This window comes from Durio zibethinus, chromosome 18 (assembly GCF_047325235.1).
Source record: "Durio zibethinus cultivar Kanyao isolate XHJ-2024 chromosome 18, ASM4732523v1, whole genome shotgun sequence".
Classification (NCBI taxonomy): domain Eukaryota; kingdom Viridiplantae; phylum Streptophyta; class Magnoliopsida; order Malvales; family Malvaceae; genus Durio; species Durio zibethinus.
This window is the reverse complement of record NC_143179.1, coordinates 16,590,032-16,647,390: the sequence shown is the minus strand read 5'-3', so window position 1 is coordinate 16,647,390 and position 57,359 is coordinate 16,590,032. Positions and strand designations below refer to the sequence as shown.

Genomic DNA, 57,359 nt, shown 5'->3' with positions numbered 1-57,359 from the left:
TTTTTAATTTGTTCTGTTTTAGTTTTAGCTTGTTGGTTGATTTTCTTAACATAATTTTTTTAACGGGTTCACTATTTTTAATTTATTTTTGTATATTTTTAAAAAGTTGTAGGAATTAAAGTTGGAGCATGATGCCAATGAGTAGCATGAATGGATTATGCGAGATGTTGATGTCGATTGAACGGAGAAAATGTTGAATTTTACAATCTAGAGATTTTGCTAATCTTTGTGATAAGTGTGGGTAATTATAAAATTATATTCATTTAATCTTTTTTGTAAGCATAATAATTAGCTAAGCTTGAATTGATTAGTCTATGATAGAACAATTGAGTTATTATTTTATTTAGATTTTTTGTAATTATTTAAAATGTTTAGTACGAAATGGTGAAGTTTGTAATAATTTTTTTCTATTGTTGTTACATTCTTCATCAAAGTTATCTAAGCTCCCTAAAAGGTGTTGTCATCATTTTCTTACACTCAATTCATTCATATTTCTCCTCTTGTGATTATTAAAGTTAGTAATATAGCTACTTAACAAAGTTGAAAGTTTTAGAACCAAAAGTTTGTCAGCTAAATTGGTGTAGCAATTGAATGGCGTTTGTCATGCTGTTGAATGTAATTTGTATATTTGTGAAAAATATGTGATAAAAAAAATTCAAAACCTATTTCTAGTTTGAAAAAAAATTCCTTGATTTTAATAGTGGTATTGTTTCTTTTTGTTTTCTATCTGCTCTCACTTTCTTTATTGGTTTCTTGAAGAATTCCTCTATTTTAGGCATGAGCCACATTGGAGATAACAGTTTAAATCTATTCTTGTTAGTGACTGAATCTTTATGAAACTGAGTTTGATATTTTCTTAATAATTTGCATATTGAATACTGAAAGTATGTTCATGAATTACTTTTTGAATTGGTCACAAAAATCTCAATTTAATCCTTTTCATGTTTTTTATAACAAAAAGGAATATTAATCTAAATAAGGCAAAATGCATTGAAATTTATGTTTACCCAGTTTATAATCTTGCAAACCTATCTCATTGTTTTAAGCTTTTATCACTCGATCTTTTCTCGAATAATTGTCATAAATAGTTTCATAATATCAATTTTTTTTCTTATTTCTTATTTCTATTTTCGTTTTAGTTATTAATTGTACTAATTAATTTTAAAACTTGATTTTAGCTTTAGAAAATCCTTTCAATACCTTTTTGAAGACTTTGAAGGAGCCAAATGGTGGTGAATTTGGCAAATACTATTGTTTACCTACTTTCAATAATCCAAGGATCGGTTAGTTCCTTTTTTTTTTCTCTTTTAGATTTTAAATTTCGTTTGGTTACTAAGAAATGATAGGAAAATAGAATAAAATATATGAAATGAAATGAATGTATGTGTTTTTAACCTAATATGGAGTTTGTTGATAGCTAATCCAAGTTCTGTTTTCATTTTTGTTTTTTTCCTTTTGTTTTCTCTTCAACTAAACAAAACCTGCTTTAGGTGCATAAATTCAATAATGGGGGTTATCGAGCACTTATGTGAATTCATATGGATCTAATGCTACAACATTAAATGTTTTTATGCTTTGTTAAACTTTGATTTTTTGTACTATAGTTGCTAATATTTCTTTAACTAAAATTATTGATTTTATGTCTTTTTCTGCCATCATGTTCTTCCTTGCAGTATTTAGAATAGTTTGTTTGTATCATCCCATAATCAATGTCTATTTTTGTTTCAGTAAAGAAAGTTTTAAGATGAATGTTATGTTAGTTGTGGTAATTCTATTCCATTTTAACTTTTATTTATTGGATTATATTATTCTACAGCAAGTTAATATAGTGTCATATATTAATGATGTTCTAAAAGTAATAAGAAAATTTCTTGCTTTCAAAAAAAGAAGAGAAAAGGAATGAAAATGTTTTATACTGGTAAGTGTTTGCATTGTTTTGGATTTTGTAAAATTTGTTGTGTGATAGGTGCTAATAAAATTTTTTTTTCATTATATGTATGATGGAAATATAGTCTGTTTAATCTTTATTGAGCCTTAAACAAAAGTGAAAGGCAAAACATGTTTAACATAAGGATGTGTGGCATAAATATCCTTAAATATTGATTACTTGTAAAGGCAAGTAAGCCGTTTACAGTCTTTAGGTGGAGGCTTGGTCATGATTCAAGTATAAGAAAACTGAAGTTTGTCAAACATGCAGTAAATTGAAATATGTTTGTCAAGTCTACTTTTAGATCTAGAATACAGATTGCCAATTCAAGTTTGGGATATTGCTCTTAGTATAAATTTCAATGATGCTATTCCGAAGAGTGATGCGAATAGAGAGTATTTTGCCAAGGAACATGACTGCAGGGTATTTATCTTCATACTTAACAACTATATTTAAGTATCATTTTATGAAGAAAATGAAGCTATTTAAAGTGTCATCTTATATAAGATTTTTCAAGTAACTTCATGGTGAACTGTTTAGTTTATAAAATGCAATCCATTTGGTTATTATTGCAATCGCTTGAGCATGTAACATTGACATTGCAAACTTGATGTAAAGATTCTTTGCATTTCTATCATGCATTATTAAAGATTTGCATATTGTGAAAGTTGAAACTTTTGCTTTCTTATATTCATGTCAGTCAAACCTACATAAGTGCATATTTACATTTTTTTAGTTGACATGTGGATTTTAGCATATAGTTTTTCATTAAAGTTGTAATTTTAGCCCATAAGTATTTCAAGTTGCATTACCCTAATCTCTCATTTTCCTCTTAATAACCAACAAATAATTAGCATTGAGAGTTTGTGCTTGAAATCTTCACTGTTTTTGCATTTGGATTTGTGGTATTTTCAGTTATAACTTACTATCACCCGTTGATGAAAATAAATTATTATGATGTTTATAATCATATGTTAAAGTTTTCTTTTTCAGGGTTTTGTTGATTTATAGTTGCTCTTTGTAAGCCTAGAATTTTGAAAGAAACTGTAAGATATGGTAATGAACACTGAAATTGTTTAGGTGTATTGCTTATTATATAATTATTGTTCCATATTCAGTAAATCTCTTATGTTCACCTTCTCCCTGTCTTATCTTTCTTTTTTATACATGGATATGTTTAAACTCTATTGATGCAGGAAGTTTTATGCAAAATTAAACTTTTTATTGAGAGTTTGAATGAGATGGAGTTTGATGGTTTTCAATGTGCCTAATTTATTTGTTTAAGACGGCTATGGTATTCTATTTCTTTCTATGTTTTTCTCTTGTACTTAGTTAAATAAATTTATGGTTTGTAGGTTAGAGTTGGTTTGGATTATGAATCCTCATATGGAAATTAGAGGAAAAAAATTTGCGATGCTAGGTTTTGAAATTTACAAGTGTTGGTTAACCACTTCAATTTCTTGGAAGAAAATTTATTGATTGACTTTTTATTAGAATTTATTATGCTATAAACTTTGATTCTAACTCTTATCATTTTAATAATTTTTCTTTCATATAAAAAACACTTTATGTTCATAGTTTAAACAAGCTTGTAGCATAACACGGGCCTGCCAACTAATTTTAATTGAAAAAAATCTAATGACCTTTCACATGTAGTTGACAGATACTCGTAATCAAGGATGACAATGAGTAAGAGTTTTCATTTGTCTCGATTTCGATATGATTTTTAAAAGATTTTACTTGATTTTGATCTGATTTAACATTGAATTATTATTTTCAAAATTCAATTCAACCTAATTTATAGATGTTTAATCTGTAATAGATTCGAAATTAATTTAATAATTTTAATTTAGTATAATATTTATTAAAATATTATTTTTTAATATAAATTATATCTTAATTATATAAAAATATAGTATTTTTAATAAACTAATATCTTAAATTAAGTTATTGAATAATAATTTTATTAATATATAAATATAAAATTAAATAAATAATAAAATATATTTTTATACGTATACATATCTCAAGGTTGAGATGGAATACCTTAAAATCTGTTTCCGATCCAACCTAATTAAAAAAAAAATCCGATCCAATCTTTGATTTAAAAAATATACATATCAATACCAAATCAAGACGTATCAAAACTTATCAAAGTATAACTTATTTTGTCATCTTTACCTATAACTTATATATTTTACGTGTGTGTGTGTATATGAATAATAATTAAAGATACAGAGAAATTGCACCCCACCTAATAATTTTAAAATTTTTACAAGTCAATTTTTATAGAGTAATCTAAAATTTGAGACTCAAGTTAAAAAAAATTTTATGAAACGATTTTAATTTTTACAGTCTTAAAAAATTATTTTAATTAATTATTTTTACAGTCATGGGAGAGATGTGTATATTAATTAATTAATTAATTATTTTATTTAATTTCATTTTTAAAAATCTATATTGTATTAAAAATTCTTAAAAATTTATTTATTAAAAGTAGAAATTATACGAAAGTCAACTTCATTGATCAGCGAGAGATTGGATACCAAAGTCAACTTCCATATACACCGAGTGGAAGATAAATTATAATAAGATGTAGATGAAAAGATATATCTAACATGTATTATTGCGTTGTTGAATTTGCTTCCAGTAAGATATGTTGTAGTAAATTATAATATAATAAATTATTAAATTGTGAATAAAAAAGCAGCGTAGTGATTGAATTACTATAGATGAAAAAAATATATAGATGAAAAGATAATAATGGAATCGTTCCCCACCACCACTAGCTGCAATATAAAATTTTACATCAACTAATTAGTGCAATTCTAATTATATGACATTATTATGTTTCTCTTTGCACCCCCCAAGTCTTCTGCAATTAGTACTTCACTACTCGATAATCTATATTCAATATTTCATGAAAATATATCATTACAATAGGTTGAGTCAGTTTTCAACCATATCATCAAAACTCAAAGTGACATGAGGGACCAAAATTTTTATTAACCTAAAGGTTTTAGATTTCCTTCATGATTTTGAGATAAAATTTATGGGCGTTTTGTCTAAACTTTCAAGTAATGGCACGTGTTTAAGTTGGAGTCGTCTTGGAAACTTCTCCTTAAAATAAAGTATGTAAGAGTGTATTTTAAGGTATATATATATAAAGAGAAATGTAATAATCAAAAAATTATTGGTTCGATTAGTTAAAACTCGTCTTTTTTAATAAAAATATTTTAAATTTGAGTCTTGTCGGTGATCATTTATTGGGTGACTGTTAAATACAGTACATCTTTTTTTGATTTAGGAAATTGACTAACTTATCTATTATAATATTTTTTTTAAAAAAAAAGTATAATAGTTAAAAAAAAAAAAAACATATATATGTCCAAACTTGAAAAAATTTATTGAAGAAAAATGAATGATGATCAAAATGAAAAGATAACATTTGAAATCTGAGATGCGATGGGTTGTAAGAGTAGCCGGCACCATGGACATCTTTGGTCGCATTTTTTCCACAGCCAATTATATAAAACATGTCAAATAAATACATGGAGCTTACCTGCTCATTGAAAAGAAGTGGGCAAATAATTGGGGAGTAGTTCTTTGAATTGATATATTATTATATCAATAACATTCCCAATTTCTCAAATATTTTTTATATTTACTTTGTGATTATCTCTAAAAAAAAATCCCATTACTTTCAGCAGGTTCTATAATTTATCTTTTAGAAGATAAAGCTCAAAATTTTATTGGTATCAGAAAAAGATAGGCTTTAATAGGAGATTACTGGTTGTTCATGCAAGGATTGTTGAAATGCTGTCTTTATAAAGTATTATTCGCTTCGAGGGTCTGAACCTAGCCTTAGGATAAATCCTTACTTTTAAGTAACGGTTTAATCCTTGGTTATCAAAGATTTGGGACGTTTTCTCTCGACACTCGTCTGTTGATGCAAGAATTATTGAACTTACTTGCTACGAAATATTATTTATTTTGAAAACCTGACGGTTTCTTCTCACAATTTTATTTTATTTTTTGAAAAGAAAGTGTTTTTGATAAAAAAAAAAAAAAAGAAGCTCTTTCGTATAAGCTACACTCTAATCCTTGGCATAGTTACTGTTAGAATTCAACAAAAAGAACAAGAAGTCAAATTCTAGAAGGAAGAAAGATTTCAGTAGAAATTTCAAAGAGGTTTGGGATGTAAATGAAATTTAAAAAGGTTTAGAATTGAGATAAAAAAATTGAGGATCAAAAGAAAATTTCGTTTAAAAATCAAGGATCATTGGTGCATTTTGCTTTTATATACTAGTTGATAAGTATAATAGTATTAATATATATATATATATTCATTTATATATAAATATATTATTTTAGTATAGTAAGTGGATCCAAGTGATTAATTAATACTGATTTTGGTTAGATTAATAATAAATATGTAAATGTTGAACTTTTTTCGCCAAAAAAGAATTTTTTTTATTAAAAGCAATGTGATAATTTGTTTTTTTTAATGAAACTTATGATGAAGCAAATTGCTTCTTAGAAAATTTCAATTTAAAATCTTACTAAAAGTCCAAAACCGAAAACTGAGCCGGGGCTGGCTTTGGGTTGGGCTCACGCGTCCAGATAAACCCATCGAAGTGCTTTCAGTTGAACCAGAGCAATCTGAGGTTTCTGATTTTCTAGAGTTTTTCATTTCTCTAATATTTTCTTCATTCTTCTTTCTATTTTCCCAAAAAAAAAAAAAAAGGAAAAAAGAATGATGATAAAATGACGAAATTCATGAAGCTTAATCGACCCGCGGGACAATATGTCCATGCTTAGGTTCTTCTTTGTCTTCAATATCTCACTTTTTTTTTCTAATATATAAATTTGAAAGTTCGATTTTTTTTCTCTTAATTATTATTTTGTTCAAAATTTTTTTTTTTAATTTGTGTCCTTTTAACTTCAGAATAATGGTTTCCCGTAAAGCACGAGGCGTTGAAACTACTGTTGCCAAGGTTCTTGGCTCTTCGTTTCATTAATTTCTATATGCTATGGCATTTGTCAAATTAAGGCTTAATATTCTCTCTAGAAATGATTTAAGCAAATCAAGTTATGTGACTTTGTTGCTTCTGTGTGGAAGTGACTGATATTTTTATAACTTTTACGCAACAAAATTGCAATGATAAAAGCAAAGGATTTTAGGTGTGACACCAATTATGGATTCTCGTTTATTTAAAACCCATTATGGCTGGTGGCTTGAACTTTTAACCGGGACTATCTCTAGTCCAGGATAGAACATCAAAGTCCTACGTTAATTGACATCTGATAATCGGACATAGTGGGGTAGAAGGTTGAATAGTGCTACACATTTTTGCTATGCTTGACTGATCCAAGTATAGGCATCAATCTAAGAAATTAAAAGCACTAAGGATTGCTTGTCCTGATATTTTGCTGCTAAACAGTAAACACATGGACTCAATATCCACTTATTTCCTTCATTATGGGAAAATGTTAAGACAGGCTGAGAATCTAATATTTGCCCGATGTCGATTTTGAAGTTGCCTTTTGGAGTTGGACCTTGCGGTTTATTTATATGCTTGAGATTCTGTGAAGCTCTTTCAGCTGCAAATTAAACGTGTCATGTTGTAGTTGTTGTCCATATCTTGATTTTTTTACATTGGTCGAAGATTCAAGAGAATATGTAGGATAGTGATTGATGATCTTGATCTGGTTTGTGGTGCTTGCAGTTGTTAAATACTAGAGTAGGCTCATAGAACCTTTCTTAGTTGTTTCACAAGACATCGCTTTATAAGGCATCTTAAAATGATGTGGTCATCAGACGTTGTAGTTGTTAAGTATCTGAAATTGATTCTATAGTATTCTTGAAAAAATCAATCAAAAGCTTTCTTGGATGCTTGTATTATTTGGTAGTTAAAGTGCAACAAAGATGGCCAATTCTTTTTACAAATCAAAACATGTCTTTTGCTGAATCCAATTACTAAACTGGGGGTTGGATAGTTAATTTCTTTCTTTGCAGTATAAAGTTTGCCGTTATATTGTGGTATTGTTTCTTTTGATTAAATCCCATGCTTCAACATTGCCTTGTTCCATTTCACAATTCTTTCTGATGCAAGGTGTGCTTCTGCTTTTGTGCAAGAGGATGATGTCTTTCAAAATCTATTTACAGAACTGGTATGCGATACAAGTGAATACTCTACCTGTTTCTTTCTTTGTTGTTTACTGTTGTGTCTTATTGATTCAGTCCTATATGTAACAGAGATAGAGCAGGTGGATATGCAAGACTGCTTCGAACTAGCATACGAGTTGGTGATGCTGCGCCAATGGCCTATATAGAGTAAGACTACTATCTATTTTGCTAAGTGCAGGTTGTATATTGAAAAAGAATGTTGGCCTATTGCCACATTGAATAGTTACTCTGGTTGGATGTACTTTGAGATTTGGAATTTTTGAGTTCAAAATATTTTGCAGTGTGGACTAATGTCTGGTGTCAGACATCTATGATGAGTTGCGCTCTGCAGGTACATGTACAGATGTGTTGTTTCTGTTTTTGTGCACTTTTTTTTCATTTTTAATTTTTGAGAAATGAAGTTAGCAATCGTACTGAAAAAATGTTTAGCTGTCCTACTGAAGGGTTGATTGAATATGCATGTTGATAAATCTTTGTCCACTTGAAGCAATTTTGATGATTTGATTTGACATTTGAGCTGGTTTATTGACAGAGAAAATGAGCTTAGACTTTCAAACCACCAACTCCTCTGCCACCATAGAGCTCCCTTTAATCCTTGGACAAGATCCAGGCTTGGCAGGCATTTTGCACCCCCCTAAAGATGAGAAAGCTCTGAATCTAAGATAAAAATCATGAGCCCTTATTCTCAGTGTTTTCATCATTTCTTCAGATAGAGCATCTGCAGGTTATCCTGATGCAACAGATTTAAGGGTACTGGGCAGAGTATATTGCCAGTGATTGCTTCTTCATTTTTTCCCCCCTTGGGAAGGTCCTGTAAGCATGGAACAAATTGTTCCTTCTGTTTTCTTAATAATTATGTGAAATGGTTTTAAATTTTGTATAGTGCATTTTTGGTTTGAGTATCTTCCATTACAGTTCAGTGCGATGAACTCTGGCAGTTTGTGTAACTGTAGAAACCATGATGAGGCAACTCTCTTTTTATACTACAATTGTTTCTCGATATTTTGGTGCATGAACATATCACCCTGCCCCGGTGCTCACAGCTTTTATTGTGTTTTTAGGTCTTGGTGGGTGGCCTGATCCATTTCTTTATAATTTTTAACCATTGTGCGTGCTTTTAAGTTTTACCCAATCAGCTGGCAACATTGGCTTTAGTCCACCGATGAAGTGAGAATCACATCCGAACATTTGATTCAAAGGATGCTATCCTGGTTCTTTTCTTTTGAATGGGGTTACTGATCCCCATCCCAAGCAAGAAATATTTGTCAGGCAGCCTGACCCAGGCGATCTCATCTCCAAACACGGTTAAATGTGCAAACCACTTCGAGGAAATCTAAATTGGAAAGCAAAGAATCTATTTTGCATGATCAAAGAAAAGAGAGTGGCAGCGCGGTGACGTACGGTCCAAGTGAGGAAACTCATCATTTATCCAGATAGAGAGAGACGTAGGGGGAAAACTGATCATTTAAATGTTCCAAAATCGGTTTAATCCTACGTACTTTCCAAAGCACTCGTTCTCAAAGTGGCCTCGTTTTCATGTACTAAATGACGTAACAGTTTTGGAATGGTTTAATGAATTTTAAAAAAATAAGTTTTTGTCAAAAAAATTTTTAAGTGCGGAAGCTCACGTATTAAAATATATATTTTTGAAAAAATTTTAAAATTAATTAATTTTTTTTAAAAAAATAATTTTGAGATATGTAAATATAATTTGTGTTAGAGAATACAGTTACGCATAAAAAATATTAGCACATTTACAATGCTTTATTTTAAAAATGATACTAATTAATTATGAATTAATTTTTAATTTTGATAAAAATATTAATTTTAGTATTTAAAGAAATTTCTTAACCTTTCTTTTTTTTTTTCATAATTTTGGTTTTTTGTTTTTATCTTCATTTTTTATTAGTTTTCCTTTTTTCATAAAATTCTTTTTTTTAATTATCATTTTTTAAAAAAATTATTTTTTCATTTTTATTTGAAAAATAAATTAAAATCTTATTATTGAAAAAGCTTTTAATATGTTTCAGTACATTTGTAACATTGAAAAAAAAATTTTCACGTAAAGATTTATTAGGAATCATTACTTAAATTTTCTTAGAATCTTATCTTCAAAGGTTAACAACGATATGATGGATTCTAAAATTATATTACAGCTTTGATTAATCTTTCATTTGCCTTCACCAGAATAAGCAATGCGATATCTCTATATTTTTCAGTAAAAATATTTTTTCTCTCTACTCTTCACTAGTTTCAAATATTGCCTAATTCAATCAAATCATTTTGGCATAAGTCTAAATGGAACACCTTAAAAAGATCAAACACTTATCTTTCTATTAACCAATCTCTGTCCCTTTGTTGCCCTTCCATAGATTGATCTTTAACTTCCCAATATATTTTACTAATTGTAGATATTGGATGTAAATATTGAGATTCCATGGTCACAATGGTAGTTTTTTTTTTTTTTTTGCCAAAATTGTTTAAAATATAAATACCTCTCGATGTGACTATTTTATACCGTTAATGATGTATGCAAAAAGGATAAAAAAAACACACAAAATCAAGATGTTAATATAGATGAATTGGTGACAAATAAAATTTCATGACAAAAAAAGAAATTAGTTTTATTGTTTTGAAATCATCTACCCCTTTATCAATAAAATTTCCCCATATAGACTTGGGCTTTCATCCGGTACCATGATACCTTTAGGGCAAGGTGTCATATCTATTACAAGTAGCAGGACACTGTTAAGTGTCACTTGTTCTATAGTTCATTTATTTAAAAACAAGTGAAAGGTAAATAATGTTCTTTTATGTGTCCTATCTTAGGTGCATTCTATGAAAAAAAGGTTTGGCATGGCTCTATCATAGGTTGGCCTTTTAAGGTTCACTATATGTCAGGTTAAGATTTATATGTCTAAAAGTTTCTAAATTGTTCATCATATCATTGTCCATTTTAAACTAATAAGATGCCTCGATCCTCACCCATTATAGGCTAAAGACGAAAAAAGTTCAATATGAGTAGGAGTGTTTCATTAGCTATTATGGAGGTATTCACCTTACGATAGTGTAGGTATTTCACTCCATTCTAAAAGGATAAGAGCTCAGGTATAAAACATATGCATGCAATGTATATGTAATCATGTGTGTAAAAGAACAAACAAACCTGACATTTTTTTACCAAAAATACCTTATTCCTAAATTTTTCACAATTTATTAGATAAAAAATGCCACAATTAACACAAGTAAGGCATGACATAAATAAACATAAATGTAAACAATATTATTTACGTCATTTTTTTATGAAAAAATGAAATCAAAGAATTAATATTAAATATCAATTAAAATCACTAAATCAAAATTAGGATAACACATAATCAATTTTGGCCTAACTCTATAAAAAATGATATCTTCGACAAAGTCGCTAAACTGTTATAATGGTTTTGGGGACCGCTGATGAAAATTTTAAAAGTTTTAAAACCTAAAGAGTCACCATCAATAATTTTTATTAGGTGTAATTTTTTTTATTAAGACTCTAAAACTAGTTAAGATTTATCAAAAAAAGAATTTTGACATTAAAAAACAGTGTTGGATTTAGGAGTATAGTTATACGTGGAGAAAAATTAACACCACCACAATGTTTGTTTAAAAACAATACCAACTGATCATGTGTTATCCTTACTATTGATAAAAATGGTTTTAATTCTAATATTTAAAAATGATTCTTTCTTCTTTTTTTTTTTGTGAAAATCTTTTTTTTTTTTTTTTTTTTAAAGCATTTTATATGGAAAAGCATGAAAGCTATTCTATGTATATAAAAATGCCCGTAAAAGAACAAGAAAAAGTTATTTTAAAAGTTTTTCCCAAGCTATCTCTTCCTCTTCTTTTCTTCCCCTTAAAACTTTTTCTTTTTTTATTGTTTTTGTACTAGCCAAAAACCCCCCTCCTCTTCTTGCACACTAAGTTTTCCCTTTTTATCCTCATTTTTTTCATGAGCATTAAGTTTTTTCTTTTTATCCTTTTCTTCCCCGTGAATAGATAAGGATCTTTCAAGAGATGGGCTTTTTAGGTTACATAAAAAGCTATAATTAGGCTTGTTTGGCTACATAGTGAGCTATGTTTGAGCTATGTGATGGGTCACATTTGGGCTATGTAATGGGCTGTGTTTGGGCTTTTAATTGGGTTGTATAATGGGCCTTAAAAAATGACTTTGACCCATATTGGGCCCTTGAGTCCCTTGACTTTAAACCAACTTAAATCGGGCCTCGATCTATGCGAATTGAGCCCGAATATTTAATATGAAATTAAAACACTCAAGTCGCACAAAATTGATAGATTCAAATCAAAATCAAAATCAAAATCGAACATGATCAAATTATTCTGGATAACATTAGGTGTCTACAATAATGTTGAAAGAGTTTTTCTTACCTAAGGATTTTTTATAAATCACTATTCAGATTTCTTTGAAATCCTATCTTTGGAGGTTTGCATTTATTTTTCCATGATTTAGTGATATACATGAAATGCAAATAATGAAACATAATATTCATGCATTGATATGCATACTTTATTTATGTATTGATATTTTATTTTCATTTATTTATTTTTATAAATTATTTGTCCCTTTTTTTAGAAAATTTTGTTTATTAATTTTTCCTTTTTTTTTTTTAGTTTTTCCACATTTTATGAATTTTTTTAATAGGAAAGAAATGATTATTTTCGTATTAAATTTTTTTTATAAATACTCTAATACATTGGTAATATTTTAAAAAATAAACTCATTACATAAAGATTTCATAAGAATTATTGTGCAAATTTCCTTAAAATCTCATTATAAGATAAAAATTTTCTTTTTCTTCTTTTTTTTAATAGAAATAAAGGAATTTAAAATTATAAAATTTTTTAAAAAATTTAAAAATTATTTTTATTAAACATTATTTTTTTTAATTTTTTTAAAAAAGTAATAGATATTTATTTTAGAAATTTAAAATTTTAAATAAGCATAAATAAAAAATAAATAACTTGAAAATATTAAAATAATAATAAAAAATATATGAACCGACCGAGCAATAGCCTGGTCAATGGTTTGATCAGTTCAACTAATGGTTTTCAAAAGGTTTGGAGTGGCTCGGCCAATGCAACTAGTAATTCGATTGGACTTGTCCAAGTTTGGTCAATAGAGGTCGAGTTTTAAGTCGGGTGTGCGGACCTCAAGTCCATGCAAGGGTTAGTTGAGTATTTTTTTTTGTCTTTCAACTATAAAAGACAAATTTAAAAAACAAAAAAACCATTTCAACATTTTGATAAAAAATAGTTTTTTTAAAAGTTATTCAAACTACTAGCCTCTATTTCCAGATTCAAAGTAGTGGACATCACACCAACCACTTTCCTCTGCCGTCGGTTGTTGATGCTGATTGGTGCCAAAATTTTACCTAAATACTTATCTCGACTTCCTGAACACTTCTTTTGGATTTGATTCCTTAAAAATTAAATGGATTTTCGGATATTTAGACTGAAAGTTTTGCTCGAAACTCTTTTTTTTTTTTTTTTTGGTGTTTACTTGCTGTGGCTTCATCTTAAAAGAATGTAACTCTTTTTTTTTTTTTTTTTTAACTTTAAGACTCCTTTACTTAAGGGATAATGTTACCCTTTTTGTGTATTTTTTTCATAGGTTTGGATATGGTGTTTGGTGGGTGATTATAGTGAGGGGTCAATTGGTTATCTAGTTCTCAATGGCTCAGTAGACAGTGGGTGCACAATTGGGTAGAAGAGATTTTTGTAGGATTTTTTGTTCAAAATTGGCCCCCCACTCTATTTTTTAGTCTTAACCTTTATAGCCTCATAGGATTTTCAAATCTAAGATTGTTAGGAGTTAGGGAAATTTCAAGGTGTCACCTGTGGCAGGGAAGTTTGGCGGATTCTCTGTTGCCAGAGACGACTTTTGTAGGGTCTGTTGCTATCACCAATTTGTGTCAAATTTTGAGTTGCTTATAAGGTCAATCTTCCTCATTTTAGGCTTGGTTAGATTTATTTTAGGGGTAACTATATCTAAATTTGGTTGATCACAAGGAAGGAAAAACTGCAGAGTAGGTCGACTGGTAAGGGATTGGAAATTGTAGACCTTTTTTTTTATTTCTTTATTTTAAAATTTTATATTTGATTTTTTAATTAAATTTTCCATTTTAAACTTGACTAACCTTAATGAAACAAGTTTAGGCTTTTAAATATGGAAATTGGATCTTAGGCTTTCAAACCTTATTGATTTAGACCTTAGGATTCTAAGCCCTATTGACATATGCTAATAGCAATAGACTTTAAGTCAATATGTTGGACTTAATTTTGGATTTTTCTAACTTGATTGCATTTTAAAGTTAATCTCAAAGTCTTTATTGATAATTCATAACTCAAAAATCAATGTTGAATCAATTTGGTAGAAATTTGGATATAAGTTCGAAAGCTGAATTAGTTTAAAACACGATACCATGAACTGGGATAAAAATTGGAGTCTACACATAATCTCCTAGTTCTCCTAAAACCCAATCACTTATCAATCTCCAATTGTTGCTTACACCTAATGGCAGAGTCACATTGATACCAAAGGGTACCATGGCCCCTCAAAGATTTTTCAAGCCTTCTAATACATATTGACATAATGTATATAATTTATAAATGTTCATTTTAAAAAATAAAAATGGCCCCCCTACAAAAAGAAAATGTTGTTCTTTATGATTATACATGTTTAGAATATTGAGACTTTAGGTTTAAATTTCATTGTACGAGGATTTATTTCAATTTTATGTTGGATTTGTCTAGTTATGTTTTAATTTGTTGATTAATTTTTTTGTTTGATTATTTAGTTATGTAATAATTAATTATAATTGTAATTTGTACTCGTAATTTAAAAAAAATTAAGACAAATAAATTCAATTATCAAATTCCAATTAATTTATAAAAAATATTAATATTTATAGTTTAATTCTCATTAATAAATTAAAAATAAATTTATTTATTAAATATGACCCGCATTAAAAATTAAAACTTTTCAAAGAAGTTTAACCAAAAAAAAATTAAAAAAAAAAGGTGAGATTACTATAATAAAAGGAGACACAAATCTTATTTCCTAAAAGCCTAAACTCAGTACTAGGTCTATTCTTTAAAACTTGAACTTAGCATCATTGTCTGAGCCAATTACAATGACAACACGAAGCGTGATACTGCATCCTTGTCTTCTAATTTTGAAACCATTAGTAGTAAATTATAAATTCTTTTTAATTTTAAATTTTAAAAAATTATCAATATTTATTGAAAGAAAATCTTAATCTTATTATCTACGTTGAGAGAAAATTTGTTAAAACTTTTCAATCTAATGATTTTTTTATGAAAAATTATCGTGCACAATTTTAAATAAAATTATTTGAGTTTCTTCTATTTTAAATGCTTATATATTTTTTATTTCAATATTTAAATTTTTTATGTATCTTATTTATGATTATATTACGGAACACAATATTTTACTTAAAATTTTTATAATTTTTTGATAAAATAATAACGTATTATATGCTAAATGAAAATTTTTAAATTACAATTATTATTTTATTTGACCCCACAACTTAAAATCTTGGATCCACCACCGTCGCTTACACTTTATTGACGATGGTTATTCATTATTATTATTATCTACCTTAATTAGAATGCTATGTTTCTGCTGCCTTAGAGTTAAAATATGAATGCATAAGAATATAAATGCATGTGTTACTTGACTTAAAAATGACAATGTTGCTTTCATCCAAAAAAATCACTGTTGAGCATTTAGTTCGTTTGTTATGCACACTTACACATTGTTGCTAAAAACGCAAACCTTACCGTATATTAAAAAAATTAGCTGGATTGGTTTCAATTTTAATTATATGTATTTTTTTATATAAAAAAGGTCATGAAAATTAAAAAAACAATTATAGTTGTAGAATTTTAATTTCAAATTTGTTAGATAACTAATATATATATATATATTATATTATATTATATAATAACATACATAAACAAGTTTGCCATATAAGTACTTATGTGAACAACTCTTTTAAATAACACATAAGATGGTTTTTTAAAAGAATAAGATAATTTTTTTAATTACAAAATAAATAATTTTAAATTTATTTAAATATCAAAATTATTCAAATTATAATTAAAAATCAAATCAATTTAGAGATATATTTTCTAAAATTAAAAATATAAAATATGAAATTTATTTTTTTAATAAATAATTTTAGTTGTTTAGCAAATAACCTTATTTAAAAAATTATTTAATTATCAAAATCTTTCAAATATGTTTAAAAATTACAAGGATTAAGTTTATCCAAAATTTTCAACAATCTTTTTTATCTTGATTTAAAAAATTATCTTTTTAAAAAATTTATGTAAGATATTAAAAATTCAAATAACTTTATGTAAGATTTTGAAAATTCAAAAAATTTTCATTTTAAATTTTTAAATAATAAGATTATCAAAACGGTTATATCCATTTGAACACTAATTATTAAATTTATATTTCAAATAAATACAAAAAATTTAATATTGTCTTTATCACTTATTATATCCATTTTAAATTTTAAAAAATTAATTTAAAATTAATTTATTTAATTCTAATTACCACTAAAGAATTCTTCTACAAATTTAAAACTATAAATGTATTGAGTTATACATTAAAAATTTTTTTTTTATTTTTTTCACTAAATTTTTTACCAGGCATATTCTATTATTGCAAAAATTTTTTTGTTTATAACTTTTTTTCAAGATATATTTTATTGCTATTATAGTTTCATTCTTATAAAAAATAATTTTTTTTTCAATTTATTTTTTCTTTTCTATATATATTTTTAACATTTTTATATTTTACATAATAATTTAGTCAAGATTACTGAAGTGAAAATATGTTAATATTTCTTTTATTATTTAATTTATCATTCAATAATATATATTTTTATTTTTTTAAAGACATGCATAATTTATTTTTATTTGATATAATCTTAGAGGTGTATAAATATTATTGTAAACAAAAATATTCAAAGGAAATATATAATTTTTTTGTTGTTTACAAAAAGTTTATTTTTTAATAATAAGTCAATATATACAAATTTTAAATATGATATGAGTTTTAAAAATTTAAATATAATTTTGGAAAAAAATTAATATATATATATTTAGATTAGCTAAATAAAATTATTTTGTACATAGTACGAATTATAATTTAGTTATTTTTAAAATTAATTGAATAAATTAATTGAGTTAAATTTTGAATTGAAATTATGTGAAATATATGTTATTCTTCATCGTTATATCTTTCATTTTTACTCTCTATAACTCAAAATCTTGGATAATAAGTTAGCTTTATTAGTTGAAAAAAGATTCAATGTTACATTAATTTTATAATTAAAGAATGAAGTACGGGTGAGGGCAAGAAATGGTGTAAAAGTAGTGTCCAAACTTAGAAACCCTCATATATATATATATATATATGTTTGTATATATTAAAAAAGGCCAAAAAGGTACACCCATTTTAGGTCATCCATCCTAGTTGGAAAGTACAATTGTTGAGATATGCTTGATGCTTTTAGGTTTGGGATTTTTGGGTGCATATTATTGTTAGTAGGACTGAGTTATCAAGCGGTCCAAGCATTAACATCAAAATCAAAATGAGACACATACCCAACTTGAAGTACAATATTGGTCGTGGCAATCATTTGCTTCCTTTTTTTTTTTCTTCATAGATAAGCTGGCAGCCATCGCTAACCATCCGGACCAAATCCCAGCCTTCCTGATATCCCATTACTTGGCTTCAAATACAAAAATACACACATGCGTTGTCAGATCCCTGTATTCTCTCTTCATACTCATCTCTCATCCATTTTACTATTCTTTTTGTCTGAATGAATTCTTGGTTATGGCGTAGATGTTGAAAAATCAATTCTTTACTGGATATATAGCATCAAGATATACCATAGACTCAGACCCATATTTCGGCTTTGATTGACAATAAAAGAAAACTTTTTATTGAATGAATACATTATAATTTAAATAACACTCAAAGTAAAATCATTTATTATAAAAAAAAATGAAAGACAATCTTATCAATTGAGCCTTAGAAAGATGTACATCTACTATACTTTTTTTTTTTTTTTTTTGGTTTCTAAAGACCAAAGACCAAAGACCAAAGACCAAAACTTTATTGTAAAATATTTAGATTCTTTGAGAATAGTAATTGCATTGCATCTAATTGCATGGGATGGGATGGGATGGAGTAACAGGGAGATACGTAGCGATAGGTGCAAGGTTTCCATCATACAAAGAAGTCCCACCTCGTAATGCACACGATGTGTAATGATCGGTTGTCGTTTCACCTTTTTGTCGATTTTTTTAGCTTAGAATAAAAGTTAAAGGTTTTTTATTAATTTAAATAGCATTGATCAAATCTTTAAAAATTATAAATTGATAAAATTTGAATATAATATTTTTTAAATGAATTAAATAAATAAAGATTGAAAGATTAAAAATAAATTAAAAAATTTTTTAAAAATCTTTTCGGCACGATTATCTTCAAAAAATAATGTTTTGTCAGCCCATTCTGCAACATTGTATCATTTGTTTAACATTTTGGCGTTTTCTCCAAATTTCCCTTTCAGAAAATTTGCTTCCTTGGATGCAAAGAATATTCAAAAGAAGAAGGTTGCGGACACTTGGGACAATGCTTCTTTTAATTGTAAGCTAATCTTTGTTTCAATTAGCCATCTAATAATTAATCATAAATTTTTTTTAATAAAGGAATTTATCATGCTTTTGACTAGTCTTAATTGGGCTGTGTTTGTTTGGTGAAATAGTTATTGAAAGGACCCTTAAACCAAAACATTTCTCCGCATTATTCTTATGGCTTTTGCAAAAAGAAAATGGAAGGATGAAACAATAACAAAACAAAAAATTAGCTAAATGTTGTTGTTATTCAAGAACTGTGAATTAGGTGAAACAAGACACCAACCTCTGAATCTCCCAAGAAGATTAAAGAAAACAAAACAGAAAGAAAGAAAATGCCAACCAAAAAAAAAAATCCGAACAAAAATGGTCTTGCTTTCACAGATTGGATTAACAGTCATGTTTGGGTCTGAATTTTAACATTTTATTGGGAAGCTTCATCAGTTTGTGCCTAAATTGGATGAGTAAGGTTGGTACATTTGATCATTTTGTACACTAAATTCAAATCCCCTAATTCTATCATCAACCAAACTAGTTATTTTCATTAACCTAATCTGTCAACTACTCTTAAAACATGACCAATTTCTTTTAAATCAGTTTTTCTTTACCTAATCAAGAACATAATTTGCCAGAAATCATTTCAGCATTGATTACTTTTGTTAATGTCTTGATTTAATCTCATTTGGTGGCACTGTCACATTGAAAATTTTTCAAAAATCAACACCTGAAATTAAATTCAGAGTTATTGGGACAAAGTACAACAAACTCAAGTTTTGCATGGTCCCCAGCTTTAGTATAGTTAAGGATCTCATATGCTACTCAACTGGAGGTCTTGAATTTAAACTTTAACGTCTACGTGGAATAAACTAAAAAAAATGCCATATTTCGTTTTTTTATTTTATCATATTTCTAATGTAATATATGTATTTTAAAAATATCTAATTTGATTTTTTAAAATATTTTGTGTCCGTACTAGAAATCTAATAAAAAAAATATAGTACTTGAAACATGCTAGACACGTGGCAACAGACCAATAAAGGTAATAACCTGTGGCATTTTGTGCCACGTTAACATGCCATCTCATCAGAAAATTTAAATGGCTATTACATGTTGCATTTACGAGGAGCACACAGGGTAATAATAACGTGGCTGCCATGTGTATTAATTTTTAAATAAAAATAAAAATCTTTTTTCCTCTCTCTCTCTCTCTCTCTCTCTCTCCTGATATCATTCTCTCCCGCTCTCGTATGGCCGAATTCGGCCAAGGCAAGGTTTATTTCTGGTGTGGGTGAAAGAAAGCCCAAGGGGGAATTAACAAGGCACATCTTAAAGTAACGCACTAGAGTTTTAAAGAAGAGAGGGACAAAGAACAGGAAAAATAAAAATAAAAGAGAAAGCAATGGAGAATCATTCCTTAACTCTGTAGTAAAGAAGTGCGTGATGGGTGTAAGTAGTTATAGTGGAGCCCCACGACCAAATTGGTAAAAGCCATAAAAAAAAAAAAGCTAGAAAATAAAATTAAATAAGAGAATTATGATATTTATATAATTTTTTTTTTAAGTTGGTAAGAAATCAAAACTAAAATGAGTATTGAAAAATGAAGTAAATAATAGAAAAATTCAGATAGACGTTACTCTAGTCTATATTGCCTCCATAGCCTTGTTTGGTTTTCAGCCCCAGCTGCCTCCCTCCATCTTTCTGTCAATGCCAAAGACATAAAGATCATAGGTTTAATCTTTGCTGATCTCTCTCTTTCTGCCTCAACGTTGTTTTTGACTGTTTACTTGTTTATGGTTGGATTTTTTGGTTTGCTTGATTAAGTACATTGCTACTCCATTACTCTTTCTTCTTTGTCATTTCCTTCATTATATCACTTTTTAGTTGGTCCTTAGAGCATCATTATGTTGGCTTTTGTAGCTTTTCCCTAATGTTTTCATTGTTTTTGTTTCTGGATTTTCTTTTCTTTCTGCAATCTTCTTTTGTCAGAGGCTTTCCCCATAGACTAGGTACTAATTGCCTTTATTTAAAATTCTTTTTCTATTCTTTGTGGATCAGATGTTGCATGCATGCCCCTGTTGGCTGATAGCTTAGAAATGAGAGGAGTTATGGGAAACTTACCTGGTTCTGTCGAGACTAGACATCGGTTAACTGCATCAATGTGAGTTCCCTTCTTTCATTTCAATCTTTCTAATTATTGCTTAAATTTAAATTATAATCGTTGTCACTCTGTGCCTGCAATTTCCAGTTTCGTTATTGGCTTTCCTTTGTTGTTAGATCATTATAAGTAAGGCCAAAGTCAATATTTTTACAGGAATTTTTTTCCGGGAAAATCCTTTTTGTTACAATGCTGTATTCATAGCTTATACTGTCATTTGAATTGGACGGATTAAGCAGTTCAGGGTTCGAGTATTACGACCTCCTTTGTACCAAAGAAAAAAAAAAAAAAAACTTGAGTTTGATATAATTCAGCAATCTTGGCTTCTCCATGCCAAGTACCTTGGGATCTTTCTCAGCACCAAAACTGGATTTTTTTTTTTAATCTAAAAAGCCTTAGCTTCTAATGTTAATCTCAGTTTCTCAAGAATTACTCAAGTATCTTTGTTCTTATTGGTTATTAGTAAAACAGTTTCTTATTGGTCTAGAACTCTGAACTTCTGTTTCCAATGATTGACCAACCACATGGGGGCCGCTTTTAACCATTTGGTTTTCTTCTTGATGTGACAAACCAATTTTGGTCAAAAAAAGATTCCTACTGAGGTAAAAATGTCAAAACAACTACTAATATTTACATTAGAGTAGAGGTCTGTATGAGTTTGCTTCAACTTTTGCAAGATATTGATATGTGATCTTAGATCTTTGCTTTAGTTGCAAGTCTTGTTTTAAATATAAATCTTCCCGTTTACCTGCTATTTTTATTAATTTTGAGGTTGTTGAAGACCTGCCTTTCAGACATTTAATTAATTTTGCTTAGTGAAGGAAGTATTTATTCTTCTCAAATAGGACGTTTTCATTGCATTGAAACTTCAAAATAATTAAATTAAGTCAAGCCTGAAATAATTAGCCATGTAGTCTGGCTATTAGAAATGCAGGTGGCCGGCCTAGTGGATAGTACTCATCCTTATTGAATGTACGGTTGGGATTTGGATTGCCGGGGGAAAGGGATCTCATCACACGGTTTCGGTGATTGCGCTATGAAAATCCCTTGGCCATCCAAATGAAGCATAGGGCATTTGGATGACTTGACGTCTGAAAATAACTCCAACTAATTAGCTTGCTTAAGTTCTATCATGTTTAATAGGGTTAGGATCAAATTAGAGCAATTATAGAAATTGTATGTTCCTCTAGCTAGACTTCTTCTATCAATTCCTTCATATCCTTTCTTAATTCAAGGATTGGAAACAACCCAAGGTAATTCTTTTTTGAGTATGAGGGAGTACTATGAACAGAACCTAAGATTATTATTGGCTATAACTGTTGTTTCTTTTTAAGGCACTTTTACATAGAGGGTATGTTGACATTAGGCTCACGTTTTAAGTCATTCTATTTTGTTTCTGTTTTTTTTTTTTTTTTTCTAGGTTTAGATAGGAACTTTTGGACTCAATATATTGGGACATAGTTTGCTTTTAGGATGGTTGTCAGAGACATTTTATCTTAAATTGAAAGATAAAACTTCAATTTTTTTCGTAGGTCACATCAGAAAAATTGAAAATATATATACATAAGATTTCAATCTCTATCACATCTAATCAATATGCACTGACAGCATATCTCATAGGTTTCATTCAGTAATTTACAAAAATAGATGGTGAGATTTTACTTTGTTTTGGTGTAATTATGCTTTGTTAATAGTTTGCATTAAATTCATGCGCAACAGAAAACGTAGGATTATTCCTACATGGAAAAGTTTGAAACGTACAGACCATTGCAGGAAGATACTTTGAACTTATGTTTTACATGGGCAGAATAAGTGCATGTGTCACAGCGTAATCTTGAATTTTACATCGAATATAATAAAAAGATCATTAAAATTTACATTATCTCAAACTTATGAGGTATTTTTTGTACGATAAAATCATGAGGTCAGAACGAATAATACCTCATAAGGATATGAATAATAATAGGTAGACTGATCTGAGACGTCGGATTAGTGAATGCCCGGATCTCGAAGTCGCGCGGGTCGAAGCTTAAGTCTCGACTCGTGATAAGTAGTATCAGAGTCAATCCTAAACCGTTCGATCCATGCCAATTACTTCGAGGGAGGTAGTCAGGGTAATCAATCTCCGTAACGAAGGCGTCACGAGATTGAGTGAAGGAGAATGTCACGGACTTAAAGAGAATCATGAATCCAACATTGAATATAATAGGAGGGTCATTGGGATATAAAAGGGTTCACATCACTTTAACCTTGTGAGGTATCTTTTGTAAGATAAAATCTTGAGATTAGAGAGCTAGAGCGGATAATGCTTCATAAGGGTGTGAACTCTAGTAGGTAGATTGATCTAAGATGTCGGATGAATGAATACTCGGGTCCCAAAACCGCGTGAGTCGAAACTTAAATCTCGACCCGTGACTTGACACATTACCTAAGCAAAGGGGAAAAAATAAGGAATAATTGACACGTTGGATGAAAATAACTTGAAAAAGAAACAGAACCAGTGGTTCAACTCTATTAACATGAACCTGGATCACTCAACCATGAACTAAGCAGTAACCAAGAGATATTTTCGCTGCTAAATTTGATCTTGACAGTATCCCCATATTTTCTCTAGCAGAGTAAACAGGCGTTCTGCTTGGTTTTCCGAGCTGTATATGCACTCATTGCGATACATCAATAAAACTCTGTAACTGTCAACAGTCTCATGGTATATTGGTAGAGTGCTGAACTAATTTCTGTGATCATGTTCAAATTCTGACAATCTCAAATATCAAAAAAAAAAAAAAAATTTTATAGCTTATTTGATTAGTGTAAGTTAGCACGATGAAGCATAACCACCCCTAATCCTAGGTTACCATCCATTTCATCTCTACTGTGGGTTCATCCTTGAGGTTATCAGCAAACTTTTTATTCTACATGTTACACAAATTAAGGCCAAGGCTTTGTTTCAACTGCAGAATGAGTTTTTTAGTACTTGCTCCTATTCATTTTAGAAGATTCAGAATGCTTTCATTCTTTACCATTTATTTCTCTGTTTTTCTCTTCTTTTTTTTTTCCCTCATTTACACTCATTGCAGTGAGGCCATATACAAAAGGAGGATAAATAAAAATAAAGTAAAAGGTGTTGAGAAACCTTTCCACATCCCAATCCAAGAGCGGAACTCATGCTGCAAATATCCTCTGCTGAAACTTGTCTTGGTTGTTATTGTGTGTGGCACTTTTGTAACACTTTTGTACTCTCCAGAGGTCTATAACAGTGACCATCTATCCCGCACAGGTTCTCGGTATGTCTCTTACTTTCATGCATTTTGCTACTAATGTCTGAACCGATTCCAAATTTCCTTTATTTTAAAGGAAGTTATAGAGGTTGTCTACATGCAATCAAAAGTATTGGTTTGACTCGTGATTACAATGAGGCTCAAAACTTTGATTCAGGCTTCATGCACTACTAATTTTGCATGGCTTACTTTTGGCTTTAATTGTTTAAGCATGCATTACCTCTAATTTGATGATTGATGCATATCCTCATGCATGTGTACTTGTCAATGTCATGACTCTTGATGGTTAATGTCTATTGATAATAACCATCTCAGTTATGTCCTGTATTAAAGAGATCTTTTCATTCTTGGCCAAACCTCCAAAACTAGAAAGAAAATCGTGGTAATCAATTCAACTTGACATCCTTTCCGTTATCCTTGACTGATAATGATGACTTGCCTTGATTTGTTGAAGACTAAAAGTTTGAGGTCATAATTCAAGAATTTGAATTATGAAGGCCTTTTAGGGAATGAAATAGTGAACCAATAACTAATGAAAGGTATACTCCATGCAGGCCAAATTTTATGAACAGGTGGATATGGGCAGGCGAAGATTTTCGATATTTATCAGATTTAAATACCGATTGGGATGATGTTATGAAAGTTATTGAGAAGATGGGCGAACAGAATGACTACCAGGGAATTGGGCTTTTGAACTTCAATACTACTGAAGTCACTCAGTGGAAGCACCTAATACCTGATGCCAACCACATTGTTCTGCACCTGGACTATGCTGACATGAATGTAACCTGGGATTCCTTATATCCCGAATGGATTGATGAGGAGCAAGAAGAAGACGTTCCTGTTTGCCCACCTCTACCAAAGATTGAAGTCCCTGGAAAACGTCTTGATCTGATTGCTGTCAAGCTTCCTTGTAGAAATGAGGGGAACTGGTCAAGGGATGTTGCTCGGCTGCATTTGCAGCTGGCAGCCGCTAGTCTTGCTACCTCCGCCAAAGGCTTTTATCCGGTGTATGTGCTTTTTGTTTCAAAGTGCTTTCCTATCCCAAACATGTTCACTTGCAAAGAACTTGTCGCACGTGAAAAGGATGTCTGGTTATACAAACCAGACTTGCATGTGTTGAGAGAAAAGCTCCAGCTTCCAGCTGGATCTTGTGAACTTGCACTTCCTATCGGGGTCAAAGGTCAGTTTTATTCCAGTTTTTGCATGCCCCCAAACTTCTGATTTTCATTTCTTCTGTGGAAATTATAGCTTTTGGGTTAGCACCATCACTGAAGTAAATTTTGAACATTTCTTCATTTTATAACCTGACAAGTTGAAAAAGGAAAAAAATGTTTTTTTTTTCTTTCATTTTCATCTTTCTCAAACTAGTGGTTTATAAAAAACTAATACAATATGTTAAATACAGAGCCAATATATTCAGGGAATGCATCTCGAGAAGCATATGCTACAATTCTCCATTCAGCTCAGGTATATGTATGTGGGGCTATAGCCGCTGCTCAAAGCATCCGGTTGTCTGGCTCCACCCGAGACCTTGTGATACTTGTCGATGAGACAATCAGTGGTTATCACAGGAGTGGACTTGAGGCAGCTGGATGGAAAGTCAGGACTATTCAAAGGATCAGGAATCCAAAAGCTGAAAAAGATGCTTACAACGAATGGAACTACAGCAAGTTCCGCTTGTGGCAGCTCACAGATTATGACAAGATCATATTCATTGATGCAGATCTGCTTATTCTTAGAAACATTGATTTCTTATTCAGGATGCCTGAAATATCAGCAACAGGAAATAATGGCACACTTTTTAACTCCGGTGTGATGGTCATTGAGCCTTCAAATTGCACCTTCCAGCTTTTGATGGAACACATTGATGTGTTTGAGTCTTATAATGGTGGGGATCAGGGGTACCTAAACGAGATTTTCACATGGTGGCACCGGATTCCTCGACACATGAACTTTCTGAAACATTTTTGGATTGGTGATGAAGAAGAGGTTAAGCAAAAGAAAACTCGGCTTTTCGGTGCTGAACCTCCAATCCTTTATGTACTTCACTATCTAGGTATAAAGCCATGGTTGTGCTACAAGGACTATGATTGCAATTGGAATGTAGATATAATGCTAGAGTTTGCTAGTGATGTTGCCCATGAAAGGTGGTGGAAAGTCCATGATGCAATGCCTCAGCTATTACACCAGTTCTGCCTGTTAAGGTCGAAGCAAAAGGCACAATTGGAATTTGATAGAAGGGAAGCCGAGAAGGCAAATTTCACCGATGGTCACTGGAGAATCAAAGTTAAGGACAAGCGTTTGAAGAAGTGTATCGACAATGTATGTTCCTGGAAGAGTATGCTAAAGCACTGGGGTGAGAGTAACTGGACTGACGATGAATTTTTTGTTCCAACACCTCCTTCAATCAACACGGCATCCCTCCCAGGCTTGTGAGTTATTTCTGAATCTGTTTTTCTCTTCATTTTCATGCCTTCTTTATGTAAATGACACATAGTTCTAAAAGGGGGTTCACTTTAATTTCTTTTTATTCATAAAATTGTTTTAGATCAAGTATGTGTTCTGGGCTTAGTAGATGAAATAACCTTCAATTTTCCCCCAAAATTGTACTAGAGAAAAATACCTTTTGATTTTTCACTACCTTTATTAAAACTTGATCTGTTCAGTCAATCCAACTGGTTTGCCCTCAAAAAGTCCATAAACTACTGTATATTTGTGTGCACGAGATGGAAACTGTCAGACATGTCCAATTGTCCATGCCAAGTTTGTGTTCAAGCATTGAACAAGCAACCTCAGAGATGGGAAATGGCTGTGGGCATCGGCATACTCATAGAAACAGAAAAAGATTGGGTCAAGTTATTTTCACGTGGCTGGTTTATTTTTCTTGTGAAAGGTTGATTTTCTATGGATACACATGACATCTCACTACGTATATCATGCGCTGCATTGCACATTTAATCAAATCCCCTCAGAACCTGGTGCATTAACGAGGAAGATTATCAATCCCCATAATGTTTTAGCCTCAAAATTATGTAAACTATTAAACTAAACACTTCCCCCCCCCCCCCCCCCAAAAAAAAAAAAAAAAAAAAACTCTCCATCTGTTCCCAAACTTAAGTTTTTAATTGATCATGCAATAGCTTGCTTTAAGCTAATGCCGTGGGCCTCTAAAGAGACAAAATAAGAGAGTTTTCTTGCAATATAGTTCTTTAATGGCCATTCCTTTAAGATCCACTTGTAGTTAATGGGAGAATGTGGAAATCAGATGTGATGATAGCAGACACGCCTCAATCTCATGTCAGCAACCGCCCAACTACACAAACAGAAGAAGACTAGTGGAGTTGAAGTTAAAAAGGCACAAGGACCTTTTTTTTTTTTAATTAGATTCATGTAGTGGAGTTGCACGATGGGTCTTAGTCAGTGATCCTAGGCACTAGTTGAGGTTAACCAAATCTTATCTACGAACAAGGGCGGACAGCACTTTGGCTTAAGGGAAGGAGACATGAATCAGCCAAAGTGCTTTTAATCCAGAACTTGAACCTATCTAATCATAGTGCTTGTGCGAGTAATTGTCTACAAATAATCTTTGTAGCATTTGAATATAAGTAGAAAGACTGCTGCATATAATTAATTGTCTACATATGGTTTTTGGCTAAGCCCCAAAAATAATGTGGCTGATGGCAAAGACCAAGGGCAGACGGCAGTTGGGCACAAGAAGGCCATTATCGAAGTAATTCGCAAGGCATAAATGAGGATTAAGGAGTAGGAAACTGGCCTTTTCTGCATATGTGAAAGCAAAAGGGAGATGGGGCCAATCTTCCTTCTGATTGGATCCATATTCCTTTAAGGTGAAGTTGAGAATCATATTCATGCATATTTAAGAGAAATTATTTCATTCATTATTAGTGAAAATTTTAAATTACACAATCAAAATTAAAATGATGATAAAAATGTATTTTAAAAGAATTAATTAAAAATAAAAATAAAAATAAAAATAAACATGAGTTAATCTTTTAATCTTATTTATAAAATTAAAAATTTACATTAATATTATACCAAATACTAATTTACATTGGAAACAGCAGCTGAGATAACCTTTTTTTCCCTATGGCCCATACCTTTATTTCCCTAAGCCCATACCTCGTCGAAAAGTGAGCAAAATAGAAGAAGAAATTCCCCACCCTTCATTTTAATTTATGGCTTTGTCAGCATTGAGCTTACATCTATTCTAGTCGACCCGCAGAAAACAAAAATGTTCATGAAAAACCGTGGTCAACGTGTGAATGCCGAATGGTTATGAAAAGTGCAACGTGTCACCTTAACAACTTTGCATATAAAGTCAAGAAAAACAGTTGGCCAATGTCAATATGTCATACTCCCATTATTCCCACCACCATGGAAAAATCTTCGTCTGATAGGGTTTGCCCCCCCCTCTCTTGCTTACCGTCAATGCGTATGATGTCCCCCCTCCAAAATTTTCAACCAAATGATGGTGAATTAGGACACCCTTCAAAAAGGTCTTTACCATTTATACCGAATCTAAAAAAATAAAAGAGTCAGGTTATTTGAATCACCGATCCTAACTAATATATTTATTTGCAAAATGAAAGAGAAATAAAAGTTGAAGTTCAAAGTTTTACTTATTTATACAGTTACTTTAAAAAAATTAATATCTAATTAATTTAAAACTTAAATTTTAACGTTTATAATCTTTTTTCTATTCCAAACTCTACAATCTTTTTTTATTTCAAACTAAGACTTTCTTTATAAAAAAAAAAGGCAAAGTATAATCTTTCCTTTGTGTAATCTAAGGTATAATAGTAATATTGCAATATTACGAACCCTACTGCCTATAAAACTGGCCCCTCCTCCAACGAAGATTTCGTAGCAGATCAAAAGATGATTGCCTAAAATTTAGTTGGCTTTACAACCTTAGAGTTCTTATCATTTTGATTTAACAAAGAAGAAGGTTCTTGGTAATATGGGAAAAAAATCAAGATGATGTTGGAATCCACTGATCTCCTTGAATGAAATTCTGGACAGAATAAGTATAAACATGCTCCAATGGAATTTGTGAACTCCATGGAACTCTCTTCGACACATTTGATCCTGGTCCAGAATTCCCAGATTCGCCATAGAAAAGTGTTTTCAATGCAAATTCACCACTCCATGGCATCCAGCCGTCTGGAGAAATAAAAGCTTCCATGACACAATTTATAAAAACTGTCCTTGAATATTCCTTCCACGGCCTTCCCAAATAATTCTTGTGCACTTTAGGATTGCTATAGTAGTATCTCATGTATTCATCAGTTCCATTGAGCAAGCAGTTTTGGAAAATGAGACCAGTTGATTGAGCAGGATCTGTTCTGCCATGAGCTGTGATGGCATTGCTCTCACCTTTTTCTGGATTTAACTGCCGGGGAGCAACCAAAATTTCGCATTCTTGGAATACTGAAGCAGAATTTCCAAAGATGAAGTCCACATTCCCCTGAATACGGCACTTCTTGTAGAATTGGCGGAGTGAGTGAACATAGATAGTATCTTGATTGCCTAAGAATTCACAGTTCTCAATAACAGAAAGATCGCTATCTGATCTGAAGGCTACTGCTTGGTGGGCATCAGGGCCTGCTGTGTTCTTGATTGTGAGGCCACTGGCCATAAATCCATCCCCAAGAACTCCTGTAACAGGCCAATGCAACACATCAGAATATGATAAACAGATAACATGGCAAATTTGATTATACAATTTCCTCGGCTTACTGATCTTCATTCTTCAATATATATTTCCAATAATGATATCTTCTGCCTTAACAAAAAAGGTACCTTTCTTTGCTTTGGATAGCGTTCAATATTTTACCTGACGAGTTAAATCAGTAAATGTTGCTCAAAATGCACTTACCATGAAAATCAAGATGCAAAATCTCATTAAAGCATTAATGGAATCGAAATTGAATGTATATAAGACTGTACCAGTTGCTTGTGTATTTATCAAAACAAGTTGTTTATTTATCAGCTAACTTTTTAATAACTTCGAGATTGGTTCTTAAGTAGGAAGAACAAGATGCATGAATTGAACAGATCTTGCCCTGTTGGTTTATATGTGAAACTGTGAAACTCTATGAAAACAAAGTGCAAACCTTGTCTCGACAAGCTTATTAAACTTTTCACGGTGCATCGAAGAGAAGTTAGATATTTAAATAATGATACATAAACAACAAAAACTTTGACAATTCCGAAGAGAAGTTAATCCTGTCTGCTTAAGGAACCTAAACCATGTGTTCGTCGCTCTAGGGTATCATCAAACTGAGTCGAGTCCAATTTGGATCGATTTGAAAACTCAAATTTCATGAAATTTCATTTTTTATGCTCAAACTCAATTCTTAATTTTATTGAACCATAAATTCAGTTTGTAAAATTATAAATATTTATATTAAATATTATATTTTTATCATTTATTTTTTATATTAAATATATTAAAAATAAAACTCCATTAAACTCAATTTCAATTAAGTTCTGGAGCCTTTGGAGTCTAATAGTAAACTATTTGTTACAAGTTAAACTCTAAAATTTTTTCTAATTCAATTCAAATAGTTCACTTAATAATTCATTTAAGCCGCTAATTCAGCTAATTGATTTGTTTAAAAGGTAAAGGTGAATGTAAAAGCAACTTTTTCGAATGAAATAAAGTTGACAATTTTCAAAAAGAGACATAACTATATGATTTTTGAATAAGTAGGATAAAAGGAGAGGGTACTCACCGACTGTAGCAGATTCATAAGTGGACATTCCGGGCTTCCCCACATTTAAAGAACCCGTAATAATCGTTTTACCCATCCCGTCCCCCAGAAACACCACATTTCTCTTCTCAAACGGAACCCTCACCGTTTCCTCGTACACCCCTTCCTTTATGTGTATCACAAAACGACGTGTCGTCTCTGCATTATCCGGTGCCGCGTTAACGGCGTCTTGGACCGTCTTGTAACACCCTCCACTGCCCTCTTTACACACCGTTACATCCACCTTTATGTCTGACGGAAAACCCCCGTTAAACCCCAAATCCGTCCCACCCGACCCTTTCTCGTAAAACCCGTCCCGTTCCGTTTTGGGTGGGGTCCACGAGGATACGTCATCCCCGTAATTATCGTAAGCGACAATCATGCTTAACGCGTTACTGCTGTGTTGCGTTAGAGAGTCCAAAAACGCCATCGTTTGGTCGACCAATTTGGTGTCGTTTACATACTTGAGTGCGCTCCAACAATCGTATTGGTAGCAAAGGGCCGCGCTCATCCAGGCACGTGCATCCTTGATCTTACCACGTGTTAACGCGTCATTGGCTGAGTTTATGCGGTAATCTGAGTAAGAAAGAATGTCGATGCAGATGGTGGCGGCGTTGGTGCGATTAAGGTTGCCTTTGGAGGAGTCGAGAATGGATTTGACCATGGATTGTCCGGTTTTGAGATTCTGGGAAGAGACGGAAATGGCTGATTGGATGATTTGGAGGGAGGTTGGGTTAGGAGGGAGAGGGGAGGATTGTGTGAGAGAGCTTTCACAGGGTTGTGGGAAGCGAGTGGATTGGCATGCAAGGCGGATTTGAGAGGAGTTTGAGGCGGAAACAGGGGAACTTTGAGGAGATTGAGAAGAAGAGAGGTTGAAGAAAAGGATGAGGAAAAGAAGGGAGAGGAGAAGAAGAGTGGACATTGAGATTGATACAAGGAAAAAAAAAAGGGATTTGCAAGGAGGTTTTTTTGGAAGGTTTTGGTGCCAGGGAGGTGGTGAAGCTGTAGGCATAATATTTATAGTTTGAAGTGATGAGGGAGTTTGGAAATCATCGGGGAAGTTAGCAATTGGTGGTGATTAGGAATTTCTGACTTCGAAAAGTTTTGGAACGAAAAGCGAATAAAAGGGGATTCGCGAGAAGAGAAGAGAAGAGAAGAGAAGAGTGAAATTCATCGTCACGGGGTATGTTTGGTTTTGGATGTTTCCGAAGGGAATATGGCTGTAAATTTTACCCCTTCTCAACAAGGAACTTTTTTTTTTTTCAGTGGCCCTAAATTTAAATTTGGATGAGACGAAAATAATTTTAAATTTTTTAGTAGGTACGAGAATAGAAACGGATAATGTAAATTTTTTTATATATTAATAATTTATATATATTTAATAAATAAACTTTTAATTAAATAATATAAATTATTATTTTAAATTAGTTAAAATTAATATATTTTTATTTAAAATATATATTAATATATATATTTATAAAATATATATAAAATGTAAGAAAGAATTAAAAAAACTAAAAACTAAATTTTGATTTTAATTATTTTTTAAAAGCTACATGTAAATAAATTATTTATATATATTAAATACTCATGAAAATAAAAATGAAAATAAATTTAAAATATTTATTAAATATAAATATAAAAATAAATATAATATAAGAATCCGAATATAAAAATAGTATATACTATACTCACACTAAACCTTACCTATTAATATTGATTAGAGAATGAGAGGATGAGAAGGTTAGAGAGTGGGAAGAAAGTGGTGAAAATGGATGGCTTGGCCATTTATGGTATGTATGGTAATATATATTATTTGAATGTGTTAATCATTATAAAATATCAAATTTATTGTATTATAATTGATGTTAATATGTTAAATATGAAATATATTTTTATTAAAAATTTAAATCATATTATTTTTATATTTTTTATATCATAAAATTATATTTTAATTAAAATTATCATATATATTTCCCGCAAGATCATTGTTTGATTGCCATTGGGCAGAAAAATCAGAAACGAGGCAAGAGGAGACAGAAATTTTAGTTTGGGAATTGGGATGCGATGAAAATGGAATGGAAAGGAAAGGAAATTAGGAAAGCGGCGGGCGCGGAAGAGAAAAAAAAGGAGGGAGTGGTGATAGTGGTTATCTATGAATATGAACGTTAATGGTTCAAATCTGCTATCGAAGGTAAATCTAAAAAAAGAAAAGTTTGGCTTTCTAATTTTGCGTGGGAAATCTTTCATGTTTACTATTTAGCGTTTGGCATCAATTTTGGTTCTAAAATCTCAGGTTATTTATATTATCTTATCATTTTAATCAAAAAAATAATTAATGAAATATTATCTCATACACATTGTACAAAATTAAAAAAAAAAGTAATAGATGTGTTTAGATATAATAATAAATAATATTATTATTTTATATAAAATTATTGCAATTCATAATTTTATATAAAAATTATATATATTTGAAAATGATATGGAACAATTGCATTTAAATGAATGTTAGGTATTTTTTTAAATTTGGCCAAAAAAATGTATTTTTTTAATTAAATAGGTTAGTCCTACTTTAAATCGGTCCAAAAATATTTTATTTATATTGAATCAAATTAAAGATAAGATCTTTAATTAAAAAACCTTAATTATTATATCTTAAATTAAGTAATTATTTTAATATTTACATAGTTTTTTTGCCAAAAAATACTTATATTGGGGTAAAAAATGTATTTTTTTTAATTTAATTTTATTAAGATTAAAATAATTATGTTAATATAAAAAAATATTTTACTTTTACTGATATTATTTTTTTGTTTATTTGTATCTTTAAGTAATTAATTTTTGAATATTTAAATGTTAAATTTCATTAAAATATGTATTAAAATAAAATTTTAATTTACTTTTACATTAATATCTATAATAATTAGTCTAATGGCCGTTGTTCTCGCCGAAATGCTTCACAGCCCGTCTCAATGAACCCAAACCTCTTTAGTAATACATGTCCAGTCGAGCTTGTTAAGTCTCATTTCCCGAACTCTACACTCTTCTTCTCTTCAGTGACGATTAATTGACGGCTTAACTCACCTTCTCTTTCCTCGTTTGCTTCATTCTCTGTGGTTCTCATGGTGAGTCCTCTTTCTGTCACTCTCTATCTTTTTATGCATATTTATTGTTTCTACTGTTTTGTTACTTGTCTCTGTTTAAAGAACTTTGGATTTAAACCTAACAAGGCATATCAATTAGAGTATTTTAGGGTTCCATTAGCTCTCTTGATTAATGGGTCTCTGTTGATTTCTTGGTTTTCTTTGTTTTTGACCTTGACTTTTTCTTTTTCTTTTTTTTTTTTTTTTTCCATTTTCTGATAAGGAACTTTTAGGTTGCTTTTAGTTGACTGAGTTGTTGAATTGTTTGAAGGTAGGAAACCCTTCATGGGTTTTTGATGTCTTTTTGTTTCTTCAAGCCATTGAGTTGATGAGCAATGTATGTTTAAATAATTTTCCTTTTCTTTTAATAGTATTTGCTAGTTTTAGTATGTTTTTATAAATGAGCAACGTGCAAATAGGAAACATTTGACAGAGCGGATATTTGGGACAATTATTAGAATTAATGCAAGTAACTTGTCTTTGAGTTATGTTGCTCAGATTGAAAGCTCTTAGATTTTTCATAGTTTTTCAGTTAGGCAATTGGTTTGTTAAAATTCTTAGCTTAAATGACCTGATATTGTATTCTTTCAGATAGCTAGTTACTTAATTTTATGGAGAGAGAGTATGTTTCTACTAGAAATATCAGCAGGATACCAGGATTACAATGCATTATAGCTGACTAGTGATACTGCCAATTGTGCTGAACTTATTGCTTTTTCAGAAATTTTTGTTGTGAAAATAGTATGTTTTATTGTTGTCAGTGGAAATTAGAAGTTAAAATTTTATATAGTTGTGATGGATGTGGACTATTTTTTAATGTTGTTTAAAAAGTAATTTAGGTACCTATCAATTTGGGTGGTCAACAATGTTTTCTAGTGAGGTTTGCTATGTACATTTGCCTGAGTCGTTATTAGGATTTAATCTCTATGCCCAGGAACATTTTTCAGACAACATGAGACTAGGTATCAGGATATTAGTCCTGTTTATGCTTTAGAAATGTATCTCCTAAGAGTACAATTACCAGGGTGCTAATATCAGCCATAATTTTGCTGCAGTATTTTTCTCAAGGTCAATGATTGGAGGAATAACCAAGTGCATTCAATAACTGATGCAATTGTTTTTGCAATGACATTCACTGCTTCTTCAAGTGGCACATTGGATATGAGCCCATATTTAATGCATTTATAGCAGTTTGTTAAGTGGAGTGCCAAAGATTTTGACATAGCAATATCCAAATCTGGATCATAATTCAAGAATTAGGAATCCTTAATCTTTGGAGTTTGGTTTGCTGAATCATCCTGATGCTCAAATTACATTATCATTATGGAGTGACAGATGGGTTTGGAAGAAAGACACATTCTTTCCATGCATGAAAATGCTAAACAATGGGGTTTGGTTGGTTGGAACAAATGTTTATGAGTAAATAATCTAAGTGTACTTCTCAACATGATGGAAAAGGCAGCGAAATTATATAGGATGGTGGACCACTTGTGTATAGCAAGGAACTTTTGCTGACATTTTGAAGAAGTTTCAGATGATATATGTGCTGAATTGGAGATAGGACACAAAAGTATCTTGTTTTACTGTTGCAATTAAAATTTGACCTGTGCATCAGGTTTTAACGATATATATATTTTTCTTTCTGAGAATGAATTGCTATATGAATGAGTTGGATGATTCAAGACTTTGCGACTTGGTATTATTATTAAGAGCAATGAGAGTTTAGGCTTTTGTAGATATCTGGTTTTGCCTGGTTATGTGAATTGTTTGATTGATAAGACTAGATTTACGCCCACTAATACAAAAATGATAATTTCTAAATTTGAGGATATTAAGCATCTGATGATGCTGAGATATAGGCCACAGGCTACCAGATCCTTTTGTTCCTGCAACGTGAAGTTATCTCTTCGTACCTGGGCATACTGCATGGATTTTTATTAACTCATGATGGTGCTATATGGAGCTTTCAACCTTTCAATCATTATTTGTATATTTTGGGCTTTAGACTTATAAAACTGCCTCACCTATCACATTTTCTGGGAAATGTATTTTCTTCACTTTTTGGTGGGATATTTTATGTTAGACTCTTGGATTCTTCAAGTTTCATGAGGATAAGTTGGAAAGTTTTAAGCTTATATAAATATATATATATATATATATATTATATATTGAGGTGGAGTTCAGTTTGAGTGATCTCTTTTCATTTTGTTTGTTTTCTCCTTCACTTGGTTTGTGCAAAACAAGGTGCTAATCTGTAGTCTATATATTTTACGAAACAGTATATTACAAGCAATTTTGCCATGGTTGTATCAAATTCTATTACATTCTTTCACTTCTCTTTAACATATGCTTGATGGAAATGTTTTTGCCTCGTTTTGATGAAATACAAAAATGATGTGGGGGACCACTGTGTCCTTGATTTGAAAGCTATATGAAAAATGCAATTGGATTTGAAGGAAAGCTTGATCATGTTTGCTACTATGTGTCTTAAATTCGCGGAACTTAAGGTTTAGTCTAATATGCTAATTACTCTAAGATATGCTATGCCCGCTAGATGGTTCATCACGGTATAATCTTTTGTATTACCGGATTTAGGATGGAAGGTGCATAATCGCAATTCTATTTGTTAGCCCTGGCAAGGGACTGAAAAGTTGTAGGCACTATTTGTTGAATCTCTTATGTTGAATCGGGGTGTAAATGAACCGAACATGAGCGAATTTTGTTATGTTTGTGATTTGTTTGTTTAATTAATGAATATTGAAATTTTGTTCGTGATCATTTGCTAAGTTTAATAAACGAACAAAAACTAAGCCTGTTTATGAACTGTTCGTTGAATGCTTTGTTTGTTTATACTAGTGTAAACGAATTGAACATAAACAAACTTTGCCCTGGTTGTGATCTGTTCGTTTAATAATGAATCCTGAAATGTTGTTTGTAATTATTTGTTAAGTTTAATAAATGAACATAAACAAATAGAAATCGAATCTGTTCAAATTGTTCATCGAACATTTTGTTCGTTTACACCCCTAATGTTGAAAATCTTAATGTGCTAATTCCATGGAGGTGTTTTCTATTTTGTTAATGCTACTCACCATTGCTTCAAGATATATCTTTTATGTAGTTTGTATTTGCAACATGAAGCTAGCCTTTATTAAAAGGTCAGACAGTTAACTGTCTTATGTATTGTTTTGAGATAATCAAATCAAGAAATATATATTTTTTAAAAAAATTTCATCATTTCTTCTTACCTTTTTTAACATATGCTCTAAACGTTTCATTTTAGCAAAGCACAGTTTTAGCTAGAGATCCAAGCAAGAAGAGGTCCATGCATGAGTTCATGAGCCTTACATGAGTCTTAACTTTGAACTTGGTTTCCTTGAAAACCCCTATCTTTCCTTCAATGTCTCCTTGTTTTATTCTCAATTATCAAATTTCATTTATGATACACATAAGGAGACATTTTGGAAAACGGAGAAAACTAATTTGTTGGTGAAGTTTTATTAATATTGGGTGAATATCACCTTGTTCCTCCAAGATTGCGGCCCAATTACTTTTATGTATTGTCTGTTTCAAAGAGGGAAGATGGTACATTTACATTGGCCTAAAAGTCACTTAAATTCTTTCATTGTTCTCTAACTTTTTTTTAAATATTTTCCTAATGAATTATTTATGCACAACATGGATGCTAATTTTCTGGTTAATTAGTATTTATAACAATTTGATTGATAAAATTGCTTTTAGTGTATATATATATATATATATTATATTTTACAATTGTAATTTGTAATATTGAGTGAATAGTTATGTATCAGATGAACTTGAATCCTTCCATGCATAACTTCTATCAATAGAACATTCTGTACAAATATTGATTGAATAGAGATAAAACTTCAGAAAAAAGGCGTAGAGTAAAAATTGCTAATTCTTATACAATTATAATTTTAAGTCTACATCCAAATAAGAAACCAGTGCCTAAATTTATTCCAGTTTGTAACTATTTGTATAGTTTACATTATACTGTTTTGACTATTAGGTTCCATTGTTTATTCATGCATAAAACACACTTTGTCATTTAAGTTAATTTGTTGTTTGTAGCACTTCAAATTGGTGAAACTATTTTTCATAAGAACAATGAAATAGTTAGGCATGATCAACTAAAAACCTTCTTGCATGATCTAAAAGAATAGAATATCAAATTTGATAGTTGATTAATATATGCGAAGGGTTCTTATATACGCTTATGCAACCATTTGCATGCTCATAGACAGAGAAGGTTCTACAAATAATATAGTTATATGGGGAGTCTATGTTTTTCTGATGCTTTTTGGTGAAAGCACACCCTTGCCTGACTGCAAGCTTGATTTCCTGATCTTGGTATTTAATATAACTAGAAGTTACTATAATTAGATATTTTGCGCATATAACTCTCACATAGATGACATGTTTGGGTCTCTGGGCTCAGATTCAAAGGCCCCTACCTGGAGCCTGAACTAGACTTATTCTATCCTTGAATCTTATATTGCAGTTTCCCCAGGCGAATTAGTCTTTTAGAAACCAAACAGCAATAAAGCTGAATATACTAGTGCTTGCAATTATCAGCACATTGACTTCTGAATGTGAGATATATTTATTGCCTTCATGTAGTCCTTGTTCTCTTTTTTATTTTTGGTAATTTGATATGTGTTTAGTGGAATTAATTTTTGCCCTATGGGAATTAAATCAAATAGCAGAGTAGATATTAAGATCCTGCCATGAATTAAATCAATGGTAGGTATGAGACAAATGGGGGTGGCAATTTATTGATGTCTTACTTCTATACTTCCAGATTGTACTGCATTGACAAGAATACGTGCTACTGGTGAAATGAGTGGAAGCAGAAAACGCAGTTCTAAATGGGATTCAAAAGAGGAACGCCAATATTCTCTTGAAAATATACGAGACACAGCTTGGCCCGTGAAAGCAGGTGTGTCATTTCATGATAGAGAATCGGAACATGGATATTTCTCTCCTGAGGTTGGTAGGAATGGCAACAAGTGTTCAGTTGTCAAAGCCAGTGACATTATGAAATCTAAGCATGAACTGCCTTCAAGGGAATCTTTACCTGGAAGCAGAGGTGGCAAAAAGGATCATAACATCGATGTTGACTGTGTCAAATACTGGAAAACTATGACTCCATTGGACGGGGATGAGACTTACAAAATGGAAATGTCACCTGGTCTTGATGATTGGAGGCAACAAAATCACCGCCATTCTCCTAAAACTGATTGGAGCAGCTATCACAGGTTCAATTGTCTACTATGTATCTTTGATTTTTATTATCTTCTTTTTTGAAAGTGTCCTGGTTGTTTGTGTAGTGTTTGTATAACCTGACTCCATATCAATGCCATGCCCTATATATTATGTACTAATTCTTCGATGTTCCTAAGAAATTGAGAATCACATACTTTATTGCTTCTTTTTTGCATTTCCATATATGTTGAAAATGCCTCTCTACACTAAATATATTTAATTTTTTCCCAATTAGTTTGTGATTTTCCCTGTTGGTTTACTTGAATTCTATATTGTCACTGTGGTTGCATGTCAGCTTAATTTGTTTAACAGAATGTTTTGGGACTCCCTAAGTATTATTATGGTTTATGCTTATTTGCCTGGATAAAGGATCGTGTTTCTCCAGATCTCTCTGTTCTGTATATCTCTCTCTTCTTCCTGTTGAATAACATTGAGTTTTAATTTGTCTCATAATCTTTAGTTTTACCCACAGAAGCAGGAGTGGGAGCAGGAGCTGGAGTAGAAGTTTTAGTAGAAGCAGAAGCCGAAGTCCAGTTTGTGGCATTAGGCAGCAATCGGGATTCCATGAGAGAACCAGAAGCAGATCTGGAGTGTCAACTCAATTATGTAAAGATTTTATGGATCGGAGATGCAGGAGAGGCAGTCAGTGTCAGTTTCTTCACCAAGATATTCAAAGTCATGAGAATGGTTGGGATAATAGACAGAAAAGAGGCGCGGATTCAAAATATTTTACTCCCAATGATGGTAAAGAGTACCTGATTAAGAGTGGAAGATCTACTGATCGCTATACTGATTATCTGAAAGGTAACTATCGCAGGGGGGTGTCATGTAGGTTTTCTCATGATGGTGCTTCTAGTGGTTTCAGTCGAGTATCAAGAAATGAGGTAAGCAGGGAAAGAGAAAATAACAAGAGGAACAGAGGTACAACTCCAGAGCGAGATGGTGAGCGTGAAGCTCGAAGGAGCAATGATGCTCCCTGCAAATACTTCGCTGCTGGAAATTGTCGTAATGGAAAATATTGTAGGTTTTCTCATCATGTTCAGGCTTGTGCAAGTCCTGAAAGAAGGTCACGTGGTGATAAGGGTGGATGGGGTCAAAGTTCCGTAAGAGTGGATAAGTTTCGGGATGGTGCAAAATTGAGAGATGCAGATGTTTCATTCAATGTGGAGAAAACCTTAGCTGGTCCAAAATGGAGTGATGCTGATGTTTCAAATGATGTGGACAAATCTTGGACTGCTTTAAAATGGAGTGATATAGGTCCCTATTCAGGGGCTACAAAGTTGAGCAAGGACACTAATGGAAAAATGGGTGCCTCTGAACGAAGATTCTCTGATTGGTCCATCAATGATAGGTGGCAGCATGACTATGATGTACGTGGAAAGAACAGTGAGACTAACGTGGATTATAAAACAGTTGATATTGACAAGGATGAAGCAATTCTGAGGACGATAGAAAGTGCTAGTGTTAGTGTGGGTGTATCTGAACCAAGAGGTGCTGAAGAGTCACTTGGTGATATGGAGATGTCTCCTGACTGGAATTACAGGATCCACTCTTCTGTTAAAGAATATTCTCATAGTTCAAAATCAACTCCTGCAGACTCATCTTTACCAGCTCATGAGAATATAACAGTAGAGGCCTCAGGTCAGGTGCCTGATGGGGTTGCGATTTTGCAGCCAATGTTAACTGAGAAATCTAACTTTCAACAGGACCACATGATGAGGGGGAGCAGTTCTGTTACATTGCCATGTGACAGCAATGCTGTTAGCAGAAATTCCTCAATTTCACACATTGATCTAAATTTTTCTACCAACATCCTGCCAATGCCAAGCTTTGACCAGCCTGGGCCAAGTTCAAGTTCTTTACCTTATGCAAACTTAAATGCAATTGTACAAAGTCAAGTGGTAATCCCTTCTAATGAAATAAATATGAAAGGTACGCAAGACAGCCTGCTGTTTCAGGAGGAGAAACCAAGCAACAAACTGAATATTGGGGATACAAAAACATTACATGGTAGTTCTGGAATTCAGTCAACTCAGAGCATGGTAAGCAATGAACAGCTCACCCAACTTACCAACCTTTCAGCCTCTCTAGCTCAGTTGTTTGGAAAGAGACAGCAACTTCCACTACCTCATGTTGCTCTTGATGCCCATGATGCAATGCAGGTGACTTTTGTGAACTCTGGAGGACCTGTTGAGCCAGATTCTGTGCCAACTGTACAGCCAGATCAAAACATTAAATTGCCCAAACAATATGACCCTATATCTGATAGCATTGAGCCTGTTAAGACGCAGGGCACAAATACTAAGCCTTTGGGAATTTCAGAACCTCCTGTTGCTCAGAAAAATGCTGCAGATGGCAAACCCGAACTGTGGACTAATAAGTTATTAGCATCATCTTTTGTGGGTAGCACAAATGGTGGTGATTTTCATAATGACCACGGTTCCAAAAAACAGCCTGATTTTGATAGCTGTAAGCCAAATCAGCTAGAGCCTGTTGCAAGTTCTGAGGTGACAAAGGAAAATGAAGTAGTTGAGGAAACCAAGAAAGCTGAAGAGGAGAACAAGAATGGTCCATCAGAGAACATAGATGCAGATGACAGGACTGATGAGGGCAAGAAGATCAAGGATGGTAAGGGAATTCGTGCATTTAAATTTGCACTCGTTGAGTTTGTCAAGGATCTCCTCAAACCAACTTGGAAGGAAGGTCAAATTGGCAAAGAGGCTTACAAAAACATTGTGAAGAAAGTCGTTGACAAAGTGACTGCTACGATGCAAGGGACTAATATTCCTCAAACACCTGAAAAAATTGAACAATATCTGTCATTTTCAAAATCAAAGCTTAGCAAACTTGTACAGGTGAGTGCAGATTACTTTCAAATTGAAGGTTTTAGAATTTTGGAGGGGAAAAGAAAAAATAAGGCCTTTCTTGTGTCCTCCTTTTCCTTTTTGCTCAGCTTTTATTTCTGACCTTCATTTGTGCCATCATTTGTACCTTCTCTATTATCACCCAATAATATGCTAATGACTAGGGGCTCTTAATGTGCCCATGTTCACATGAGTTGCAACTCATTGGAAGATGTCGTGTGCCATGACAATGGTTGACGTTGATAGACAATTCCTTCTATGATTTAATTATTTCTTCAACGTAAACTGTTTCATTTTATCCATGTTTGCTTACAATTTTTTGATCTGTTGCAGGCATATGTGGAAAAGATTCAGAAGAGCTAAAAGAACAGGGTATTGTCATTTGTAATGTCTTCTATTCTTATAATTTTTACAGTTAATATATCAAACTATGATATATATTTTGTTTTTTTTTTCCCCTTTCTTTATCTAGTTTCTGCAGCTTTTGGGAATGCCAACCTTTTCAATTTCTGTTCCTGTGTTTTGTTCCTTGGAAGCAGGTTTAAGTAGTGTCTTCTACTTCCATGTAGATATTTGTTGTTTCTGTAGTAAAAGTTTGACTTATATGATGTTGGCACTTCCTTCTGCAAAAGTGTGGGTACTTTGTAATAGTTGTGATGATTCTAAATCTAGTGTTTGACAGTGATTGTTTACTCTTTCAACGCCCTGTTTAGATATATATCTAGGGTTTTATGTGCCTAAAATCTTCATGGCAATTGGCATTTATATGTTTGTCAGTGCAGAGCATAGAAATATTGCCTATTGAGATTTAAGATTACTGCATGGTATGATTAACACATGCATCATGTGATCGGGCTATTCTTTGCCATGCGATTTCCTGCCATTGCTTCCGAGCATGAAGAACCTAATGATAATTGCCTTCAGTGAAACAAATTCACTGTGTAAACGCTACAGAAACTTGCCATTTACATTTGTGTATCAATTCTTTAGCACAGGACTCTTGGTGAACTATATCTCTGCCGAATGGAATGGAAGGTACCGACTTTTTACCAGGAAGTTATGCTTCAGTACCTGTAGTATTATGTTTTCTACATGATGTTGGCATTTATGTTGCCAAAAAAAAAAAAAAAACAGCCCTTTTAGAAATGGGATTTTCTAAGATCTCATACAAGGTTCGATTGGCGACTGATAACAATGTTCTTTGCCTGTAGGGGCTGTGGCGGCCGCAACTTGTACAAAGAAGTATAGCGAAAAGAAGTATATCCTATACTTTGGGGTTGGCTGTATAAAAATTCAAATAAGAGAATCAAGTTAGGTTGTAATTTGAATCTTCTTCCGCCACTTAGTTCTATCGACAATTACTTTTTCGTCTAATTCCTTAGCCATTTTTTTATTACTTGCATTAATATTTTTTGTGATCTTTTTTTAGATGTTTTGATTTCTTCTAGATTTAAAGATTCAATTCTCTTAATGAATGCACAATTAGATCTACATTTCACATGTTCAAATCATCGCAATCTCTTATCTTCTCTTCAATTTGGATTATTTATAATTTTTCTCGAATCTTTTCATTTATAATTTTTCTTGAATCTTTTTGTCTCTTTTAGTTTTACAACACATCCATTTAAGCATCTATATCTCTTTTATGTTCATTTACATCTTATGTTGTTTTTTAATAGTCTAACACCCAGTTTCATATAATAATGTAGGTTTTATAGTTGTTTTATATAATTTTAGTTTTAACTTTAAAAGTATGTTCTGATTACATATCATATCCGATGCATTTTGTCACCTTGTTTATTCTGTTTGAATCTTATCTTTTACATCTGTTTCTATCTTAATATCATTTTGAATAATTGAACTTAAATATAAAAATTGGTTATTCTTTGGTATTCCCTCATCATCCAACTTAATCACATTATTATCCACTTTCTTGTGACTATTAAATTTATATTTTATATATTCAATTTTAAATTTACTTAATTTAAAACTTCGAAATTCTAATGTACTTTTTCATAATTTTAATTTTGTATTAAGGGCATCACAAGTTTCAACAATTAAAATTATATTATCGATAAATAACATATATTATGTATCTTATCTTGGATACGTCTAGTGAGCACATTCAAAATTAATGCAAAAAAGAAATAATTTAGTGTTGAGCTTAATGTAATCTTAAAGTAATAAGGAATTATGTTGATGTACTTTAAAAGGATTTCTTTCTTCATTAAGGCTCACCAAAACATTTCTTGAAAAATTTTATCACGTGTTTTCTTCAGGTTAATAAATGTTATATGTAGATTTTTTTTTTATTCGAAAATCCTTCAATAAAAGGCTTAAAAGGTGGATCACCTCTTTTGTAAAACATCTTGACATAAACCCTAATTAATTTTTAAAAATAATGAGCTCACGTCACAACTTACCAATAAAAAAATTGCTGATAACAAAAATTCAAAATCTCCTCCAAGTTTTCTTTGGTATATCAAATTAAATTTTCCTAAAAACTGTTAGAAAGTCCCCACAATTCTCAGAGTCTCACCGTTAACTACATTTCTTTTCATGTTTTTCTCTCCCTTCCGCAAGACCTGCAAAGGCCAAAAAAATACATTCCGTTCCTCTCCACCTCCCTCCCCTACCAATTTTGCTTCCTTACCTACCAACATCTGCCTAATCCTACCCCACACTCTCATCCAACTATAATTACCTGAAACTCTTCATCCTTGATATCACCCCCATTGTTTTCTCTTCCTTCGTTGCCGGAATGAAATATTCTATTTTCATCCATATAAATTACAAGAATTGGACCAAAAAAATTAGTAGAGTGGTGAATCGCACAAAAGTAAAGTGATAAATTTGAAAATTTCAATTTAGTAGTGGTAAATTTGACAATTTTCTCTTTTAAATTTGCATCAAATTAATGAACTTCATCTTGATTTGAGGTATAGGTGGCTGAATGTGCTTTAATTTGTTAATTTCTTGGTCTTTTTTATTACTAGAATTATTTTGGTTTTTATCACAAGTACAACATAGTACTAATAATTTTTTTTTGGAATTAATTAGCCAATGTCCAATGTCCTTAATTAAATTATAGAGCACCCAACCTTCATATCTGGACAGGGTTAGGTCATTTGGTAGACATTTTCCCTTGACAATATATATAGCGACTTAAGCACATCAAATTAGAGTGGTCTTACCGAAAATAACTACAGTTACCCTAAATGACTATGGCTTTTGCAGGTTTTGAGTTAAGTTAGGCAATTAGATCTTGGATCAAACTAGAAATTAGGAGCAGTAATTGCAGCCCAAGACAAAATGCTGAATTTGAATTTATTTCATTGGATAGGAGAAAGAAAAGGGGCAATGATTTAGTTTCACTTCCACATATATATGGTTACATTCACTAGGGTTGCAATTCATTTTTTGGGATGAAAATACGACTAGATACCAACGTTGGTAAAAAGAGGAGTTTTCTTATTTATCGATCATGAATCGATTTTGTAAAGAATATCCAAAGAGTAAAATTTTGAATGCATCATATTGATATAAAATGTGTACACTTAAGATCATTAAAAATAATTTAGACTCAAATAAAATATAAAGATATCTTGACTCAGTTATAAAATATGTCTAGACGTCTCTATCTAACTGAAATGGTTAGTAATTATAGAAAACTTTGTTTTCAGAAATGGATAATGTAATGTGAAGTTGCTGTGTTAAATATGCTGGCGTATGTTTGCGATGAATAATTTTGTGTTGAACTGAAGTCCCCTATATTATATTAAAGGCTGGCGAAGGTGAATGCTTTTGTTGACAAAAATGAAAAGCAAGCAAAAAAGAAAACAAGCCATGCATCTTCCCGATGCATAAGAGAAATGACCTTGAAAATGAGCTTTTCAGATGCTATTTTAGGACCCAACAAGAGAGATGTTCACTTTTTGCTCTCTTTTCCCCTCATTTGACATATGAAAATTTCTCCAACTCTAAAGGCCTAAGCATGTCACTGTGTGGTCCGGACTTTGAGGGGAGGAGAGGAGAGCCGTGGGGATTGGGAAAGGGAGCATAACCATTATAACCCCTTCCTCCTGTCCTCTCAATTTTATTTCTTAGGGAATGAATGGGTGTGAGATCTCACCCAATCCTTCTCGTAACATGTTCTTCCCAATTTATCATCTGTTCAATAAAGTCAGCCTCTTGTCATACGGAAGGGCGACCTAGCACCTCTTTTTATAGGGCCGTTTTTGCCCGAATTGTCCTTTGTTAATTTCCTTACCATCTAGTTGGACTTGGCATGAGACTACTACCCGTCCGGTTAGTTTCCATTGAGAAATCTTTCTAAAGGGGAACAAAAGGCAGTCCAACAAAAGAAGCAATGGCATGCATTTTATAATTTGATGCAACTCCAAGGGTACTTGACTATACTATGTGTGTATTCCGTTCATGAAGGTTTAGGTCTGTAGCATATCATCTCGTTTCTTTTTCCTTACTTTGTTTAACAACTAGTATAGAATGTGTCGTTAATTTCTCTTGAATAATATTTAGGTGTTTGCCTTTATTGGATGAAAAATGTGTTTTTTTTTTTTTTTCTGCAGAAAATTGGATGCAATGGACTCTACAGCAGGGCTGTTAGAGGTCGTGATGCTTGTCTTGGATGTTTTATTTTTGTTATGAGGTACTTTGTTCGTACTTTTCATTGAGTAGTGTCCTCTCTGAAATACAAATGTTGTTATATTCTATTTTTTATGAATAAAATATTTATTTGGCTGAGAAAAAATTATGGGAACATCTTTATTTGTTATTATTCTTTGAAATTTGGATAAAATAACTAAAATATATAGCAGCCCTCCTTTTTCTTTTTTATAAACTATATATATATATATATAATTTTATATCTGATATACCATTTGTGTACTAATGATATAAATTGTTAGTGAATCGCACAATAATATTATATAAAAATTTAATTTAAATATATTTTTAAGAGTAAGTATATTCGTTTTTTAATATTTTAAAATTAATTTTTTATGAAATATTATTGTATGATTCATTAATAGATATAATATTTATATTTTGATAATATATCAAATATAAATTCATAAATAATTAGGATAATGTAATGCTTGAAGAGTTTGGTTCTTTTTATCTTTTTTGATTGATGCAAAACTAATGCCTCAGTTTTATACTAGGTTACATCATGGGATGTTTAGGAAGAGTAAGTGAAACTCAAAAGAATGATTGCTTTGTGCATGCGCAAGTGGAGTAGAGCAAATAGAATTATAACATAGAATTCAATGAAAGTGAGCAAAGTGTATGTGTTGCGTTGCATTTGTTTAAAAAAAAAAAAAAGGAAAGAAAGAAAGATGAGCTAAGCAATTTGTCCTGCCGTTTGATATAGGTTGGAGGGTGCGGTGATGCGGGAGACTGTTGACTAATTAAGTAAGAAAAAGCTTTACTTTCTGCACCCAACGTTTGTTTCATGATTGACTGTACCAGAAGAATCAGAAACACAGTTTGAGATCCTGTTCAAATTCTGTGGTTTTCAAGCCAAAATCCATTATTATCAATGACCAGCCCGCCCACCTCCCCCCCCCCCCCCCCCCACCCTTTTGTTCTATGTTATGATCATAAGAACATCCAGAAAACCCTTCATTGTCACCTATGCTTGATCAGTCCAAAGCGAGCCCATGTTCTAGTTAAATTTTCATTAATTATACTGTTTACGGATTCTTATACTGATTATTTAATTGGGTTGTCTAAATTATTTCTAAAGCAACCTAGTACTTTTATAATTGCCTTCTTTCCCTCATAAGGAAGCTACATAAATTTTCTTTCTAGGCAACCAAAAGGTATAATTTTATTGCAAAACCTCATGGTGCATGAAAAAAAAAAAAAAAGGAAATTCAATGCCTTCAGAGTTTCAAACACATAAATATACCTTTATGTGTGTGAAACATGGAAAATAAGGTACAAACTAAAAGTAAACATAACAAGTAGGTCGGCTTTTATAATTTGCTTTATACAATGTTAAATGAACTTCAATCTAGGAAATCAAGCACTTTCAATAATGTAAAATCATCTTCTTTTCTTTTCCAAAGATTTGGTAGCTTGAATCACAATATTAAACAAAAAAGATCACAAAAAATTATTATCTTGATACGAAATATCAATTGTCAATGATAATGACGTATTGAGTTTATTGTTTCTTGATTTTCTTTTAATAATTATAACAGTAAGAAGAGTTGGAGAACATAGGCAATATGTGGAAATTTTGATTAAAATGCATGTGTCACTTATGTGAATGATATAAGCAGCATTAATTTATGCCAAATTGACAGCAAAAGAACAGCTAGATTTCTTTATTACTTCATGCTTTTCTAAACAGTTACATATAGCTTTAAAATCCAATGAAAAAATTAATAAGCATCGTCTTAAAATCATGCTTAAGTATAAGATTATTACTGATTTTCTTGAAGGATGCATTAATATATTGTTATTATATTTAATGAATAAATAGTATCCATAGTTTCAAAATTTTGAAATACATATCATTTTGATCTCTAAGTCTCAAAATTTAATTTATTGGTCTTTGGATGAATTAGTCATTCCATCAGTTTAATTATTAACTTCACCATTATTAAATGTTTGATATGATTAACATGATTGATGTGACAGCTGAAAGGATAAGAAATTAAAAATTAAAATAAAAAAAAGTGCTTTTAAATTTTTTTTTTCGTTTATTATTTTTAAAATAAAAAGTTTAACAAAAATAATTTTTCTTTTTTAATTTTTAAACATAATATAAATTTCTAATATATTTACAAGTATTATAATTCAAATAGGTAAGTTTTAAATTTTCTATTTTTAAGAAACTTTTTTATTTTTCAAAATACATTATATATTTTAATATTTTCATAAAATAAACATATTTAAAAATTTTTATATATAATATAGTTTAATATATTTTATCAAATTTATAGTTTTAAAATAAATAAATTCTAAAACTTTCTAATTTTAAGAAGTTTTTGTTTTTTTTTTTAATTTTTGAGATATAATATATTTGTATAATTTATATAGTTATGTAATTTGAAGTAAATAAATCTCAATATTTTATTTTTAAAATTTTTTTAGTTTTTAATATAATATAGCTTTAATATACTTTATAAAATTTTATAAATTAAAATAAATAAAATTTATATTTTAAATAAGCTTTTGTTTTTTAATTTTTTTCATTTAATTTAATTTATATTTTATCTAGTTTTATAATTTAAAATAAATAAAATAAATAAAAATGTAATTTTAAAAAAGTAGATAATATATTATAATGTAAAGTAAATAAAATTTAAAATTTTCTAATTTTAAAGTTTTTTTTAAATTTTTTTTATAATATAGATTTTAAAAATTAATCATAAATACAAAAATGCAAATAATTTCAGCACCAGTAGCATCAATTAATGTTTAAGGTTAAATTTAATGAAATTTTTTACAAAAAAACTATTTCGATACAATATTAAAGGTTAGAGATCAACAAGTAAAATTTTAAAGAATAAAAATCTAAAGGATATATGACTTAAAATTTAAAAATCATGGGTGCTATTTATTTATATTTATATGATCTAAACTCAATTTTTATTTAATAATAAAACTAGAGACTGATCCTAGAAATGCACCAAAAAAGAAAAAGAAATGCATCATTACGGGAAGTGAAACCATAATTATGAATAATTATGAATAAGAATATGGTCCCTTAATCATTGAGAATTGATAATTGCTTGCTTTTTAACACACATTAGCAGTAGCAAAAGAGTCAAAAAGGGTGGACGAGTAGGGTTAGGGCAAAGAACTTGTGAGAATGTATAAAATCGTAAGGTAAAAGCTATAAATGAATTACACGAGCTTATTTGTACAACGCATGGTAAAGGTACCAACCTTATAAAAAGCCAAACAAAACCGTAAAAAACATCGAAAACCAAACCCTGATCAGCAAAACCCCTAAAATTTCAGTGCTTGATATATATGGACTGGTCTGCCATAAAAAAATTTTAAAAAATTGAATGGACTCACTATAGAAATATGGCAAAGCTAGTTTCACTAGGTAGGTGCCATTCAATTCTTGACTCTAGCTAGGGTAGTACTGTGGCTTGTGAGAAAAGAAAAAGAAAAATCTCAACCCCTTGATGATCATTTGATCCAACTATAGGAAATCTAGCTAATCTCTTTTGTCAAATATTTTTCTGATCAAAATATTATATGTTGCATCATCTATTATTTATATACCCCATGCCATGTTTTCTCTGTTTCTAACCCTTGAGTTATGATTTATTGATCATCAAAGCTTCTTAAAGCTACATGAAACACTTAAGGAGGGTTTTCTTTTGCCAATAACCAAACCCTTTAGCATTGGGTCTTTTATAGAAAGAAGGGTAACCTTTAATGTGTTATTATAATAAGTGCAAAAACCACATCAACAAGCCATCGGGTTCTCTCTCTCTCTTTGGAACAGAGAAAACCCAAAAGCTCTTTTACTCACTTTGATGGATATCAATCAAACATTAAAGCTCCCAATTCACACTTGGAATCTTGAAATGTCCATGGAAGATCATATCGTCCATGCCCAAGTTCCTTTTCATCCAATTTGGCCAAGCTGCCCTCTTCAAGCGCCATGCTCAACTACATCCACCCAAATACCTGGTGCAACAACTGTTTACAGTACTCATCATGACCAAATAGGCGGCCTTGTTGAAGAGGAAGATGAGCCAGAAGAGGAGTTAAGCGCCATGAAAGAAATGTTGTACAAGATTGCTGCGATGCAGCCCGTAGACATAGATCCATCCACTATACAAAAGCCCAAGAGACGCAACGTGAGAATCAGTGACGATCCCCAGAGCGTGGCAGCGCGTCACAGACGGGAGAGGATAAGCGAAAAGATCAGAATTCTACAAAGACTTGTCCCAGGAGGCACGAAAATGGACACAGCTTCAATGCTAGATGAAGCTATCGGCTATGTCAAGTTCTTGAAGAGGCAGATACGGGTGCTGCAACAATCCAATAACCAGCAGCCACCGTGCCATGCAGACTGGCAAGTTACACCTCTCGCTTCCACCTCCTCAACCTCCCTGGAGACACAGACAGGCCCTGGATTCACTTTTGCTGCCATCGGGGGAAACCCCTTGTGCTTTAATCATGAGGTAATTAGTGATTAATAGCTATCCCTAAATTAATCAACATGTAATTGCTGTACTAATGATAATATTACTGAAGACTGAAGAGGATGTATATATATATCTATGTATGTATGTATGTATGTACGTATGTATGTATGTATTATGATTATTTATAATAAAGTTTAGTTTTAGGGGGTGATGGGAGTGTGGGGGGAAAAAGGGTTTGTTAGGATCTTGTTGACTGATGTGTGGAATAATCATAACGGTTAGCTTGAGTTATGCAGAGCTATATATAAAATATATAATAAGGTTTTGAAGAGTCTAAATTGGCCGGAAAGTTTAAACTGTGACGTGAGAAAGTTACTCAAATCATTGTTCTTTCCCTTCTCTTTCTGCATAATATATATATATATATATAGATAGATAGATAAACGGATAGATAGATAGGATATTTTTTGCTGTTCGGTTTCTTGTGGATCAGTATGCAATTTGCAAACATGCTTTGGTTATATATATAAATATATATATATATGCATAAATACATGTGACATTGCGGTATGTATGCCCTCATTGCTGAAATTTAAATTAGATTAAAGGAAATTTAGATTTTAGAATGTTGAGTGAAAGATGATTCATTCTTAAGTTAACTATGAAGAATCCAAAATACATGTTCAATTGAAGAAGAGAACAAAAAAAGGACCTCTTATGAATATTGGACACTAACCCTAGATGATCATTACAAGCTAAAACGAAAATGAAGAAAATTTGACCATTTGAGCTTAGTTGATCAATTAGTAAGAATATGGTATAATTTGGATAGATACCTTAAGTTCTAACAGTACTCCTTATATAAAAAAGAAAACAAAGAAAATCAGATTAAGTGCTTGGAAAAATAGTATTTCATTATTTTTCCTTGTTCTTCACAGTATTTCTTTTTCTCGAAGATTTGGCAGGAAGAAAAACCTTCTTTATGTATGGGCCTAGTTTCCACGTGTTTTGAGAGTCATTAAAACTTAAGTTTTAATAATGTTCATTTACATTAAATTAACGAAGTTGAAAACTTGGAGCTTAACTGAGTTAATAAGTATAATTATTTTTAAGAGATAATCATATCTAACAAATTTAAGATTCAAATTCTAATACTTATAATACTTTTTTTTATTTTCAGTTGGATCTACTTTATACCAAAAAAAATTAAAAATGTTGAATTAGAATTGGCCTAACCCCATGTAACCTTTTCTTCACTTCTTAGAAATGGAGTTTTTGGTTCCCTTTTTATTTTTGCTTGCAAGATAAGCTGAAAATATAAGGTCATTACATTTATCTCCTAGCTATAATAGTTATTCTAGATGATAGTAATGTAGCAATAAATAGGTATCAAAAACACAATAAGGAGTCAGACCCATATCCATCAATTAATACTAATACATTGACTTGCATTTGGCTATTTGGGTTTTAAAAAATGATTTTTGACTGCAAATGTAATGCCAAACTTACTTCACAATTTTCTATCCAACTTGAGTTATTAGCCAATAGTTACTTTTTACCATAATTTACCACACTACAATTTTTCAAAAATAATTTCTCTAACACGGTTTTCCAAAACCCTACCATAATGCCAAACTAAGCCTCATTCTCACATTTTGTTTCTGTTTGTAAGATTAGTTTTATCCTTATCTAACTTGTTATCATATAATATATATTTTATAAAAGAAATAGTATTGACTTGAATGACAATGATATTTATATATTTAGGCAACGCCTAGACAATCCTTTGTAGTAAAACTTTTATTTGATATCATAAAGTGTTTGACATTACCATAGTGAAAGTATAATAAAGAGAAGATAAAATGTAAAAATGGACATGATACTAAAATTGTAACATATAATCCATTTTACTTTAATGAGGACATATATATTTATATTTTTTGTACAATGAAAATCACGTTCACCTGTAAATTAAAGTTGGTTTCCACATGCTTTTACAATTGGAAGCAAACTCACCACAATTAGGGCTTTTTATTAAAAATTAACAGTAATGTTCAAAATTGTGATAGTGGTATATACATATATATATATATATATATATTTTAACAAAGAAGGCTACAACTTAAAAATGAGGGAAGGGATCGAAAAAGTTGACATTTAAAAATGATTGTATGAACTAATTGAATGAAATGAACTCTATTTATGATAGTGGTCAAATTAATTCAGTTATTACAATCAAATTTAGATATAAATCAAACATCAAAATGTGTTATCAGAGAGAATTAATGAAGTTAACTTTTGAATCCATTATTGTACTTTAAAAGGGTTCGCATATTTACTTAATTATCTTGTTAGATACTACTTGAATTAAAAATATATATAGATTCTTGGATTTTTCATGTAAAAAATTTTCTTTTACTTCTCATTTCTACTTAGGCAATACAATCACATTTAAATAATTAACTTCATTTTCACTTCTGAGTTGTGATCATGCTTTCCCGAGTAACATAGAGGTTTTTTCCCAATCTAAGGTATGAAAAAATTTTAATTCTTTGATAGGGATTCGTTAATTCTTATTTCCTCAAATGGAGTATTTTTTACATGTAAGCACCAAGAAAGCCACCTAAGCATTTTACTTCATCTGTTTTCTTAGATTTCTCCTTAATTCCTTCTCTCTCCCTCCTGGAAAAAAAAACGCACTTTTCTTTTGAATTTGGGATCTTAACAATGGACCACTCTTCCCCATTTCTTGACTTTTGAGTTTCCCATATTTATTCAACATCCAAAAGTCTCTAGCTTTTTATCCTTTTTCTTATAAAATAATCAACAATCTTCCGTTTCGTACAACCCTTCACACAGATCCCCAATTCTGTCGGCAGGATGGAGTACTATCCCCAATCTTCTTCTAGAACTGAAATAGGGTTGTTACAGTTTATTGAATGTGGTACTTCTTTTGCAACTACTGTTGGGCTATAAAGTTAGTTCTAAGCAGACATAGTGATTGGTTTTACTTTGGGTATTATTTGGTTTTAGGCTTTTGTTACTTGCTTATTACTTCCAGAAGTTTATTACTCTAGCCAGCAACGCCGTGTACTCCTCTATTAGCTCCGCTACAATTGCCACCAGAATCATCTTTTCAAATTTGCATCAGGCTAAAGCTAAAAACTTGAAAGCTTGGGATCAACAATTTAACAAATTCAAATCAAATAATGAAATCAATCACCTCAAAAATATTTATATATATGGTGAAAATTTGGTGGGTTAGGAGCAGAAGGTGTGGATGTTTATAAAGAAAAGGTGAAGGGAGTATGATTCGGTAGAGTGGAGTAATCGGTCAGAAGGATCTCAAAAAATTGGGTCTACATATACAATAAGACTTTTGTTTTTTTTTTTTAAACATTTGCCACATAGATAATTAGTTAATGATGTGGCAGTGACGTAGGATTTATACCTTGTTTATGAAAAAAGGATTAAAAGTATTCTTAATTTGAAAAAAAATCTAAAAACGTCCTACTATAAAAAAAAAACTCTCTCCATCAATCCCTAATTTCGTTAGATGAAAAGTCAACAATATCTTTAATAAATCAAAAGAATTTCCTCCGACGTGTCAGGCATGCGGTGACCTAGTAATATTCATTTTAGTAAATTGTTATAAGATGCTAGATTGGTCAATTGTTTAATTTGTATTTATAATTAACATGTTTATGTTTGTAATTGGAAGTACATTATCTACTATTATTATTTTATAATTAATTAATTATAATTTAAAATTGTAGCAAATGCATATAAATTTTATATAAAATTTATATTTATAAGTGATGAATCCTATGTAATTTTTTATATAATTAAATAATTAGAATATTGTAATAAAAAACATTGTAGTAAAAATGCATGGTTTTGTTTTAGAACACGTATAAATTAAAGCAAAGATTAGCACCAAGTCGAGAGGCAAGTTGAGCATGAGGCCCATATAAGTAAATATGATTGTGCGGTTAAGCGAAGACCTAAGATCATTCACGGTTATGGTTAGAATGAACATGTTACACGAGCTTTTTCCTAAGCTAAGATAATCTTTAATCTTAATTACCTAAATAGGATACTTTTAAACTTATTCCAAATGAAAGATACTTTGAGTCATTTAACTTCCATGTCAGCATTTAATTTATTCCATGTCATCGTCTTCTTTCTTCCATTCATGACCTTTTTTTTCTCCTTTGCTTTCTCAAAAAATTTCATTCGATCCATTCTCTCCTTCTCTCAAGTCTCAATTGCTTTCATTCTTCACTTTCTCTCTCTTCAATCAGACTTGTTTTATACAAAAATAAATGAACACGGTTGCTAACTTGGTTAATTGCATCGTTGTTCTGATTATTGTTATAGTTGGAGTTAATAGTTTGGTTTTCTTCAGCATTCTAGATGCTGGTGAGGAACTCATATTCATGGACTCGAAGTTCTTCCCAACCTCAAACCGCGTGTGCTGGAACTTAAGAGAGATAATAGATTGAGGATTGTCTTCCGAAGGCTGAGAAAGGGTGGTTCTGTCGATAACCCACCACCTGCAATAGTGTCTCAACCTCGCCAATCTCAAACTCCTTAACCACCGTTTTTATGCTCTGCGAAGCTATGGCTATCTAATATTAATTGATATGGCAATACCAGTTGACCTGTTTCTGAACAACGAGAAGTAATGTGGATGGAGTATTAGGTTCAGAAAAAACACTATTACAAAGAAATAGACAAAAAAATATTGTTTTAAACATCAATTTTCCACCAAACATACCACTAAAAAAATGAGATGATAATCCATATATAAGTATTGCAGCGACTTGTTGCAGGTAGGGTAGTGCTTTTTGGCAGGAAATGTTAGTAGTGCTTTTTTTTTTTTTTTTTCAGGTTCTACATTGGTTTGATTTGATAATTTTCTTTGAGTTTTAGTGTTAATCCATTAAGAATTTTTATTGGTTTAAACAAATCTCAAACATAGAGGAATATAAAAGAGCAGTTTCAAATTTTCTTATATTAAATTAACCTCATAAATTTTATCGTTCTGTTAGTAGTTGAATTAGGAATTGTTTAGTTAAGGTTTCGAAGCCTTTCATGTCATGTTAGTTTTAATTCTGAAATTCTTAATCAAGCAAGCCACTCATGACCTGATGCAATATCATATGATTACTTTCAAGTTTTTTCGGCAATTCAATACTAACGGCCAATATATGTGGCTGGCTCCTCTATTTCAGCTAGTTTATTTGGAATTATCCAATCGCCATTAAGTCATGTACATATTTTTGTTTTAAGTATATGTAAGGTCATTTGCAAATGCTTTTTTCAAGTTCGGCCTAGCAACAGGAGCATATTTTAATGGCAACTTTCGTTTTTCTAAAATACCTCTAACTAATAATAGGTTCTTTATTTCAGATGACTTTTTCAATGCGTAATACATGAAATTTGTACAGATAAATTATAGAGCCCAGACGCTGTAAGTCATGCATTGCAATAGATCTATGATAGTAAAATTCGTTCATTCCAATATGGACAATTAGGAACCCCCTCAATTAAATCAGAGAAAGATCCGCTTCTTGATACTAGGGTTCATACTACACAATATGAGAAAGGAGAAAATGTTTTCTGTCATAACGTATAGATCTATAGATCTATTATTAGATATAGATTAAAGAAGTCACCATCAATCTTTTTTGTTTAGATGTGATTGATTATCTGACTAAATCTATCTCATTTATAGAGGAGTCTTAAAATACACTTAGGTATCTTTAAATAATAAATTTTAGTCTACAAAACCAGAATTTTAGGTTTATAATGCAATTACATGTAGAGAAGGTTATAGCAC

At 31.1% G+C, this 57,359-nt stretch overlaps 4 protein-coding genes across 12 annotated transcripts; 3 read left to right on the top strand and 1 right to left on the bottom strand.

Annotated features, from left to right (window-relative positions):
• The first annotated feature begins 20,454 nt into the window (after positions 1–20,454).
• Positions 20,455–26,981, top strand: LOC111299771 (UDP-glucuronate:xylan alpha-glucuronosyltransferase 1-like). 4 transcript variants are annotated; one of them, XM_022895217.2, is made up of 5 exons: positions 20,455–20,585; positions 20,913–21,015; positions 24,090–24,296; positions 24,845–25,473; positions 25,699–26,981. In XM_022895217.2, exons 2-5 carry the CDS (start codon positions 20,924–20,926, stop codon positions 26,727–26,729), a joined length of 1,959 nt encoding a protein of 652 aa, XP_022750952.1. In that variant the 5' UTR covers positions 20,455–20,585; positions 20,913–20,923; the 3' UTR covers positions 26,730–26,981. The 4 variants fall into 4 exon arrangements, with proteins under 4 accessions (XP_022750952.1, XP_022750953.1, XP_089603868.1 ...); XM_022895218.2 differs by lacking the exon at positions 24,090–24,296 and having other exon boundaries at positions 25,699–26,867; XM_089747741.1 differs by lacking the exon at positions 20,455–20,585 and having other exon boundaries at positions 20,812–21,015.
• Positions 26,982–29,173: 2,192 nt separating this feature from the next.
• Positions 29,174–32,313, bottom strand: LOC111299770 (putative pectinesterase/pectinesterase inhibitor 51). Its single transcript, XM_022895216.2, has 2 exons — positions 31,052–32,313; positions 29,174–29,972 (listed from the first exon to the last, which is right to left on the bottom strand). The coding sequence occupies exons 1-2, from the start codon at positions 32,079–32,081 to the stop codon at positions 29,287–29,289; spliced, it is 1,716 nt and encodes a 571-aa protein (XP_022750951.2). The 5' UTR covers positions 32,082–32,313; the 3' UTR covers positions 29,174–29,286.
• Positions 32,314–33,949: 1,636 nt separating this feature from the next.
• LOC111299769 (zinc finger CCCH domain-containing protein 38-like) lies at positions 33,950–43,069 on the top strand. 6 transcript variants are annotated; one of them, XM_089747740.1, is made up of 6 exons: positions 34,013–34,197; positions 39,041–39,497; positions 39,977–41,546; positions 41,667–42,359; positions 42,702–42,740; positions 42,841–43,069. In XM_089747740.1, the coding sequence occupies exons 2-5, from the start codon at positions 39,079–39,081 to the stop codon at positions 42,729–42,731; spliced, it is 2,712 nt and encodes a 903-aa protein (XP_089603866.1). In that variant the 5' UTR covers positions 34,013–34,197; positions 39,041–39,078; the 3' UTR covers positions 42,732–42,740; positions 42,841–43,069. The 6 variants fall into 6 exon arrangements, with proteins under 6 accessions (XP_022750949.2, XP_089603864.1, XP_089603866.1 ...); XM_089747738.1 differs by having other exon boundaries at positions 33,983–34,197; positions 39,977–42,359; XM_089747737.1 differs by having other exon boundaries at positions 39,965–42,359.
• Positions 43,070–50,830: 7,761 nt separating this feature from the next.
• LOC111300629 (transcription factor bHLH87-like) lies at positions 50,831–51,725 on the top strand. The gene has a single exon (XM_022896256.2). It carries the CDS (start codon positions 50,897–50,899, stop codon positions 51,563–51,565), a length of 669 nt encoding a protein of 222 aa, XP_022751991.2. The 5' UTR covers positions 50,831–50,896; the 3' UTR covers positions 51,566–51,725.
• Positions 51,726–57,359: the final 5,634 nt, after the last annotated feature.

What these genes read in the sequence shown, in the direction of transcription:
- LOC111300629 (XM_022896256.2), top strand. Translation starts at nt 50,897, where the DNA reads ATGGATATCAATCAAACATTAAAGCTCCCAATTCACACTTGGAATCTT.
- LOC111299771 (XM_022895217.2), top strand. Translation starts at nt 20,924, where the DNA reads ATGCCCCTGTTGGCTGATAGCTTAGAAATGAGAGGAGTTATGGGAAAC. An exon ending in CATCGGTTAACTGCATCAAT is followed by an intron (nt 21,016 to 24,089) that starts GTGAGTTCCCTT and finishes CACTCATTGCAG; the next exon opens with TGAGGCCATATACAAAAGGA. An exon ending in CTATCCCGCACAGGTTCTCG is followed by an intron (nt 24,297 to 24,844) that starts GTATGTCTCTTA and finishes TACTCCATGCAG; the next exon opens with GCCAAATTTTATGAACAGGT.
- LOC111299770 (XM_022895216.2), bottom strand. Translation starts at nt 32,081, where the DNA reads ATGCCTACAGCTTCACCACCTCCCTGGCACCAAAACCTTCCAAAAAAA. An exon ending in TTATGAATCTGCTACAGTCG is followed by an intron (nt 29,973 to 31,051) that starts GTGAGTACCCTC and finishes GGCCTGTTACAG; the next exon opens with GAGTTCTTGGGGATGGATTT.
- LOC111299769 (XM_089747737.1), top strand. Translation starts at nt 39,079, where the DNA reads ATGAGTGGAAGCAGAAAACGCAGTTCTAAATGGGATTCAAAAGAGGAA. An exon ending in GATTGGAGCAGCTATCACAG is followed by an intron (nt 39,498 to 39,964) that starts GTTCAATTGTCT and finishes CATAATCTTTAG; the next exon opens with TTTTACCCACAGAAGCAGGA. An exon ending in AGCTTAGCAAACTTGTACAG is followed by an intron (nt 42,360 to 42,701) that starts GTGAGTGCAGAT and finishes GATCTGTTGCAG; the next exon opens with GCATATGTGGAAAAGATTCA.